The following is a 68,342-nucleotide window of genomic DNA, read 5'->3' as shown; positions in this document are numbered from 1 at the left end:
TTGCTAACTAGTTATAAAATACTCCTAATGGCAACATGGTTTAACATGAACCCTTCAGACTCTCTGTGATGACTTATTGTGAATATAAACTTCCTCAGGCCCGAGGTAGCTGTAAAAAGCAGGACGAGAACATCTCAGGTCAAATCCCGACGTTAGAGTATTAACTCTCATCTTGGTGTGAGCTGCTGGAGTCTCTGTTTGTCTTCTGACGTCGGGGCGTCGCTGTGAATCTCACCTGTGGAAAGTTCAGCTCCACTTCACCTTCACAGGTGTGGTCGTCAAGTACATTTGGAGATGTTGGTGCATGTGCAGTTGCATTACTAATGTTTTCATAGTCCTGCAGGCTCTCTGGTTCATCCTAGGGTGAGAGCGTAGGTAGTTAATCCATTATTGAGAATGTCTGGATGTAATGCACATTAAAATTCATACAAGACTCACATCTGATTCTTTTAGAACTTGCAGACATTTTCCTTGATTTAATTGTATTGATTGTTGCACAGAATAAATGGGTGAAGGGGAGGTTTCATCTCCTGACGAGTTTTGTTTCAAGCAGCAACTGAATCGCTTCATTCATGCTCTCAAATGGATGCTGTACAGGTTGTCTTTTAACTAATGGCCACATTATACTGAGATAGAAGTGTACTGATAGACAGCTACTGACAGGGCAAACAGTGAGGGCAGGATATGGAAGAACAAGGAGGGAAAAGCAACAGCTTGAACAGTAAAAGACACATCTGCCTGTAGAGCCAGATTTATACTGATGATAGAAGATGGAAGGCAGTAGCTCTACATGGTCAATATGAGAAGTTGGAGATATCCTGACAGATCATTTTATTAATAATTTTTTAATCTAATGTGAACATGTGGCTTTTTTGTTTCAGATCCTTGCATCGTGTGCTCTCAAAATATAACTAATAAAACATTCTTGGACTCTGGAGACCTTGTAATATCACCATTAAAACATATTTGATAACATATCATTGAAATTATGACATAATTAAGAGTATTTAGAAGAAATAGTAGTTTTACAGCTGTAACCGGTCAGTAGTGATAAAGCAGAGGCTTAAATATCCTGAATCTTATGCATAGAATCTCCATAATCACTGTTTACTATGATGTCCAATATACAAATAGTCAATTAGAAATAGATTTTGAAGTATAAAAACTGGTAGTTAAATAATATAAAAACATATATTGTGCTAAGATAAGCACTTCTGTCCTTATGTTTTCAATAAAGAAGTAGAGTAGAGGCTTAAACAGATGTGTCATTACCGAAAAACCAGAAGGGAATTTGGTGTTAGTGTTTCCTTGTTGAACAGATTTCCTCCAGTATCTGAAAACATAGAGGGACATGATGTGGTAAAACAAGCCAGACCATCTCTGAAATGTATTTATTGAATTTGATCAAATGCACTTCTTATTCATTCACCTTAAATTTACGACAATTACACTGATAATCATCAGGAGAAGTAGAGCAACAACGAGGAACCTCAGGTTCTCCAGATAGTCTCCTGTGGTTAGAAGAGAGAGAGCATTATATAGACACTGAGTTGTGAACATGTAGATTTAGTTTCAACTTTATTCGATGTGCAGAGATTTATTTCAGACTGAACTAGAAATACTGTACTGCAGCTGTTTACCTCCGTCAACCAAGATTCTGATGAGGCCACTATGACCTTTGACCACTGAGAGTTATTCACTTCAAATCTTTGAGTTCTCATCGAAAGTAGAGGAATTTCTCTTATGGTGGTTTTGTAATATGTGTTGGGACAGTGTTTCTGTGAAACTAAAGGCCTACTCTTAGGCTTACATCTTCTCTTCGCATCCAAATCCAACGAGAGCAGCGCAGAGGTGCAGCTTCCAACTCATCTCTTCAAGGAAACCTCCTCTCAAATAAAGTTCTTCCAAACTCCTAGCAGCGACTCGATGTCCTGCAGGTAAGATTCAACCAGCAACTGAGCCTCAAAGCTCGACAGAACCGTGAATGCAGAACCTTACGACCAACCAGAAGACTTCACACAACCGGCAGGACGAACTGCTCACTGCACAGCAACTTTCTTTCCCCCTTTCCAAGGACTGGTAACATAATCTGGGCTTAATAATTATACTAGGCTAAGCAAGACTGTTTATTTGATTCTGTGGGACGTTTATACATTTGATATATGTTGTGATATTGTGGTTATAAGTTATTTGAAAGTTAATGTTAGTTAAGCTCTTCACAGGCTTTCTCTCTCTGACTCTTTCATTCTCTGATTTAACATCTACACACACACACACGCATATCTCCTCACCTCATTAGCTCAAACCCCCGCTACATATCGTAAAACCACTTCTGAAGGAAGGGGGGCCGTTAACTAGAGGGGGGGCAAGTAAACATTTTGAAAGCATGCTAAGGAAGGTGTGAAGTTTTAATTAAGCCACCATCTTTGGAAGCACACTGACTTACATAGGCACAGACACACTCACATTCACATCTTTGTTTAGTGAGTAATTTGTGTTTTTATACTTTATTAAATTTATTGTAAATATTGTTCTTTCCCAAATGTTCTTTCATTAATGTTCCATGAGTGAATTTTGCCAACCTCTGTCAAGAACTCCATATAACCTTCACTGTTCATTATATAATCTTCAATAGTAAATATTGAGATTTCTAATTGAACTAGATCTAAATGAGACTGATCTTAATCAATAAATTGTTTATCTTTTCCCTTCCTTTGAAGGGTGGTGCCCCGCGGTAACTAGAACCAACTAAAGTTATGATTTAATATTCATGTTTTAAATTTTAATGTTTTATATTTGATTTTGATAACCACATTAATTGAATGCCGAAAGCCACACCATCTTATTGTATCACTTTAACGCATTATTTCACTACATATGACTTTCAAGAGGCAAAAAACTTGTTTTGTGAGGCCACTGTGACCTTGACCTCTGACCTTTGCTTACCAAATCAAATCAGTTACTCCTTGAGTCTAATTGTGTGTTTGTGCCAAATGTGAAACGATTCCCTCAGGGGTTACGTGGATATTGCTTTTTTTCAAGGCAAAAATATACTTTTTGAATTCACAGCTTTGTGAGGACACAGTAACCATTGACTGAACATTGTCACTAAGTTTTATGAAATTCCCTCAAGACCTTCTTGAGATGTGACGTTCACAAACACAGGACGTACGGACGGACAACCAGAAAACATGATCTGATATAAACCTCCCACATGTCTCCTGAGAAATAAAACACACAGGTATAAGGCCTTGAAATCCACTCACGTTCAAACAAGTGGACGGGATCAGAAAAACGTTGATCTACTTCATTTTCTGCGACGCAGTAGTAGACTCCTGACTGGTTTGAGTACACTGTGTGGTTTTGATTCTCAGACACAATTTCATCATTTTCCTCGCCCTGACTCTTCCGGTACCATGAGTAGTGTTGGACTGGGGGAAAGCTGTGACTGAAGCAGCTCAGCATCACGGAGCTCCTCCCATCAGGCTCCTGCTTCTCTGCCGACTCCGTGATGTGTGTGTGTTTTGGAGAAACTAGCCGGGAAATTCAGGAGAAAAGACAACGTCATTTTCTGAACATCATCAAAAATGAAACGCGGATAACCCAATAAATAAAGTGACATTATTGCTGCTCTTTAAAGCCAGACTGAGAAGAATGGGAAACTATAAATGGGAGGATAAAACAGACAGGCCTTAGAATCACCTGGTGAAACTTTCAACTTATTTTCTCAGCAATTTCTCTTTGAAACAAACTACAGCCACTGATTTTAGGTTACTGTTCCTTTTTTAACTTCAATATTTTTGATCAGGTTTGCTGAACGTTATTTTGAATGATTTCTTTTCATAAAGTCTATCTGCAGTAGATTTTGAAGTATAAAGAACTTGAAATGTAATTAAATAATATACAAATCTTTTGTACTAAGACAAAGTTTGGGAACAGAGCTTTAGAAACAATAACCCTGAGGCTCTGAAACACCCTGAATAGCTTAAAACTAAAACTTATACTTTTAAATTACCTCATTCACTGATGTAGTTACGGTATTTATTCTTTTATTTATTCTTTTCTGACAGATTTTTAATTTGTTTTTAAATCAATATTCATATATTGACCTGTATTTAATTTATATTCAGTTCCAAGAAATGTTGGATAAGTTTAATGAATACATTTATTTACACCATTGTTAAAAGAACGCAGTAATGTTTTCATCTTTTTGGAACCAGCACGTCTGTTCAGTATTTACTTTATACACAGTAATGTAGAATATATCCTCCTTGTTTATCCATTCACCATCACAAGTGCATCATTCTACTCACATCTGACTTTAACCTCAGCTGGCTGTGACTTTCCACTTCCAATGTCATTGGTGGCTTCACAGCTGTACAGTCCACTGTCAGAGGGACTGGCTGAATTCACCCTGAAGGTCTGAGTCTGAGTCTGTTGGATGATTTCCTCTCTCCCATCAGTCGTCTTCCTCCAGGTGACAGAGCTCACTGGTGGGTTGGACTCGGCAGAACAGTTCAGTGTCAACAACGAATTTTCCTTCACATCAAGACAAGGATTGGCTTGAACTGTCAAATTTTTGGGACTGTCTGCAGTAACCAAAAATACAGAAAACAGAGAACTGTCAGATTGAACCACTGTCCAATATAATGTTCTTTACAGTATAGAATGATCCTGCAAAATATATGTTTTTTATTTCATCAGGGTGTAAATCAAGGTAAGTTTGGAGAAAGTGGCCTAGGGAGCACAATAACATGAAAACCTGTGAAAACAATTCATTGCATTACACAATTACACCACAAATTATAGAAAAAAGAAAACGTATAACTGCTTAAAGTCACAGGGCTTCATATTAACAGAATGATAATTTACTCTGGTGGTTATAGATTAAATTACTTTATATAGGGTCTGGTAGTTTATTGATATTTTCTAAACTCTACAGAACTTAATCAGACAGACACAATTACTTTAGGTCATTCATTTCTCAGGTGCTATTGTTTCAACTGTCAGAAGTAATAGTTAATGGAAAAGTACATGAGAAAAACTACTTCTGCATTGATACATTTAAAAAAGAAAGACTTGGTTAGATCTGTTTGCTTGAAAAAAAAGCCGCAGGTGAAACACTCACATTTCACCACCAACTCCTTCCACTTGCTGTCCTTTGAGCCCTCAGTGTTCTGGGCACGGCAGACGTACCAGCCAGCGTCAGCTGAAGTCACAGTAAACGTGTGGGAGAAAGAGTTGTTGGGTCGAGAATTAAGATTATTTTCAGCGATTACAAAAGCCTGATATGTGTTGGTCCTCATCAAGGTGAGAGTTGACTGTGGGAAACTTTCAACAGTGCAGCTGACGGTGGTGGTCTGACCTTCTGTGACCTCAGAACTCATAGACAGTATAGGTTCAGTGGGCGGGTCTGTAGAGAGGAAGCAGAATCTTTTTCAAAGAAGGCACATTATGATTTTTTTGTTTTTCTTCCCTCTAGTGTGTGTTGCATAGGTTTATTGTAGATGTAAAAGTTCTGCAGAGCAAAAAAAAAAAATCTGACATTTCACACACAAGCTGGAAGCAGATGACCAACGTATTTGAATTCACTTGAAAATCACTGGAAACATCATAGTACTTACACAGTACTTGTATGCACACTGGTTGACTCTCATCCCCTCTACCAATGCGGTTTGAGGCGCTGCAGCTGTAACAATCTTCATCTGCTCTTTGTATTGTTAAACTCAGCTCTCGTCTGTTTGTCGGCTTCCACCGTGAGTCAGTTTGTTGATATTTGCTGCTGGACCAGGAGTAAGTCGTCGAGGCAGGATTGGCATCGGTGTCACAGGTTAACGTGAGAGAACGACCAACTTTCACTTGGTTATTAGAAGAGCCACTGACAGAAATGCTCGCCTTCTTCGGCTTATCTGGAAAAAGGACCCAAGTGAAAAGACCTTTATCTCAACAACAGGTTAATCTGAATCAGAAGATTCTTTAAGGTTAATTCACAACCCAGATAGTATACGGATGTGGGTCACTTCAGGCAATGACCCAGCACTTCTGGTCTTCTCGTGGCCCAGGACAAATCTGAACCAAGAAACTTGCTATGTTAGAGACGGTCCACTAAGAATGTAATATTGTGAATACTATGCAGAAGATTTTACTTCAGAATTCAAATTAAATTAATACATGAATGTGAAGGAGGTAAAATAACTGAAAATGAAAGACACGCCACATGCTGATGTGGATTTATCCAGAGCAGACTGGTGACACTGGTGGACATTTGAGGGTTGTGGGAGGATGGAGCCAATCCCCAGCTGACTCTGGCTCTGAGAGGTCGCCAGCGTATCACAGGGAAGACATCCAGAGACAAATATCGATTTACACAATTTAGAGTTTCCAATGAACTTCATCACAATCTGCATGTCTTTGGACTGTGGGACGAAGCTGAAGTACTGGGAGAGAACTCATGCAGACTGGGAGAACATACAAACTTAACAGAAAGATCACAGCAAAGTTGGGATTCGAACCAGCAGCCTAATAATAATAATCATAACAGCATGGTGTATTTCCTAAAAGATAGGACATCAATAAAACGAATTCATCTACTTACATTTAACAGGGACTTTAATATAACCTATTATGTAGCCGACTTGACTGGGAAACTATGTAGAGTGAAACTTTAGCCAAACTGCTCTAGAGTCATAACTGATCTAGAAGACTTCAAACCATCTACTCAAAGTGAAGCCAAAGTGTCTAGATCGCCACCTGGTGCCTGACTCTGGTATAAATCTCACCTCCTGAATTTTTGTGAATGGAACATGTACCAAACTAAAAAGTCAAAATACACATCAGCTTAAATTATCTTAAAGATGAATTCTGTAGTTTTTATCACAGGTGTTTGGTCAAATGTAAATTTTCATGTACGTTTGGTTATTAATTATATTTCCACCTGGAGGAGCCTTGGTTGCTCGAGGCAGGAAGGACACATTTGTCCACTAATTGTAATTTTATGCATATTCAAAAATATATTTTAATATTCAGATTTTTATTATACATACATTCAACAGGACTTCCAGGCTTATTTGTAGAAACATCTGTCGATGAAAACAAAAGTGGAGAAGTTAATTAATCTTTAATGAAAATGTTGGAAAAAATATAAAACATTGTTTTCAAAGTGCAGAAATAAAATCCTTACGTTTTATTAGGGCCAGAAAAACCAGCCACGTGACTGTCTGAGCCTCCATCTCATGTGGGACTACAACTGGATTTCTGAAACAAATATAAACTGATCAGTGGTTTAAAACATCATAAGATCACAGAACTTTCTCTTTTTAGTGTAAAACGTGTGTTGAAAGTTTCATTTTGTCTCAAAATTTCCTTCTTCCTCTTTCCATTTGTTTTAGGGACATTTGGAGTTATCTTTGTTTTGTTCCTCATTTCACGATGGTTGTGCAATTTCAGTTTGAAATCACATAAGTCACCTGATCTCTACGCAGAATTTGTCATTTATTAAAGGAAATAAATGTAATTATTTTAAAATGGAATATTTGGGCCACATGTTTTAGTTAATCCGAGAGTTCAGTTTATTTTTTCACTGTTATAACTAAAATTTGTTTATTTTTTAATGTATTTTGGCATAAGACACTTGTTTAAATCACTTGTAATTAAAGAAACCCCAGAACACATATAAAATATCTTGACTGCAAAAATTACAGTGTCTTTATTAAATTAAAATGTTTTAACCTTTTAGTCTGAAATATACTGTTTAAAAAGTCATATCTGGCACTTTGGGTTCATCTCAGTCTTCAGGGAACTACGACATCTGAAACTGATGTTTGAGTTTTCATTTGGTAAAAAATATTTCAACTGAATGGAAGAAAAAGGGTTTTAAATTATTGCTAATTTTATTAAGAAAAAAATCATCTTATTCTATTCACAAAAAATACAGTTTGTAATCAGCGTATAAACTGTAAATAAAACTTCTGAAACAATATATTTTACTCTAGATTAACATCATGAGGTGATAAATAACCATAGAAGCTTTTTCTTACCTCAGAGGACCCACTTGTATCAGTCTGTCACACACAGCCTCACTCCGAGAATGAGACTTTACAGAAAAAGGAAGTTTTCACACTTTGACAGGGGATGCAAAAAAAAATTGGCATCCCCTATCATGCAATCCAGTACTTTCATGAGACTTGATTCATAAATTGTCTTTCGTTTCCCTTCATTTGAAGGGTGGTGCCCGTGGTAAATTTAATCAATTAAAATTATTATTTCAAATTAATATTCAATATTTGTTTAACTATGGTAGTGCAAAACCATAATGGATGCATTGACACTCCTGGCCACTGAATATTTTGATGCTGTTTCCCCTTTATGTCCTTCTCTCTTCCTCGACTTTTCCTTCACCTTTTTTTTGATGATATTTATAATATATTTCTTGGCTTTGACTAATAAACTATAAAGAAGATTATTATATCAATCCATGTGAATTTGTACAACTAAAAAGTGTATTGTTGTCTTTTGGCCTCAGCCTCTACTGTCCCCAGCAAAGTGGGAGGACTGTCAGAAGCTGTTTAATAACTAGCATGGTTTATTTTCTCCGTAACAATATCTACACTGTTGCCCATATCTCTTTTTCACCATGTAAATGGAATAGAATTTTTAAAAGAGAAAGTAAAAAGTATATTGGGTCTAATTAAATCATTGATAGTTTCATGAATCAACATCCTAAGACCTCCTCTGCCCCTCATACACCTGAGCCACCACACAGTAAGATGTTTCCCAAGACTTATCTTCAGTATCACTGGTCCCCAAATGTGTCCTTTATTATCCAGTCTATAAAAATAATAAAAAGTGTAATTTAAAGTGTTGTGACATCTGGCTACTCTCTTTCTTTTTTCATCCTATTTCTCTTAGCAGGTCCTTCTGTTGAATCAGTATTATATAGCTGTGCTGTTGAATACAAAGACTGTTCTGATCCTGTTCAAACAATGTATAACCACATATTATTTGGCAATTAGAATGGAACTTACAGGCTCAAGGTAAATACACACCTAGCGGAGGTATCATAATAATATGGTATTTACTGTATAACACATTATGCTTATGTAGATGCACTGTTTGAGACACGTTTCTACGGTTTAATACAAAATGATGCAAACTCAAACACAATGGTAAGTCATTGATGCTATTGTCCACTGACATGGTTTTGAAGCTACTGTTAACCAATAGCTGCTCTCCAAACATCTTAAAATGTGTATATTCAGATCGGGGGATACTGCCCCCCGGCTACGGGCCTGGCTCCATGGCAACTAAAATACTTACTCATTGATGCACAATTATGAAAATTTAATAACGTATTTAATAATATCCTTATGTCTTGGAATTTGAACTTTTACTTTGGATACTTAACAGTTTAAGTTCAGGATATAGTCATATACTTGATTTTATTTTACTTATTCATTAACTCAATTAAATCTAAGGTTTACATGGTCTGTTAATAGAAATGCATCACAAGATAGTGTCCATTTCATGACGCAATGCATTTTGTGTGTACATGCATTCTTCAGAAACCCCTTCGCGCTGTGACATGTTCACAAATCCCACAATTAAATCAATAAACTTTAAAGTTCATCATTTGTTTCAACATAATTCATTTTATTTTGAGCTACAGGATATTTACAATTTAGGTGTGTGGGTTTCGATTAAGTTCACAAAACTGGAAAGCACAAAAAAAACATTCAGCAGTGATTCTCAGCATTTCTTATCTAACTGCATGTCATTTATATATATAGATTATATAAAAAGTTATTAATACAATCATTTAACTCTTACATTATTTACATTTTAAGTTGCAATATAAGGATTTTAACCGTTAATCCCTCACATTTTGCTATGTTCACTATTTTCACCAAAACCTTTAATTAACAGTTTCAAATATTTATCATTTTTAGCTCAGTAATGTAACTTCTGTGCCTTCTTGCTAACTAGTTTTAAAATACTCCTAATGGCAACACGCACGGTTTTGTTGTAGCTGCATAAGGTTTGTTGACCAGCTTACATTACTGTAGATTTACGATTACGAGCTATTTTGATTAACACATGAACTCTTCAGACTCTCTTTGATGACTAATGGTGAATATAAACTTCCTCAGGCCTGAGGTAGCTGTAAAAAACATCTCGGGTCAAATCCTGACGTCAGAGTATTAACTCTCATCTTGGTGAGAGCTGCTGGAGTCTCTGTTGGTCGTCTGACGTCGGGGCGTCGCTGTGAATCTCACCTGTGGAAAGTTCATCTCCACTTCACCTTCACTGGTGTGGTCGTCAAGTAGATTTGGAGATGTTGGTGCACGTGCAGTTGCATTACTCACGTCATCATAGTCCTGCAGGCTCTCTGGTTCATTCTAGGATGAGAGCGAAAGTAGCTTATAGATTATTTATGTGAGACTCACATTTTTTTCTTTAAGGACTTGCAGACATTTTCCTAGATTTAATTGTTTTGTTTGTAGCTCACACTAAATGGGACTAAAAGGGGAGGTTTCATCTCCAGACGATTTTTGTTTCCTCTAACCATGTGATTATCAAGCAGCAGCTGAATCGCTTCATTCATGCTTTAAAATGGATGCTGTACAGGTTGTCTCTTCATTACTGGCCCCAGTATACTGAGATATAAGTGTACTGATAGACAGCTACTGACAGGGCAAACAGTGAGGGCAGGATATGGAAGAACAAGGAGGGAAAAGCAACAGCTTGAACAGTAAAAGACAAATCTGCCTGTAGAGCCAGATTAATACTGATGATAGAAGATGGAAGGCAGTAGCTCTACATGGTCAATATGAGGGGTTGTAGATATCCTGATAGATTATTTATTCATAATTTTTAGATCTAATGCGCATATGTTGTTGTCTTGCTTCAGATCCTTGCATCCTGTGTTCTCAAAATGAAACTAACAAAACATTCTGGGACTCTTGAGGCTTTGTTATATCTCCATTAAAACATATTTGATTACATATTATTGACATTATGACATAATATAGAGTTTTTAGAAGAATTAGTGGTTTTTATAGCTGTAACAGGTCAGAAGTGATGAAGCAGAGGCTTAGATATCCTGAATTGTATTCCTATACTCTCAATAATAACTGTTTCCTACCATTTTCCAATATACACATAGACAATTAGAAATAGATTTAGAAGTTTCAACGACTGGTAGTTAAATAATTGAAAAAATCGAAAATGTCAAGACAAGGTTCAAGCCAACATGACCAGACACTTTGAATTAAACTCTATTGAATATAAATCTTCATGAGTTTTACTAAAGTCTCCATGATTGTTTAAATTTGTTGTTTTCTTGTCTAAAATGTTGTCTCAACCTTGGACTCACCTGGGGCTGATTCTAGTGCAGTAAACACCCAAACACACACACACACACACACACACACACACACACACACACAAAAGATGAGTAATTTCTGTCAAGATTTTTCAATAAAGAAGTAGAATGGCTTAAAAAAAAATTTCATTACCGAAAAACCAGAAGGGGATTTGGTGTTTGTTGGTCCTTGTTGAACAGATTTCCTCCAGTATCTGAAAATCATAGAGGGACAAAATGTGGTAAAACATGCCAGACCATCTCTTAAATGTATTTATTTAACTTGATAAATTACACTTATATTCATTCACCTTAAATTTACGACAATTACACTGATAATCATCAGGAGAAGTAGAGCAACAACGAGGAACCTCAGGTTCTCCAGATAGTCTCCTGTGGCTAGAAGAGAGAGAGCATCATATAGACACTGAGTTGTGAACATGTAGAATTAGTTTCAACTTTATTCAATGTGCAGAGATTTATATCAGAATGAACTAGAAATACTATTCTGCAGCTGTTTACCTCCGTCAACCAAGATTCTGATGAGGCCACTGTGACCTTTGACCACTGATATCTAATCACTTCAAATCTTTGAGTTCTCATCGAAAGTTGAGTAATTTCTCTAAAGGCCGTTTTGTAATATGACTTTCAAGAGGCAAAAAAAAATCGTTTTGTGAGAACACTGTGACCTTGACCTTTGACCTTTGTCTGTCAAACCAAATCAGTCACTCCTTGAGTCTAAATGTGTGTTTGTGCCAAATGTGAAAGGATTCCCTCAAGGTCTTACGTGGATATTGCTTTTACAAGGCAAAAATATGCTTTGTGAGTTCACAGCTTTGTGACGACACAACTCTTACGACCAAATTCTTATCATTTCAACCCTGAATCAAACTTAACATTAAAGATAGAGAGAGTGGCAGTTCCTCTTTCTTCTTTGTAATAGAGAAGGTCACTGAAAGTGTTTTTCTGCAGAGTTGTTCCTGCTCCATTTCTGCTGCTTTGGTCAAAAACTTGAGTCCACGCTACATGAGATGGAGGGAAACTGTTGTCCCTGCAGGTCAGATTCAGAACAGCTCCCTCCTTTACTCTCAAGTTTCCAGTGATCACTGGATCTCTCATGTCTGTCTTTTTATCTAACAATTTAAATAAAGATGAGAAAAAGGGGCAGAACACAGATACGGAAATATGACAAATAAAATATGGATAGACAGTCAGACAGATACAGTAGATACGAGAGAGAGAGAGAGAGAGAGAGAGAGAGAGAGAGAGAGAGAGAGAGAGAGAGAGAGAGAGAGAGAGAGAGAGAGAGAGAGAGAGAGAGAGAGAGAGAGAGAGAGAGAGAGAGAGAGAGAGAGAGAGAGAATGCATGTCGTTTGAGTCAGTGTACTTTGAAATGCTACCACTGGGGGATGCTAGCACCTGAGGAATTTCATGAAGCTGTGGAGGTTATTCAGGGGGAATTTGTCAACGTATTTAAAAAATGTTCTCTGCACTAAACATTTAACTTTATTATCTAACAAACTTAAAAAACACTTTATTTCGTTTTTTGCTTTTTATTATGTTTCTTTCATCCTTTTTTCTCATTACTTGTCTTTACTTTGCCCAAGCACCTGCTCAAAGAGTTCATGTCCTAAATGATAAAATATATCTCTGAAACTACAGGGTCTATATTAATATTCTTGGTATCTATATAAAGACATTTCTGATTTCAGAGGTGTAGGCATCACTATAAATGTTACTAGCTCAGAACACATCTGATCATTATCTATGCCAAAATCTTTTACTGATAAAGTGAAGCAGAGCAAAGTTAGAAAGGTTTCAGCAGAGATGTGTAATATCCAAAAGGTTTATAAATATAATATATTTTTTACTTAGATGACACTCTATGTATTAAAGATCCAGTGTGTAAGGTGAAAGGGATCTGTTGACAGAACGTTTCATCTAAATTATACAAATTTTAGTTTTATTGAACCTAGAATGGGCCCTTTATTTTGAAGTACTTTATATTTACATCAGGAGGGTGTGTGTGTGTGTGTGGCGGGGGGGGGGGGGGGGGGGGCGCCATGTTTCTTGTAATAGCCCAGACTTGACAAACTAAACAAACTTCAATTGTAGATTTTGTATTATATCATTCGTTGTCTTTGATTTCAAACGGCATTGTCTTAATTTGCTTCTTGTCTCGAATGTTTTCGCATTATTTACCTCGTAACGGCTGTTTTGAAAGATGCTATACTGATATGGTTATTATTAATATTATTATTATATTTTGTTGTTGAACTTACAGATTACTGTAACGTTGACATTTTCCTTCCAGGTGCTGTTCATGTGTGTCACTGTGCAAACGTACTGTCCAGCATCCCCTGCTGTGACATTAAAGAGAGAGAGAGTGGCAGTTCCTCTTTCTTCTCTGAGCTGAGCTGAGTCACTGAATGTGTTGTTCTGCAGAGTTGTTCCTGTTCCATTTCTGCTGCTATGATCAGAAACTTTAGTCCACGTGATCAGCGATGGAGGGAAACTGTCAACCTTGCACGTCAGATTCAGAGTCTCGCCCTCACTAACACTTGCATTCTGGGTTATTCTGACTTCCTTCACATCTACGATACAAAAACACACGTTGCACTGTCATGTGGTTAAGACATAACGTTTCCATTTGTAAAATTCAGCCCCAGAAATTAAGCAGTTTCTACTCACAGGTCACATTCAGAGTCGCCGTCTCCTCTGTGCTCACGTTTCCTTGGAAGAGGACCGTGCAGGTGATGTTGGTTCCGTGATGTTCAGCTGAAGGGGAAAAGGACAGAGTCGAGCTGCTTCTCTTGGCGAACGAAGCCACGTTCTCAGTTTTTACGGCCGTGATGTTTCCTGTGAGGTCAGTGTCGCTCTCTCCTCTTCTTCGCCACCTCCAGGTGAATGTAGGTTCAGATCCAGAGCAGAGACCAGGAGCAGTGCAGGTCAGTGTGGTCTGCTGTCCTTCTGTCAGAGTGGGAATCATCACTGTGGGCCTCTGACTCAGACCTGATGGGAGACCAGTTCATGAATGGAGTCAGATGAGAACGTCGTCATTCACTTCATTCACTTTTTTTAAATGGGGCAATGATAGAAATCTGCATCAGCTAATCAAAGACATAAATTACTTTAGGTCCCACCCATAGACAAGATGGACAACATGACAGCTCCACTAAAGTGAAGCCAAATTCTCTTGATCACCCTCTGGTGGTTGGTTGCAGTACAGGTCGTTAACCCTGCCACCTCCATGTTAGTAAATGGGACATGGATCAAAAACTCAAATTTCACCTAAAATTATCTGTTCACAATAACTGTTTCTGTCATTTCCAGGAGTTCTTATCACACTGATATTTGTCAAAGTGCAAATTCTTCAGAAAGTTTGGTTTTAATACGTTTATTGATGTTAGCTTCTGTAACAGGATGAAACATCTTAATTGGTCTTAGAATCGGTTGAGCCCATGTACTGACGGGACCTTGACACCACTCTACATCACAACATCTGTACTGTGCAAACTTTGACACCAATAGCGCAACATGGCATCACACGTATTTTGTACGGAAGAAAAAGGGAGAAGTGTCTTTCATGTTTATTTGCAGCCTATGGCCCAAATACACCAAACACGTCATACAGCAGAATGGTTCGTACCTTTAACAGCGACAGTTGCTTTTTGGGAGAATGTTAATGCATCTTCCATCTGTAAACCTATAACTCTGAGTTGATATTCTCCAGAGTCCGACTCCTTCAGGTCATTGATGATGATGCTGCAGTTTTTCTGGTTCACATCAGACTCCAGCAGTGACACTCGTCCTTTAAACTCAGACTGAACCTGATCGCTGGAGGTGTCACTGTTGAAAATCATGTCTCCATGATCACATCTCCATTTAGTCGATTCACATTTGAACCAAACTATATGTGAGATTTGGATACGATCAGGAACAGTGAAGGAGCATGGTATCACGACACAGAGTCCAGCCTCCGCTGATATTTCTCCTTCAACTAGAGTGTTACAGTAACCCCTCAACGGACAACTTCTTTTCCCCCACACTGAAGAACCTGTTAATGCAAACATTTAGAGAAAAACAGGGAGAGACGTTATTTAAACTTTTAAAATATAAAAAATCATCACTGTGGGCCTCTGACTCAGACCTGATGGGAGACCAGTTCTTGAATGGAGTCAGATGAGAACGTCGTCATTCATTTCATTTTAAATGGGGCAACGATACTAATCTGCATCAGCTAAACAACGGCCAAAACCTACTTTAGGTCCCACCCATAGACTGTGAATAAAGATGGACGACATGACAGCTCAACTAAAGTGAAGCCAAATTCTCTTGATCACCCTCTGGTGGTTGGTTGCAGTACAGGTCATTAACCCTGATACCTCCATGTTAGTAAATGGGACATGGATCAAAAACTCAAACTTCACCTAAAATTAACTGTTCACAATAACTGTTTCTGTCACTTCCGGGAGTTCTTATCACACTGATGTTTGTTAAAGTGCAAATTCTTCAGAATGTTTGGTTTTAATTTGTTTTTTGATGTTAGCCTCTGTACCGTAATGAAACATCTTAATTGGTCTTATAGTCGGTTGAGCCCATGTACTGACGGGACTTTGACACCACTCTACATCACAACATCTCTACTGTGCAAACTTTGACACCAAAAGCACAACGTGGCATCACACGTATTTTGTACAATGGAAGGAAAGGGAGAAGTGTCGTTCATGTTTATTTCCAGCCTATGGCCCAAATACACCAAACACGTCATACAGCAGAATGGTTCGTACCTTTAACAGAGACAGTTGCTGTTTGGGAGAATGTTAATGAACCTGCCCTCGGTAAAGTGATAACTCTGAGTTGATATGTTCCAGAGTCCCACTCCTTCAGGTCATTGATGATGATGCTGCAGTTTTTCTGTTTCACATCAGACTCCAGCAGTGACACTCGTCCTTTAAACTCCGACTGAACCTGATCGCTGGAGGTGTCACTGTTGAAAATCATGTCTCCATGATCAAATCTCCATTTAGTTGATTTAGATTTAAACCAAACTATATGTGAGATTTGGATACGATCAGGAACAGTGAAGGAGCATGGTATCACGACACAGAGTCCGGCCTCCGCTGATATTTCTCCTTCAACTAGAGTGTTACAGTAATCCTTCCAACAACTTGTTTTCCCCCACACTGAAGAACCTGTTAATCAGCGTCGCCCAGATGAGAACAAACATCCTGATTTGATGAAAGTTCGTCTCTTCTTCTTCTTCCTCCAACGAACCTGACACAGAAAATACAGTAACGGAACCAGAGGAAAGTCTACCATCGAAATCATCATCTTAAAAAAGGGTGTTGCACGTTTGGATTTTCCTTGGTTGCGAGATTGAGTCGCTCTTTTAGGAGAACAAGCAGCAGCTCTGAATCGATTTACATCTGTAAATGTCTCAACTTTTTGCCATGTTTCAGGACCCCTGTCCAACTGTGAACCATTATCTGTACAGTTTATATTTAACACTACATCCTCACTCTTTCTCCTGCACAGTCTCACACCTTCACTTCACCAGCAAAGCCAGGAATGTGGCAAAGACGGTTACATAAACCTTTACAGTTCCAAACATTATATATGTCAAGCATTAGTTAAATGTTGTGTTTTACCTTTCTGTCTCCCTCTCTCTCTGTTTCTGCTCTGAAGTTGCTACTGCTCTTGTTGCTTTTCTGTCTCCTCCCCAATTATCACACTCAACAGTTTAAGGAAGTCACTGCTGAGAAATGTTATTCCTGTCCACATCGACAGGCTTTTACACACTGTGATGTGTAAGAGGCTGGAACACCATATTTGTCTTTGTGTATTTTAATAGGGGCTTTCTGCAGAAAGGATCAACAAAGAGAGTCACAGGGATCTCAGAGCAAAGATGGAGAACAGTCAAATGCAAGGATCTTATATAGAAGAACTAAGGCTGTTTGTCCGAGCCAATTCAGACTAGGGTTGGGTACCGAGAACAGGTTCCAATACAACCGGTACCTACCCGGACCGAAATGAAACGGAGATTTCGGTGCCTCATTTCGGTACCTGAGCCAATGGAAGACTGAGGTCTCCGCTCGTCCCGCCTCCTCACACTTCCGCTCCTTCCTTCACGGGAAGCGGCGGCTCCCGCCGGGCCCCCGCGGCCGGTGGACAGACTCTTGTCCCCGCGCTGCCCGCCCCGCGTGCGTCAGGGCTCCCGTGCAGGTGGCAGGTGATCTCCTCGCGACACCTCTCCCCGGCGGGCGCATTTCCTCCGTGGCAGTGCGCCGCGACCGGCTCTGGGTCGGCTTGGAAAGGCTCGGGGCGGGAGGAACGGAGACCACGCCGAGAAATGTTTCATAAAAGCGACCGCATTTTAGGGGGGCGAAGGCGGGCCGAAGCCTGCCTGCGACAGCCCCCGCCGCGGAGACACGGGGGTCTCTGAGTGAAAAGCGACCCTCAGTCTTCATTTGAGTCACGAGTCAGAGTGTGTGTGTTTTGTATTTATTTTTATTTATTTAAGTATAGTGTAAACTTTTGTTAACAGTTCGTATGTTATTCATAGTTTTAAGTTAAAAAGGGTTTTGTATTTATTTATATTTATAATCTACTTTAAACAGTTAATATATTTGGCAATAAAAAAAGCCTTTCTTAGTCAAGCATCGTTTTGTGCACTTTTTTGAAAAAAGTATCGGTTCAGGCACCGTTTAGGCACCGGTATCGTTTCAAAAGTATCGGTTAGGAACCGGTATCGGATAAAAACCAAACGATACCCATCCCTAATTCAGACTGGCTCTCAGTTTGAGACAGAATTAAGACAAAGGAAACTGATTTGCATACGTTTCCTTTGAAGCTAAATCAGGCAGAAATTAGGTTCTTGGACAGTCAATAAGTCATAGAAAGGTCACACACAGTTCAGGTCTCAGGTTTCAGAAAGTTACTTTTCAACTACAATCAGTGAACCCATGGACAGAATCTACTCTGCACTGTTACAATGTAAATATATGAGCTGGGTTGTTGTGTTTCTTCGCTGAGACTCAAATATAGAGATTTCTTCAGACACACTTTCCTTTGGGAAGGCACAAGAGGCTGAAGTCAAGCCCAAGAGAGAAAGTAAGAAAGGTAGTGATGATCAGAGAGGATGGCCAGTGTTCCCACTGTTCCCACCCAGGACAGAATCAGTATTATATCGCTGTGCTATTGAATACAAAGAAAGAAAGTTCATCATTTGTTCCAACATATTTCATTTTATTTTGAGCTACAGGATATTTACATTTCAGGTGTGTGGGTTTGGCTTAAGTTAACAACACTGGAAAGCACAAAAAAAACATGCGGCAGTGATTCTCAGCATGTCTTGTCTTACTGCATGTCATTTATATATATATAGATTATATCAAAATGTATTAAAACAATCATTTTACACTCACATTATTTGCATTTTAAGTTGCAAAATAAGGATTTCAACTGTTTATTCCTCACATTTTGCTGAGTTCACTATTTTCCCCAAAACTTTTAATTAACAGTTTTAAATATTTATCCTTTTTATCTAGGTAATGTAACTTCTGTGCCTTCTTGCTAACTAGTTTTAAAATACTCCTAATGGCAACACACACGGTTTTGTTGGAGCTGCATAAGGTTTGTTGACCAGCTTACATTACTGTAGATTTATGATTACGACATATTTTGCTTAACACATGAACTCTTCAGACTCTCTATAAACTTCCTCAGGCCTGAGGTAGCTGTTAAAAGCAGGACGAGGACATCTCGGGTCAAATCCTAATGTTAGAGTAAAGACTCTCATCTTCTTCTGAGCTGCTGGAGTCTCTGTTGGTCGTCTGACGTTGGGGCTTCGCTGTGAATCTCACCTGTGAATAGTTGAGCTCTACTTCACCTTCACTGGTGTGGTCGTCAAATAGATTTGGATATTTTGGTGCACGTGCAGTTGCATTACTAATGTTTTCATAGTCCTGCAGGCTCTCTGGTTCATTCTAGGATGAGAGCAGAGGTAGTTTATAGATTATTTATCAAACAATTTCTGGATTAAATTCAACTAACAGCAAAATATACAGACTGATATCACGAAATGAGAGGTCACGGTTCCTGACCTTTTTAACTCTTGTTGGCTTGGACACCTTCGCATACACAGTCTTCTTCCACCTTTGTTTGCTTGTTCCTTGAAAAACAAATATCAACATGACGTGAGCTGATCAATAACACCTTTGTTTTTCTGGTATTGTAACACAAAGATTAAATTCTCACTTTAGCTTATTCTTAAAGTCCACAGAAGCGTAGTTGGCAGAATCGTCCTTGGTGTTTCCAGCTTTCTGTCTTGTGGGGTTTTGTGCGGAGGCAGCCTGAGCAGATGCAGACAGAAATCTGATGTTGTTGTTTTGTTTCAGATCCTTGCATCGTGTGAACTCAAAATAAAACAAATGAAACATTCTGGGACTTCGGTGGCTTTGTAATATCATCATTTAAACATATTTGATAACATATTATTGAAATTATGACATAATTTGGAGTATTTAGAAGAATTTGTAGTTTTACAGCTGTAACAGGTTAGAAGTGATGAAGCAGAGGCTTAAATATCCTGAATAGTACCTGTACTCTACATAATCACTGTTTCTTACGATTTCAATATACAAATAGCCAATTAGAAATAGATTTAGAAGTTTTAACAACTGGTAGTTTAATTATATAAAAAAACTATTGTGCTAAGACAAGGTTCTGACAACAGGCCACCATGACCAGACACTTTGAATTAAACTCTTTTTAATATAAATCTTCTTGATTTTTACTAAAGTCTCCATGTATGATTGTTTAAATTTATTGTTTTCTTGTTTAAAGTGTTGTCTCAACCCGGGACTCACCTGGGGAAGACTCAAAAGGCTGTAAACAGCGTTGATGTCGGTCGGTGGCCTGTGGAATATAAAAAATAAATAAGAATAAACACTTTCAAACGGAGTGACTGACTATTATAAATAACGGCAGACATTCATTGTGCCATCCATGTTGGAGGATCTAGAAAATAAATGGATGCTTTGACTCCAGCATTAGCAGCAGTCCATGTCTGACTCTGTACCACACAGTGTTCCTTGTCCTGGGTGGGGACAGTGTGTTGTGTGGGTGTGGTCTTACGTGCTGTCTGGAAGAGGCTGGCGTCGTTGGGCCTCTGGACGCCTCAACTGCTCTGAAAAGAGGTCGTCTCTGCTCCTGAAAGGCTCCGCAGAGACATTCTCATACGTCAGACTACTCCTCCTGGTACCATTACACCGACCCTTTAATGATGCACAAAAACACACACACACACACACACACACACACACACACACACACACACACACACACACACACACACAGGATATGTCACTTCTGTCCAGAAGTTTTCAATAGAGAAGTAGAATGGGTTAAACAAATGTGTCATTACCGAAAAACCAGAAGGGGATTTTGTATTTGTTGATCCTTGTTGAATAGATTTTTTCCTCCTGTATCTGAAAACATAGAGGGACATGATGTGGTAACACATGACAGACCATCTCTGAAATGTATTTATTTAATCAAATGCACTTCTTATTCATTCACCTTAAAACTACGACGAATATAATGATAATCATCAGGATAAATAGAGCAGGAACGATGAACATCAGGATGTCCAGAGAGTCTCCTGTGGCTAAAAGAGAGAGAGCATCATATAGAGCTTGACCTTTGATCCTTGGCTACGGAAATCAAATCAGTTACTCCTTGGTTCTACTTGTGTGTTTGTGGGAAGGAACTCACGTTCAAACAGATGGACGGGATCAGACGAACTTTGATTTATTTCATTTTGTGCGACGCAGTAGTAGACTCCTGACTGGTTTGAGTACACTGTGTGGTTTTGATGCTCTGACACAATTTCATTCTTTTCCTCGCCCTGACTCTTCCTGTACCATGAGTAGTGTTGGACTGGGGGAAAGCTGTGACTGAAGCAGCTCAGCATCACGGAGCTCCTCCCATCAGGCTCCTGCTTCTCTGCCGACTCTGTGATGTTTGTGTGTTTTGGAGAAACTAGCCGGGAAATTCAGGAGAAAAAATACAACGTTGTTTTCTGAACATCATCTGAGATCAAACATGAATGACACAACAAAAGAAGTGACATTATTGCTGCTCTTTAAAGCCAGACTGAGAAGAATGTGAAACTTTTTTTCCCACCAGTTAATGGGCATTAAAACAATAATAGATAAAACAGGCTGGCTTTAGATTCTCCTGATGAAACTCTCAATTTTTTTCCCAGATATTTCTCTTGACACAAACTACAGCCACTGGTTTTAGGTTACTGATCCTTTAATAACTTCGATATTTTTGATCAGCTTTGCTAAAAGTTATTTTGAATGACATCACATTGTGGAGTAATGTTTTCTTCTTTTTAGAACCAGCACGTCTGATCAGTATTTACTTTATACACAGTAATGTAGAATATATCCTCCTTGTTTATCCATTCACCATCACAAGTGCATCATTCTACTCACATCTGACTTTAACCTCAGCTGGCTGTGACTTTCCACTTCCAATGTCATTGGTGGCTTCACAGCTGTACAGTCCACTGTCAGAGGGACTGGCTGAATTCACCCTGAAGGTCTGAGTCTGAGTCTGTTGGATGATTTCCTCTCTCCCATCAGTCGTCATCCTCCAGGTGACAGAGCTCACTGGTGGGTTGGACTCGGCAGAACAGCTCAGTGTCAATGAAACATTTTCCTTCACATCAAAACCAGGATTGGCTTGAACTGTCACATGTTTGGGACTGTCTGCAGTAACCAAAAATATAGAAAACAGTCAGATTTAACCACTGCTCCTAATATAATTGTCTTTATAATATAGATTGACTATGAATAATATATATTTTTTATTTCATCAGGGTGGAATTGAATGTCAGTTTGTAGATAGTGGACTTATTTAAATTAGGGAGCACCATAAAATGCAAAAGGTCTGCCGAACAAAAAATTCAAAAATTAGTGGTAAAGGGAGTTCCTCTCCTGAAGCTCCTAAACTCCTCGTCAGCAGATACTTCCTTAGCGTCAAAAATACCCCATAACTGCTTCATGCTCACCTAGTGGCTAATCGGGCACGCCCCCTAATGAAAGTAATTTAAACAAGAGCAGAGGCTGACATTTCACACAAAACCTGGAAGCAGATGACCAAAGTATTTATATTTATATATATATATGTATATATATATATATATTTATTATCATCATGTAAAAATCACTGGAAACATCATAGTACTTACACAGTACTTGTATGCACACTGGTTCACTCTCATCCCCTCTACCAATGCGGTTTGAGGCGCTGCATCTGTAACAAGCTTCATCTTCTCTTTTTATTGTTAAACTCAGCTCTCGTCTGTTTGTGGGCTTCCACCGTGAGTCAGTTCGTTGATTTTTGCTGCGGTACCAGGAGTAAGTCGTCGGGGCAGGATTGGCATCGGTGTCACATGTTAACGTGAGAGAACCACCAACTTTCACTTGGTGATTAGAAGAGCCACTGACAGAAATGCTCGGCTTCCTCGGCTTATCTGGAAAAAGGACCCAAGTGAAAAAACCTTTATCTCAACAACAGGTGAATCTAAAACAGAAGATTCTTTAGTGTTAATTTACAACCTAGATAGCACACGGATGTGGGCCACTTCAGCAATGATCCAGCACTTCTGGTCTTCTCGTGGCCCAGGACAAATCTGGACCAAGACACTTGCTATGTGAGTGACGGTCCACTAAGAATGTAATATTGTGAATACTATGCAGACGATTTTAGTTCAGAATTCAAATTAAATCAATACATGAAGACAAAGTTGGGGGACAAAGCTTTTGAAACAAGAACCCTGAGGCTCTGAAACAGTCTGAACGAGGACATACAGCAGACTGAGTCAGGAGCTGAAAACATACTTTTATCTTACTTCATTCCCTGATTTTATGTCAGTCTAGTTCTTATTAATTTATTTATTCTTCTATGACATATTTTTAGTTTGTTTTTAAATTTATATTCATATTATATGTGTTTTTACATTTTTTGTTATGTGGGAAGCACTTTGTAACGTTGTTTTGAGAAGTGCAATTTAAAAAATCAAATTATGACAAAAGGCCACTTTAGTCATGTTGAAATAGACGTTTTCAGTTCAAAGAAATGTTGGATTAGTTTAATGAATGAATGAATTTACACCACAGTTAAAAGAACCCTGTTTTTTTTTTTTGACATTGTGGAGTAATGTTTTCTTCTTTTTAGAATCAGCACGTCTGATCAATATTGACTTTATACGCAGTAATGTAGAATATATCCTCCTTGTTTATCCATTCACCATCACAAGTGCATCATTCTACTCACATCTGACTTTAACCTCAGCTGGCTGTGACTTTCCACTTCCAATGTCATTGGTGGCTTCACAGCTGTACAGTCCACTGTCAGAGGGACTGGCTGAATTCACCCTGAAGGTCTGAGTCTGAGTCTGTTGGATGATTTCCTCTCTCCCATCAGTCGTCTTCCTCCAGGTGACAGAGCTCACTGGTGGGTTGGACTCGGCAGAACAGCTCAGTGTCAACAACACATTTTCCTTCACATCAAGACCAGGATTGACTTGAACCTTCACATTTTTGGGACTGTCTGCAGGAACCAAAAATATCGAAAAAAGAAAACTGTCAGATTTAATCACTGTCCAATATAATGGTCTTTATAATATAGAACAGGGGTTCTCAAACTTTTGCCAGCTGGGCCCCCCCGCCGCCCGCCACCGCCACCCTCAACTACACCACCGTATATAGATAGATAGATAGATAGATAGATAGATAGATAGATAGATAGATAGATAGATAGATAGATAGATAGATAGATAGATAGATAGATAGATAGATAGATAGATAGATAGATAGATAGATAGATAGATAGATAGATAGATAGATAGATAGATAGATAGATAGATAGATAGATAGATAGATAGATAGATAGATAGATAGATAGATAGATAGATAGATAGATAGATAGATAGATAGATAGATAGATAGATAGATAGATAGATAGCATATTGTTATTGATAGGCCCGACATTTCAAGGTTAGGCTATTGTTATTGCTAGGCCCATACAGACAATTATTATTACTATTTGTTATTATTATTATTATTATTATTATTATTATTATTATTATTATTATTATTATTATTATTAGTAGTAGTAGTAGTAGTAGTAGTAGTAGTAGTAGTAGGCCTATTAGTAGGCTATTACTCTTAGCAGCTATGTGAGCCTGCATGCTTTCTTATTTTAATAATCATCATTATTATCACCATCAGTATATTATTATTATTATAATTAATGATAATCGACCAATTATTATTATATTATTATCATAATAATAATAAGTGTTATTATTGCTATCATTAGGATACTGTTATTATTATGGGCCTCTCGTGATCTTGCAGGTCTGTTAATGTGAGACATGAGCCTGCTTTGCCTTGCAAAGGTCCTCAAATCTTGAGGCAATGTTTGACACACATATCCTCAGGTCATCCTCAAATCTGAAACTTGTCCATAGTTGTGTTTGTTTCCTGATACAGTGTGTGTGAAGTTAATACATTTCTAATTGCAACGTCATGGTCTTGTGAGTGTGTTTGTCTGTGTGGTTGTGAGCGAATTGTACATGAATAATAAATAAGGCTGTGCTAGGCAATGGTTCCTAACAAAACGAACAGTACACAATGTAGACAGGGACAGCACAGAAAAGTTTTGAAAAGTTTCAGTCAGGATTTCGTTCAGCCCACAGCACTGAAACGGCTTTACTCAGGGTTACAAATGACCTGCTGATGACAGCCGATGCAGGATCACCCTCACTCCTCATCCTCCTGGACCTGACTGCCGCATTAGACACAGTGGATCACACCCTCCTCCTTGAGCGCCTCTACAACGCCGTTGGACTATAAGACTCTGCACTCAACTGGTTTCAGTCCTACCTCTCTGGCAGAACTGAATATGTATCACTGGGAGGATGCAAGTCCAGACTGCTCCCTGTCTCCTGTGGTGTTCCGCAAGGGTCGGTCCTCGGCCCCATCCTCTTCATTATTTACATGCTTAGTGACCTCTCATTTCGTGATATCAGTCTGTATATTTTGCTGTAAATTGAATTTAATCCAGAAATTGTTCCATAAATAATCTATAAACTACCTTCACTCTCATCCTAGAATGAACCAGAGAGCCTGCAGGACTATGAAAACATTAGTAATCCAAATATATTTGATAACCACACCAGTGAAGGTGAAGTGGAGCTGAACTATTCACAAGTGAGATTCACAGCGAAGCCCCGACGTCAGACGACCAACAGAGACTCCAGCAGATCAGAAGAAGATGAAAGTCTTTACTCTAACGTCAGGATTTGACCCGAGATGTTCTCGTCCTGCTTTTTACAGCTAGCTCGGGCCTGAGGAAGTTTATATTCACAATAAGTCATCACAGAGAGTCTAAAGAGGTTTGTAAAGTTGTTTTCAGAAGTGTTATTTAAATAATTCAAATTATGACAACAGGCTTCTTTAGTCATGTTGAAATATATGTTTACAGTTCAAAGAAATGTTGGATAAGTTTAATGAATTATTAATTTACACTATAGTTAAAAGAACCCTGTGGTGTTTTTGACATTGTGGAGTAAAGTTGTCTTCTTAAAAGGAACCAGCACGTCTGATCAGTATTTACTTTATACACAGTAATGTAGAATATATCCTCCTTGTTTATCCATTCACCATCACAAGTGCATCATTCTACTCACATCTGACTTTAACCTCAGCTGGCTGTGACTTTCCACTTCCAATGTCATTGGTGGCTTCACAGCTGTACAGTCCACTGTCAGAGGGACTGGCTGAATTCACCCTGAAGGTCTGAGTCTGAGTCCGTCGGTCAATTCTATCTCTCCCATCAGTCTTCTTCCTCCAGATGACAGAGCTCACTGGTGGGTTGGACTCGGCAGAACAGCTCAGTGTCAACAAGATATTTTCATTCACATCAAGACCAGGATTGGCTTGAACCTCCACATTTTTGGGACTGTCTGCAGTAACCAAAAACATACAAAACAGAGAACTGTCAGATTTAACCACTGTTCCTGATTTAATGGTCTTTATAATAAAGAATGACCCTGCATAATATATGTTTCTTATTTCATCAGGGTTGATTTCACGGTAGATTTGTAGGTAGTGGAGTAATTTATCAAAGGGAGCACAATAACATGCAAACCTGTGAAAACAATACATTGTATTCCACCACAAATTATACTATTGTGGTGTTGAATTATATCACAAGAACACTTACAACTCAAAGTCACAAGGCTTCACATTAATAGAATTATACATTACTCTGGTGGTAGAACCAAAGAGATTTAAGTAAAAGAAGAAATATTGCAGTACAAAAATACTCCATTACAAGTATAGGCCCTGAATTCATAATTTAAATAAGCAGCGCAGTAGTTTATCAGGAGTATTCATTAAGTGGCAGAGTGGCACCACGTAACATTACTGGATCATTATTATTGATCATTTATAGATTAAATGACTTTATATAGGGTCTGGTAGTTTATTGATATTTCTAAGCTCTACAGAACTTAATCAAATAGACACATTTACTTTAGGTCATTTATTTCTCAGGTGCTTTTGTTTCAACTGTCAGAAGTAAAAGTTCATAGAAAAATACATGAGAAAAGGTACTTCTTCATAGATAGATTTTTTAAAGGAAGTTTTGGTTTGATCTGTTTGGTTGAAAAATGAAGCCAAAGCTGAAACACTCACATTTCACCACCAACTTCTTCTTCTCGCTGTCCTTTGAGCCCTCAGTGTTCTCGGCTCGGCAGAAGTACCAGCCAGCGTCAGCTGAACTCACAGTAATCTTGTGGGGGAGAGTGTTGATGGGTCGTGAATACAGATAATATGTGTTGGTCCTCATCAAGGTGAGAGTTGACTGTGGGAAACTTTCAACAGTGCAGCTGATGGTGATGGTCCGACCTTCTGTGACCTCAGAACTCATAGACAGTTTAGGTTCAGTGGGCGGGTCTGTAGAGAGGAAGCAGAATGTTCTTTAAAGAAGGCACATTATGATTTTATTTTTTTCTTCCCTCTAGTCTGTGAAACATAAGTTTTTTGTGAATTTAAAAGTTCTGCAGAGCAAAAAATTTAATAAATCAGTGGTAAAGGGAGTTCCTCTCCTGAAGCTCCTAAACTCCTCGTCAGCAGATACTCCCGGAGCGTCAAAAATACCCCATAACTGCATCATGCTCACCTAGTGGCTAATCGGGCCCCCCCCCCCCTAATGAAAGTAATTTAAAGCGAGAGCAGAGGCTGACATTTCACACACAAGCTGGAAGCAGATGACCAAAGTATTTGAATGCACGTAAAAATCACTAGAAACATCATAGTACTTACACAGTACCTGTATGCACACTGGTTGACTCTCATCCCCTCCACCAATGAGGTTTGAGGCTCTGCAGCTGTAACAAGCTTCATCTGCTCTTTGTATTGTTAAACTCAGCATACGGCTTTTTGTGTTTTTCCACCTTTAATTTTTTTCTAAATTTATATTCATATTTTGATGTGTTTGACTTTATTTGTTATTTGGGAAGCACTTTGTAACGCTGTTTTGAGAAGTGCTATTTGAATAAATTAAGTTATGACAACAGGAAACTGTAGTTATGTTGAAATAGACGTTTTCACTTAAAAGAAATGTTGGATAAGTTTAATGAATTAATTAATTTACACCATAGTAAGAAGAACCCTGTGGTGTTTTTGACATTGTGGAGTAAAGTTGTCTTCTTAAAAGGAACCAGCACGTCTGATCAGTATTTACTTTATACTCAGTAATGTAGAATATATCCTCCTTGTTTATCCATTCACCATCACAAGTGCATCATTCTACTCACATCTGACTTTAACCTCAGCTGGCTGTGACTTTCCACTTCCAATGTCATTGGTGGCTTCACAGCTGTACAGTCCACTGTCAGAGGGACTGGCTGAATTCACCCTGAAGGTCTGAGTCTGAGTCTGTTGGATGATTTCCTCTCTCCCATCAGTCGTCTTCCTCCAGGTGACAGAGCTCACTGGTGGGTTGGACTCGGCAGAACAGCTCAGTGCCAACAATGCATTTTCATTCACCTGAAGACCAGTATTGGCTTGAACTTTCACATTTTTGGGGCTGTCTGCATTTACCAAAAATATAGAAAACAGAGAACTGTCAGATTTAACCACTGTCCAATATAATGGTCTTTATAATAAAGAATGATCCTGCATAATATGTGTTTTTATTTCATCAGGGTGTAAATCAAGGTAAGATTGTGTAAAGTGGACTAGGGACAGTGGCTTATAAAGTACTCGAAAGCCATATTTGAGTAAAAGTACAGATATCTTCCTTGAAAGTGATTCCGGTAAAAGTTAAAGTCACCCGTAAGAAAATGACTAGAGTCAAAGTCTTAAAGTAACTCATATTAAATGTACTTAAGTATCAAACGTAAAAGTACAAGTACCAATGTTACAAATGCAAAGTGCTTTTTATGGGAGGCCTACACAGAAACAAAACAACCCACAACCAACTCTCTGAAAAATCACAACAAAAATATACATATACTCTATAATCTTACAAATTTGAACCCCAGATGCTGAGGTTCAAATACTTTTGAACTAGTGCATCTGAACTTCTAGGGACAACAAAGACCCAACAAAACAGAATAGACAAGTGCCTCTTGTGTCTGCCTAAGAACACGTATAGACCACAGTATAACCACTAAAGAATTCTGTAAATATCACTAAACATGGACCTTTCACTTTCTAATCAGTAGCAGGAATGATATACATTGCCCCTTATGATCACTCAGCAAAAGGAAACAAGTTCTAGGCACACAAAATTGGATAGTTTTCTGCTTTTGTTATCAACCTTCAAAGTGCTAGTACAGAGAAAGAAAAATCACTGGACAACTCAAAGGCGCAAGGCTTCATATCAAGAGTTATACATTACTCTGGTGGAAGAATTACAGAGATTTAAGTAAAAGTATAAATATCGCAGTACAAAAACACTCCATTACAAGTTTAGGCCCTGAATTCATAATTTAAATGAGCAGCACAGTAGTTTATCAGGAGTATTAATTTTGTGACAGAGTGGCACCACGTAACATTACTGGATCATTATTGTTGATAATTTATAGATTAAATGACTTTATATAGGGTATGGTAGTTTATTTATATGTTCTCAGCTCTACAAAACTTAATCAAATAGACACATTTACTTTGGGTCATTCTTTTCTCAGGTGCTATGGTTTCATCTGTCAGAAGTAATAGTTAATAGAAAAATACATGAGAAAAGCTACTTTTTCATAGAAAGATTTTTTAGAGGAAAGTTATGCCCCAGCTGAAACACTCACATTTCACCACCAACTTCTTCTGCTTGCTGTCCTTATAGCCCTCAGTGTTCTGGGCACGGCAGAAGTACCAGCCAGCGTCGGCTGAAGTCACAGTAAACTTGTGGGAGAGAGAGTTGATGGGTCGTGAATTAAGATTTTTTTCTGTGATCATTAAAGACTGAGGATATGTGTCGGTCCTCGCCAAGGTGAGAGTCGACTGTGGGAAACTTTCAGCAGTGCAGTTGATGGTGATGTTCTGACCTTCTGTGACCTCAGAACTCATAGACAGTATAGGTTTAGTTGGTGGGTCTGTAGAGAGGAAGCAGAATGTTATTTAAAGAAGGCACATTATGATTTCATTGTTTTTCTTCCAATAAATGAGGTTTGAGGCGTTGCATCTGTAACATGATTAATTTTCAATTATCCGGTCTTCTCGTGGCCCAGGACAAATCTGGACCAAGACACTTGCTATGTGAGTGACGGTCCACTAAGAATGTAATATTGTGAATACTATTCAGAATATTTTAGTTCAGAATTCCAATTAAATTAATACATGAATGTGAAAGAGGTAAAATTAATGAAAATCACAGACATGCCACAAGCTGATGAGGATTCATACAGAGCAGCCTGGTGACACTGGTGGACATATGAGGGTTGTGGGAAGATGGAGCCAATCCCAAGATGACTCTGGCTCTGAGAGGTCGCCAGCGTATCACAGGGGCGACATCCAGAGACAAATATCCATTCACACAATTTAGAGTTTCCAATGAACTTCATCCCAATCTGCATGTCTTTGTACTGTTGGGCGAAGCTGGAGTACTGGCAGTTTTGAAAGCAGTTGAAAGATCACAGCAAAATTGACATTCGAACCAGAAGCCTTCTTAGAATAATAATAATAATGATCATAACAGCAGGGTGTATTACCTAAAAGACAGAACATCAACCAAATGAATTCATCAACTTACATTTAACAGTGACTGTAATATTCTGGATCAAATATTTGTCCTTGTTGTCCTGTGTTTGGCATGAAAACACCCTCCCGTCATCCTGCCTGCTGGCTGTAAAGCTGAAGGTGGTGGTTCTTTCCTTATCTTGATCAGAGCCTGTGACCCGTGTCTGGTCGATCTGAGTCACATCTTGAATGTGAGGTTTTGAAGGACATGAACTTGTGGAGCATGAGAGTGTGACCACATCGGACTCCACCGCGACAGCTGGTTCCTCAAAAGTGAGCGTGCATCGGTTTTCTGAGAATATGAAAGCAAGAGAAATGTGATGATGCGTCTACACCAGAGGTCTTCAACAGAGAGTCCTTGACACCTAGGGTACTGCAGGGGGGTCGTGAAATGTTTGGTTGATTAGACAATTTTTTGTATTTTTTATAATTTTTGATTTATTTTCGAACCAATTTTTTCTTCCACAAATTTAAATGTCTCTAAATACACATGAACATGCATCCAACACATTTAGAGGCTGATTTGACCCTCTGCCTGACAACCTCCATCCGTGCAAGGTTAGGTAAGTTGTGTGCTACCCATCAGGGTCCGACCTCTCACTAATATGGGAGTATGTTTGGCATCCACAGATGGCTTGAAGATACACATTTGTCCACTAATTGTAATGTTATGTATATTCTGAAATGTATTTGAATATTCAGCATTTTATTAAACATACCAGTAACGTTGAGGGTCACTTCATCAGATTCCCAAAGGTCGGGTGACCTCCCCACGAATCTCAAAGAATACTTTCCGCTGTCACTTGTTCTCAGGTCACAGATCAAAATACTGCACAGTTGCTTCATCTCGGCAGAGTAAATGTTCTTCCAACTTGAAGATGGAGAGCCGATGTATTTCACTCTGTTTGCAAAGTCAGGACTGACCGGATGTGTCGAGTTGTTTGTGCTGTAAATGACAGTGGATGTAAAGTCTTTTTCACTCTGGACCCATCGTCTATCTTTCAACCAAAACCAGTATGCATCACGATCATCAACATCTTCTGTGACGTGGCATTTCATTTCAACGCAGGATCCCTCAGTAGCCAGCAGCCCACCAGGTTCTAGTTCAAAGGGATTTCTAGGGTCACTTGTAGAAACATCTGTCGGCGAAAACGAAGAGTGGAGAAGTCAGTTTATCTTTAATGCAAATGTTGAAAAAAAACACCAACATTGTTTTCAAAGTGGAGAAATAAAATCCTTACGGTTTATTAGGGTAAGAAAAACCAACCACGTGACTGTCTGAGCCTCCATCTCATGTGGGACTACAACTGGATTTCTGAAACAAATAAAAACTGAAAAGTGGATAAAAACATCATATGATCATAGAACTTTTTCTTTTTACTGTGAAACGTGTGATGAAAGTTCTTTTTCAGCTTGTCTCACAATTTCCATCTTCCTCTTTTCATTTCTTGTACTGACAGAGTTGTCTTTGTTTTGTTCCTCATGTCAAAATGGTTGTGAAGTTGTGGTTTGAAAACACAAAAGTCACCTCATCTCTACGCAGAATTTTTATTTTTATTAAAGGAATTCAATGAAATAATTTTAGAAAAGGAATATTTGTGACAAATGTTTTTGTTAATCCCAGAGTTCAGTTTCTTTTCCCCTTTAATAACTAAAATATAGTTTGTTTTCTGTTTTATATTTTACTTTATTTGACATTTCCTACTTATTCAAATCACTTTCATTCAAAGAAACCTCAGAACACATTTAAAATATGTTGACCGGAAACATAACAGTGTCTTAATTACATTTTAATTTGTGAAGCTTTTATTCTGAAATATATGTTTAAAAAGTCATATCTGGCTCTTTGGGTTCATCTCAGTCTTCAGGGAACTACGACATCTGAAACTGATGTTTGAGTTTTCATTTGGAAAAAAGTATTTCAACTGAATGGAAGAAAAAGTGTTTTAAATTATTATGAATTTTTATTAAGAAAGAAATTATATTGTTTGTAATCAGTGTCTATAATGTAAATAAAACTTCTGAAACACTATATTTTACTCTAGTAGATTAACATCATGAGGAGATAAATAACCATAGAAGCTTGTTCTTACCTCAGAGGATCCTCTTGTATCAGTCTGTCACACACAGCCTCACTCCGAGAATGAGACTTTACAGAAAAGGTAGTGTTCACACTTTGAAAGGGGATGCAAACAAATGATTATCATCCCTTGTCATGCAAGCCAGTAAACAGCTTCTTGTAGGTGTGATGATTACAGTGATAGTGTTCGCAGCTTCTCACGGTATCTGCACTCAGATGCACTTCCACCCACTTCCTTTTTGTTGTTGTTTGTGGTGAAGTCTTGTTATCAGGCACAGAGCAGTTTTCAGTACTACACATTTATTTGGAGAATTTATGCTCACATGGAATTCACAGTGTCTCTATTTAAAACGTCATCTAACTATGTGAACAGGTATCTTAAGGGTTTGTGAAGAGTTGAATAAACATAAAAGTCTATGTGAACAACACGTAACCAGGAAACATCGCACACAGAGAAAAGCATTTCACTCCCCCTCCCCGAGAGCTGCAGCCACGATCTTCTCGGCATCGGCCGTCATTTCATCAATGGCGCCGTTCAGAGCTTGCAGCATGGCGGTGAAGGAGCGGCTGGCATATCGGGCGTGTCTGGCCATGGCCATCTCCACCAGCTTTGACGACACCGTTGCCAAGTCCTGTTCTGCCACCGCCAGCCGCCGCTTCACTTCCCCTTTGGTAACCTCCCCTGACAGAGCACAAGTCCGCAGCCCTTTAAGTCTCGGGGGTTCCACGCCGTGCTGTCGGGCCAGTCGCTAGACTGATTCATCATCCAGGCACAGAGATAACTGTGCTTTCGTCAAGATCCGCACCGCTACACTCGAGTCCACCATAGAAGCCACCAGGGGGACGGGAATGGCAGACATCCCACCAGATAGCGACGCAGCGGCCCATACCAGAGCTTTGAAGGCCTCCTTTTTCTGTGTGACCAGGGCTGAGGTGAGCGTCGGGAGAGCCAAGAGAAGGGCTTGGGCTCGGATCTCTGGAAGGTCTTTGCCCAAGTCGTCCAACAGACCGGGGAAGTCAGACTTCTCCAGGGTGGAGGGTCTGACCACGTAGACTTTAGGCTGCGTCACACCCAGTGACCTCAGTGTTTCCAGACTGGCTCTCCTCTTCTCTTCCAGGCTCTTCTCTGGATCTCCCACTGAAGCTAAGAGAACCCAGTACACCGTTTGTCTCTGCAGTGAGTGGGCTTCCAAGAACACCTGCACACTGTTGGGATGGGGCGTATGTGTGAATGCCATGAAGACAGCGTTATAGCGGAGGAATTTAACTCTATCCATGTATCCCTCAGGTTCGAATGGAGAGGTGTCGGGCACAGGCGGCGGGTCCCACAGGCGGAAGTCAGGGTGTTCAGGGTCAGGGTAGCCTGCCACGTCCTCTGAGGCCACAGGGGTCGAAGCAGGAGCTGCCCCCCCCTCATCCCCAGGTCCGAGGCCACAAAGGGAGTTGATGAAGGAGTCTTTTCCATCACCACGGTTTCCCACCACAGCCAAGTTGATCCTACTGATCAAGAGATCTTCCACCGCGTCCCTGACATCTGATAACTTATTGCTGTCTATGGATTCTTTCAGGGTCTCAAGGAAGCTCAGTCCTTTGATAAAGAACAGATATGATGGATACTATCTATCATCTATCAACTAATTCCTCTAATCTCTCTCTATCTATTTAGTCTGTTGTTCTGTGACTTTCATATCTCGAGAAGCGTTCATCTTATCGGCTTCACAGGTGACATGTGCATTGTTAAGGGCCAAAGGAAGTGCAGTTTGGAATTAAATCTATTTAATCTAACCCTAACCCTAATAAGTTAAATTATAGTCTGATAAGCTTTGAATAAACAGGTGACCAGTGCTCTGCAGCAGAGGCGACTGGGACCATCAACGGTTCTGTGGACTGAGTCCCACAGTCGACCTTTAGTTGCAGTGGCAAATCCAACAGGCACGTTTACAACTGGCTATGGTAACAATAGATAAAACAGGTGTCTTTGCAGTAGAAATGATAAAGCATTAACTTAGAGGAAACCTGAACTAAAAGGTTAAAAATAATAATATATTGATGTTATATTCTTAAGCAGTACTGTTAGTGGAGGAAATTAACATGCAAATATTCTCCAGAACTGTGCATTTCTTGTTTTTTAATAACACTTCTTCTCTACAACTTATGACCATTCACATGTCTTTATTTGTTCAGGAGAGCATGACCCAGACAAATACGTTCATCTGAAGTAACTTAATCAGCTCCATGCAGGTCCGGACCTCATTATTTTTTTTTAAATGCGTGTATGTGGGCGGTGAGTGAGTGAGTAGGAGGTGGAGTGGATCATCTTCTCGTAAATATACAAGGTAACGTAGTGTTAACGTCTCCTGCTCGACCTCCAGACCGGACTCGTACAACGCGACAGAACCTACAGAATCTACTCTGCACTGTTACTATGTAAATATATGAGCTGGGTTGTTGTGTTTCTTCACTGAGATTCAAATGAAGAGATTTCTTCAGGCACACTTTCCTTTGGGAAGGCACAAGAGGCTGAAGTCAAGCCCAAGAAAGAAAAACAGAAAGGTGGTGATGATGAGAGAGAAGGACCAGTGCTCCAACTGTTCCCATCCAGGACAGAATCAGTATTATATTGCTGTGCTGTTACAAAGACTGTTCGGATCCTGTTCAAACAATGTAATAATCAGATATTCTTTGGCAATATAATGGAACTTACAGGGTCAAGGTTAATACACACCCAGCGTAGGTAGCAAAATAATATGGTATTTACTGTTAAACACATTTTGCTTCTGTGGATGCACTGTTTGAGACATTTTGTTTTGATAGCTTAAATACAAAATTATGCAAACTCAAACACAATGGTAAATCATGTATGCTATTGCCCACTGACATGGTTTTGAAGCTGCCTACTGTTAACCAATAGCTGCTCTCCATACATCTTAATGCATATTTAGATCTGGGGATACTGCCCTCCGGCTACGGGCCTGGCTCCATGGCAACTAAAACACTTACTCATTGATACACCTGTATGAAAATGTAATAACGTATCTAATAATTTCCTAATGTCTCAGAATTTGTACTTTTACTTTGGATAATTAACAGTTTAAGTTCATGATATAGTCATGTACTTGATTTTATTTTACTTATTCATTAACTCAAGTAAATCTAAGGTTTACATGGTCTGTCAATAGAATTGCATCACAAGATAATGTCCATTTCATGATGCAATGCTTTCTGTGTTTACATGCATTCTTCAGAAACCCTTTTGTGCTGTGACATATTCACAAATCCAACAATAATGTCAATAAACCTTAAAGTTCATAATTTGTCCCAATATATTTCATTTTATTTTGAGCAACAGGATATTTACATTTCAGGTGTGTGGGTTTGGATTAAGTTCACAATACTGGAAAGCACAAAAAAAACATTCAGCAGTGATTCTCAGCATTTCTTGTCTAACTGCATGTCATTTATATGTATAGATTATATAAAAACGTATTAATACAATCATTTTACACTTTAATTATTATTTACATTTTAAGTTGAAAAATAAGCATTTTAACCATTTGTCCCTCACATTTTGCTATGTTCACTGTTTTCTCCAGAACCTTTAATTGACATTTCAAATATTTATATATAATATTTTAGCTCAGTAATGTTACTTCTGTTTCTTATTGATAACTAGTTTTGAAATACTCCAACTGGCAACCTGGTTGAAAACATGAACTCTTCAGACTCTCTGTGATGACTTATTGTGAATATAAACTTCCTCAGGCCCGAGGTAGCTGTAAAAAGCAGGACGAGAACATCTCAGGTCAAATCCTGACGTCAGAGTATTAACTCTCATCTTGGTGTGAGCTGCTGGAGTCTCTGTTGGTCGTCTGACGTCGGGGCGTCGCTGTGAATCTCACCTGTGGAAAGTTCAGCTCAACTTCACCTTCACTGGTGTGGTCGTCAAATAGATTTGGAGATGTTGGTGCACGTGCTGTTGCATTACTAATGTTTTCATAGTCCTGCAGGTTCATTGGTTCATTCTAGGATGAGAGTGAAGGTAGTTTATAGATTATTTATGGAACACTTTCTGGATTAAATTCAACTAATAGCAAAATATACAGACTGATATCACGAAATGAGAGGTCACAGTTCCTGACCTTTTTAACTCTTGTTGGCTTGGACACCTTCGCATACACAGGGTCTTCTTTCACCTTTCTTTGCTTCGTCCTTGAAAAAGAAATATCAACATGACGTGAGCTGATCAATATCACCTTTTTTGTTCTGGAATTGTAAAACAAAGATTCAATTCTCACTTTAGCTTATTCTTAAAGTTCAGAGGAGCGTAGTTGGCAGAATTGTCCTTGGTGTTTCCAGCTTGCCGTCTCGTTGGGTTTTGTGCAGAGGCAGCCTGAGCAGATGCAGACAGAAAACATCAGTGATTATCAAGCAGCAACTGAAGCACTTCATTCTTGATCAATTTTTAGATCTAATCTAATGTTGTTGTTTTGTTTCAGATCCTTGCATCGTGTGAACTCAAAATAAAACAAATGAAACATACTGGGACTTCGGTGGCTTTGTAGTATCATCATTAAAACATATTTGATAACATATTATTGAAATTATGACATAATTTGGAGTATTTAGAAGAATTAGTAGTTTTACAGCTGTAACAGGTCAGAAGTGATGAAGCAGAGGCTTAAATATCCTGAATCTTATACCTATACTCTCAATAATCCCTGTTTGCTACGATTTGCAATATACAAATAGCCAATTAGAAATAGATTTAGAAGTTTCAATAACTGGTAGTTTAATTATATAAAAAATCTATTGTGCTAAGACAAGGATCTGACAACAGGCCACCATGACCAGACACTTTGAATTAAATTCTTTTTAATATAAATATTCTTGAGTTTTGCTCAAGTCTCCATATGTGATTGTTTTAATTTCTTGTTTTCTAGTTTAAAGTGTTGTCTCAACCCGGGACTCACCTGGGGCAGACTCAAAATGCTGTAAACAGCGTTGATGTCGGTCGGAGGCCTGTGGAATATAAAAGATATATAAGAATAAATACTTTCACACAGAGTGAACGACTATTATAAATAACAGGGCAGACATTCATTGTGTCATTCATGTCAGAGGATCTAGAAAATAAATGGATGCTTTGACTCTAGCATGAGCAGCAGTCCATGTCTGACTCTGTCACACACAGTGTTCCTTGTCCTGGGTGGGGACAGTGTGTTGAGTGGGTGTGGTCTTACGTGCTGTCTGGAAGAGGCTGGCGTCGTTGGGCCTCTGGACGCCTCAACTGCTCTGAGACATTCTCATGTGTCAGACTCCTCCTCCTGGTACCATTACACGAACCCTTAAATTATGTAAACACATACACACACACACATACACAGGATATGTCAGTTCTGTCCGGGGGTTTTCAATAGAGAAGTAGAATGGCTTAAACAAATGTTTCATCACCAAAAAAACAGAGGGGGATTTGATGTTTGTTGTTCCTTGTTGAATAGATTTTTTCCTCCTGTATCTGAAAACATAGAGAGACATGATGTGGTTGCACATGCCAGACCATCTCTGAAATGTAATTATTTAATCAATTGCACTTCTTATTCATTCACCTTAAAACTACGACGATTAAGATGATAAGCATTAGGACAAATAGAGCAGGAACGAGGAACTTCAGGATGTGCGGATAGTTTCCTGTTGCAAAAAGAGAGAGCATCCTATATAGCTTGACCTTTGACCCATGCTTCCAAAGTCAAATCAATTACTCCTTGATTCTACATATGTGTTTATGTGAAAGTGTGGGACAGAGAACTTATGGACGGACAACCAGAGGCTGTTAAACTTTCCACATGTCTCCTGATAAAACACAACAATTGAAATTCACTCACGTTCAAACAGATGAACGGGATCAGACAAATTGTGATCTACTTCATTTTGTGCTAGGCAGTAGTAGACTCCTGACTGGTTTGAGTACACTGTGTGGTTTTGATTCTCGGACACAATTTCATCCTTTTCCTCTCCCTGACTCTTCCTGTACCATGAGTAGAGATGGACTGGGGGAAAGCTGTGACTGAAGCAGCTCAGCATCACAGAGCTCCTCCCGTCAGGCTCCTGCTTCTCTGCCGACTCAATGATGTGTGTGTGTTTTGGAGAAACTAGCCGGGAAATTCAGGAGATAAGACAACGTCATTTTCTGAACATCAGCAAAGATCAAACATGAATAACACAACAAATGAAGTGACATTATTGCTGCTCTTTAATGCCAGACTGAGAAAAATGTGAAACAAGTTTCCAAACCAGTTGATGGGCATTAAAACAATAAAAGACAAAACAGACTGGTTTTAGATTCACCTGGTGAAACCTTCAATGATTGTCTCATCAATTTCTCTTTGAAACAAACTACAGCCACTGATGTTAAGTTACTGTTCCTATTTTAACTTCATCATTTTTATCAGGTTTGCTAAACTTTGTGTTGAAGGACATCACCTTGTGGAGTAATGTTTTCTTCTTTTTAGAACCAGCACGTCTGATCAGTATTTACTTTATACACAGTAATGTAGAATATATCGTCCTTGTTTATCCATTCACCATCACAAGTGCATCATTCTACTCACATCTGACTTTAACCTCAGCTGGCTGTGACTTTCCACTTCCAATGTCATTGGTGGCTTCACAGCTGTACAGTCCACTGTCAGAGAGACTGGCTGAATTCACCCTGAAGGTCTGAGTCTGAGTCTGTTGGACGATTTCCTCTCTCCCATCAGTCGTCTTCCTCCAGGTGACAGAGCTCACTGGTGGGTTGGACTCGGCAGAACAGCTCAGTGTCAGCAACACATTTTCCTTCACATCAAGACCAGGATTGGCTTGAACTGTCACATGTTTGGGACTGTCTGCAGTAACCAAAATATAGAAAACAGAGAACTGTCGGGTTTAACCACTGTCCAGTATAATGGTCTTTATAATATAGAATGACCTGCATAATATATGTTTTTTATTTCATGAGGGTTGATTTCACAGTAGGTTTGTAGGTAGTGTAGTTATTTATATAGTTGTGCACAATAACAATCCAACCTGTGAAAACAATACATTGCATTAAAACACAATTTATACTATTGTGGTGTTGAATAATATCACAAGAACACTTAAAGTCACAAGGCTTCATATCAACATAAGAATGCTTTACTCTGCTGGAAGAATTACAGAGAACTGTCAGAAGTAATAGAACATTTTATAGAAAAATCTGTTTGGTTGAAAAAAAACGCCGCAGCTGGAACACTCACATTTCACCACCAGCTCCTTCTGCTTGCTGTCCTTTGAGCCCTCAGTGTTCTTGGCACAGCAGAAGTACCAGCCAGCGTCAGCTGAAGTCACATTAAACTTGTGGGAGAGAGAGTTGATGGGTCGTGAATTAAGATTATTTTCTGTGATTTTTAAAGACTGATGATATTTGTCGATCCTCATCAAGGTGAGAGTTGACTGTGGGAAACTTTCAACAGTGCAGCTGATGGTGATGGTCTGACCTTCTGTGACCTCAGACCTAATAGACAGTATAGGTTCAGTGGGCGGGTCTGTAGACAGGAAGCAGAATGTTCTTTAAAGAATGCACATTATGATTTTATTGTTTTTCTTCGCTCTAGTCTGTGTTACAAAAGTTTTTTTGTTAATGTAAAAGTTCTGCTGAATAAAAAATCCAACAATCAGCTGTAAAGGGAGCTCCTCTCCTGAAGTTATGACCCCACAACTGCACCATGCTCACCGAGTGGCTAATCGGGCACGCCCCCTAATGAAAGTAATTTAAAGCGAGAGCAGAGGCTGACATTTCACACACAAGCTGGAAGCAGATGACCTAAGTATTTGAATTCAAGTAAAAATCTCTGGAAACATCATAGTACTTACACAGTACTTGTATGCACACTGGTTGACTCTCATCCCCTCCACCAATGAGGTTTGAGGCTCTGCATCTGTAACAAGCTTCATCTTCTCTTTGTATTGTTAAACTCAGCTCTCGGCTGTTTGTGGGCTTCCACCGTGAGTCATATCGTAGATTTTTGCTGCGGTACCAGGAGTAAGTCGTCGGGGCAGGATTGGCATCGGTGTCACATGTTAACGTGAGAGAACCACCAACTTTCACTTGGTCATCAGAAGAGCCACTGACAGCAATGCTCGTCTTCCTCGGCTTATCTGGAAAAAGGACCCAAGTGAAATGACCTTTATCTCAACAACATGTGAATCTGAAACAGAAGATTCTTTAAGGTTAAGTCACAACCCAGATAGCACACGGATGTGGGCCACTTCAGGCAATGATCCGGCACTTCTGGTCTTCTCGTGGCCCAGGACAAATCTGGACCAAGACATCTGCTATGTGAGTGACAGTCCACTAAGAAGGTAATATCGTGAATACTATAAGGACGATTTTAGTTCAGAATTCAAATTAAATCAATACATGAGGACAAAGTTGTGGGACAAAGCTTTTGAAACAAGAGCCCTGAGGCTCTGAAACAGCCTGAACGAGGACATACAGCAGACTGAGTCAGGAGCTGGAAACATACTTTTATCTTACTTCATTAACTGACTTTACGTATGAGTAGTTTTTAGACGTTTCTGACAGATTTTTTATTTGTTTTTAAATTTAAATTCATATTTTCATGTGTTTTTACTTTCTTTTATATTTGGGAAGCACTTTTTAACGCTGTTTTGAGAAGTTCTATTTAAATAAATCAAGTTATGACAACAGGCCACTTTAGTTATGTTGAAACAAACGTTTTCAGTTCAAAGAAATGTTGGATAAGTTTAATGAATTAATTAATTTAAACCATAGTTAAAAGAACCCTGTGGTGTTTTTTACATTGTGGACTAATGTTTTCTTCTTTTGGAACCAGCACGTCTGATCAGTATTAACTTTATAGACAGTAATGTAGAATATATCCTCCTTGTTTATCCATTCTCCATCACAAGTGCATCATTCTACTCACATCTGACTTTAACCTCAGCTGGCTGTGACTTTCCACTTCCAATCTCATTGGTGGCTTCACAGCTGTACAGTCCACTGTCAGAGGGACTGGCTGAATTCACCATGAAGGTCTGAGTCTGAGTCTGTTGGATGATTTCCTCTCTCCCATCAGTCGTCTTCCTCCAGGTGACAGAGCTCACTGGTGGGTTGGACTCGGCAGAACAGCTCAGTGTCAACAACACATTTTCCTTCACGTCAAGACCAGGATTGGCTTGAACTTTCACATGTTTGGGACTGTCTGCGGTAACCAAAAATATAGAAAACAGAGAACTGTCAGATTTAAACACTGTCCAATATAATTGTCTTTATAATATAGAATGTATGTGAATGAATATATGTATATTTTTATTTCATCAGGGTGTAAATCAAAGTATGTTTGTAGATAGTGGACTAATTTATATTAAGGAGCATAATATATACAAAACTGTGTGAAAGAATATATTGCATGACACCACAAATTATACTATTAGAAAACGTATAACTGCTTAAAGACACAAGGCTTCATATCAACAGATTTATACTTTACTCTGGTGGAAGAATTACATTGGCAATTAGCAGAGTGGCACCACGTAACATTACTGGATTATTATTATCAATTATTAATAGATTAAATTTCTTTATATAGGGTCTGGTAGTTTATTGATATTTTTTAGCTCTACAGTACTTAATCAAACAGACACATTTACTTTAGGTAATTAATTTCTCAGGTGCTTTTGTTTCAACTGTCAGGAGTTGAAGTTAATAGAAAAGTACATTAGAAAAGTTACTTAAGCATAGATAGATTTTTTAAGGGAAGATTTGTTTTGATCTGTTTGGTTAAAAAAAAAAGCAGCATCTGAAACACTCACATTTCACCACCAACTCCTTCTGCTCGCTGTCCTTGTAACCCTCAGTGTTCTCGGCACGGCAGACGTACCAGCCAGCGTCGGCTGAAGTCACAGTAAACGTGTGGTAGAGAGAGTTGATGGGTTGTGAATAAAGATTATTTTCAGGGATTATTTCAGCCTGATTATTTGTGTTGATCCTCATCAAGGTGAGAGTTGACTGTGGGAAACTTTCAACAGTGCAGCTGATGGTGATGGTCTGACCTTCTGTGACCTCAGACCTCATAGACAGTATAGGTTCAGTGGGCGGGTCTGTAGACAGGAAGCAGAATCTTCTTTAAAGAATGCACATCTTGATTTGTATTGTTTTTCTTCCCTCTAGTCTGTGTAACATAGGTTTCTTGTAAATGTAAAAGTTCTGCAGAGCAAAAAATCCAACAATCTGTGGTCAAGGGAGCTCCTCTCCTGAAGCTCCTACACTCCTCTTCATCAGTCCAGCTGATACGATTTATTGTACTTAGACAAATTTAGGGGACAAAGCTTTTGAAACAAGAGCCCTGAGGCTCTGAAACAGCCTGAACGAGGACATACAGCAGACTGAGTCAGGAGCTGAACACAGACTATTTATCTTACTTCATTCACTGATTTTACGTAGGTCTAGTCTTGTTCGATTATTTATTCTTTTAAGATTTTTGTAGCTGACGCGACTGGGAAACTTTGTAGAGTGAAGCTTTAGCCAAACTGCATTGGAGTCATAACTGATCTAGAAGAGTTCAAACCATCGACTAAAAGTGAAGCCAAAGTGTTTAGATCGCCACCTGGTGCCTGACTGCGGTATTTATCTTACTTCCTGAATTTTAGTAAATGGGACATGGACCAAGCTAGAAAGTAAAAATGTAAAAATCAACTAAAATGATCTCAAAGATGGATTCTGTAGGTTTTATCACTGGTTTATGTTCAAATGTTCACTTTTCATATATACATTTGGTTATTAATTATATTTCCACCCGGACGAGCCTTGGTTGTTTGGGGCATGAAGGAAACATTTGTCAACTAATCGTAATTTTATGTACGTTCTGAAATGTATTTTAATATTCATATTTTTACTGTACATACCTTTGATTGGGCTTCCAGGGTCACTTGTAGAAACATCTGTCGATGAAAACACAAGTGGAGAAGTCAGTTAATCTTTAATTAAAATGTTGGAAAAAATATAAAACATTGTTTTCAAAGTGGAGAAATAAAAGCCTTACGTTTTATCAGGGCCAGAAAAACTAGCCACGTGACTGTTTGATCCTCCATCTCATGTGGGACTACAACTGGATTTCTGAAACAAATAAAAATTGCAAAGTGGATAAAAACATCATAAGATCACAAAACTTTGTCTTTTTACTGTAAAACGTCTGTCAAAAGTTAGTTGAGTTTTCATTTAGAAAAATTCTTTTCAACTGAATTGAAGAAAAGGGGTTTTAAATTATTATGAATTTTATTAAGAAAAATTCAGTGTATTAACTGTAAATAAAACTTCTGAAACACTATATTTTACTCTAGTAGATTAACTTAATGAGGAGATAAATAACCATAGAAGCTTGTCCTTACCTCATAGGACCCACTTGTATCAGTCTGTCACACACAGCCTCACTCCGAGAATGAGACTTCACAGAAAAACTGAAGTTTTCACACTTTGAAAGGGGGATGCAGAAAATGTATTTGTATCCCCTAGCATGCAAGACAGAAAACAGCTTCTTGTAGGTGTGATGATTACAATGATAGCGTTTTCAGCTTCTCACAGTATCTGCACGCAGATGCACCTCCCCTGTAGTTTGTGGTGAAGTCTTGTTATCAGGCACAGAGCAGTTTTCATTACGACATATTTATTTGGAGAATTAATGCTCACATAGTATTCATAGTGTCTCTATTTAAAACTTCATCTAACAATGTGAAAACTTATCAAAAGGGTTTGTGGAGAGTTGAATAAACATAAAAGTGCAGGTGAACAACACGTAAACAGGAAACATCGCACACAGAGAAAAACATTTCACTCCCCCCCCCCGAAAGCTGCAGCCACGATCTTCACGGCATCAGCCGCCATTTCATCAATGGCGCTGTTCAGAGCTTGCAGCATGGCGGTGAAGGAGCTGCTGGCATAACGGGCGTGTCTGGGCATGGCCATTTCCACCAGCTTTGACGACACCGTGGCCAAGTCCTGTTCTGCCGCCTCTTCACTTCCCCTTTGGTAACCTCCCCTGACAGCGCACAAGTCCGCAGCCCTTTAAGTCTCGGGGTTTCCACGCCTCGCTGTCGGGCCAGTCGTTCGACTGATTCATCATCCAGGCACAGAGATAACTGTGCTTTCGTCAGGAGCCGCACCGCTACACTCGAGTCCACCATAGAAGCCACCAGGGGGACGGGAATGGCAGACATCCCACCAGAGAGCGACGCAGCGGCCCATACCAGAGCTTTGAAGGCCTCCTTTTTCTGGGTGACCAGGGCTGAGGTGAGCGTCGGGAGAGCCAAGAGAAGGGCTTGGGCTCGGATCTCTGGAAGGTCTTTGCCCAAGTCGTCCAACAGACCAGGGAAGTCAGACTTCTGGGTGTGACCACGTAGACTTTAGGCTGCGTCACACCATGTGACCTCAGTGTTTCCAGACTGACTTTCCTCTTCTCTTCCAGGTTCTTCTCTGGATCTCCCACTGAAGCTAAGAGAACCCAGTACACGATTGTCTCTATCCATGTATCCCTCAGGTTTGAATGGGGAGGTTTCGGGCACAGGCAACAGGTCCCACAGGTGTAAGTCAGGGTGTTTAGGGTCAGGGTAGCCTGCCACGTCCTCTGAGGCCACGGCGATTAAACCAGGAGCCCCCCCCTCCCTCATCCCCTGGTCCGATGCCACGTAGGGAGTTGATGGAGTCTTTTCCATCACAGCGGTTTCCCACCACAGCCAAGTTGATCCTACTGATCAAGAGATCTTCCACCGCGTCCCTGACATCTGATAACTTATTGCTGTCTATGGATTCTTTCAAAGTCTCAAGGAAGCTCAGGCCTTTGAAAACATCAGCCATTTCTGCAGAGAGACACAGAGTGAATTATTAGAAGAGTCACAACAGGTCCTTTGATAAAGAACAGATATGATGGATACTATCTATCATCTATCGAACAATTCCTCTAATCTCTCTCAATCTATTTAGTCTGTTGTTCTGTGACTCTCACATCTCGAGAAGCATTCATCTTATCGGCTTCAAGCGTGACATGTGCAGTGTTAAGGGCCCAAGGATGTGCAGTGTGGAATTTGTCGTGATTTGTTCACGCAATACGTTCAATAATAAGCTGATAAGCTCTGAATAAAAAGCTCACCAGCGCTCTGCAGCAGAGGCGACTGGGACCATCAACGGTTCTGTGGACTGAGTCCCACAGTCGGCCTTTACTTGCCGTGGCAAATCCAACAGGCACGTTTACAACTGGCTCTGGTAACAATAGATAAAACAGGTGTCTTTGCAGTAGAAATGATAAAGCATTAACTTAGAGGAAACCTGAACTAAAAGGTTAAAAATAATAATATATTGATGTTATATTCTTAAGCAGTACTGTTAGTGGAGGAAATTAACATGTAAATATTCTCCAGAACTGTGCATTTCTTGTTTTTTTTTAATAACACTTCTTCCCTTCAACTTATGACCCTTCTCATGTTTTTAGTTGTTCAGGAGAGCATGACCCAGACAAATACCTTCATCTGAAGTGACTTAATCAGCTCCATGCAGGTCCAGACTTCTGTATTATTTTAAATGTGTGTATGTGAGCGGTGGGTGAGTGAGTAGGAGGTGGAGTGGATCCTCTTCTCGTAAATATACAAGGTAACGTAGTGTTAACATCTCCTGCTCGACCTCCAGACCGGAGTCGGTGACGTACAGGGGAGATGTCTGTTCTCCTCCCGGGCTGAAGCCGCTTCTCACTTCAGGTTCACACCCTTCACTTTCTGCAGCAGGAGAGAAATAACAGAGGACACTTCTTCTTGTCTGGAGAAGCTGTTGTATTCATTTTCCAACACGCTGTAACTTACACCGTTCATCTTTATACTTCCTCGTCTCTCTCTCTCTCTCTCTCTCTCTCTCTCTCTCTCTCTCTCTCTCTCTCTCTCTCTCTCTCTCTCTCTCTTCACCACTCACTCTCTGAAATACACAAAAGCACTTTCTTAAAGGAGCCACTTTACTCTTATAACACGAGGCCAATCAGTGAATTGGACAGAATCTACTCTGCACTGTTACAATGTAAATATATGAGCTGGGTTGTTGTGTTTCTTCACTGAGACTCAAATGGAGAGATTTCTTCAGACACACTTTCCTTTGGGAAGGAACAAGAGGCTGAAGTCAAGCCCAAGAAAGAAAGACAGAAAGGTGGTGATGATGAGAGAGAAGGACCAGTGTTCCCACTGTTCCCACCAAGGACAGAATCAGTATTATATTGCTGTGCTGTTACAAAGACTGTTCGGATCCTGTTCAAACAAGGTAATAATCAGATATTCTTTGGCAATTATAATGGAACTTACAGGGTCAAGGTTAATACACACCCAGCGTAGATAGCAAAATAATATGGTATTTACTGTTAAACACATTTTGCTTCTGTGGATGCACTGTTTGAGACACGTTTTGATAGCTTAAATACAAAATGATGCAAACTCAAACACAATGGTAAATCAAGTATGCTATTGTCCACTGACATGGTTTTGAAGCTACTGTTAACCAATCGCTTCTCTCCATACATCTTAATGCATATTTAGATCGGGGGATACTGCCCTCCGGCTACGGGCCTGGCTCCATGGCAACTAAAACACTTACTCATCGATACACCTGTATGAAAATGTAATAACGTATCTAATAATCTCCTAATGTTTCAGAATTTGTACTTTTACTTTGGATACTTAACAGTTAAGGGCGGCTGTGGCTGAGGGGTAGAGTGGTCGTCCTCCAACCTGAAGGTCGGCGGTTCGATCCCCAGTCTGAACCATCTGCATGGCGAAGTGTCCTTGGGCAAGATGCTGAACCCTGAATGGCCCCCCATAGAATAACTAAGTGCTGCAAATAGATGCACTTTATGAATGTGTGTATGAATGGGTGAATGTGAAACTGTACTGTAAAGCGCTTTGAGTGGTCTTCATCAGACTAGAAAAGCGCTATATAAATACAAATCCATTTAAGTTCAGGATATAGTCATGTACTTGATTTTATTTTACTTATTCATTAACTCAAGTAAATCTAAGGTTTACATGGTCTGTCAATAGAAATGCATCACAAGATAATGTCCATTTCATGATGCAATGCATTTTGTTTGTACATGCATTCTTCAGAAACCCTTTAGTGCTGTGACATGTTCACAAATCCAACAATAATGTCAATAAACTTTCAAGTTCATCATTTGTCCCAATATATTTCATTTTATTTTGACATAAAGGATATTTACATTTCAGGAGTGTGGGTTTGGATTAAGTAAACAACACTAGAAAGCACAAAAAAATTAAGATTCTCAGCATTTCTTGTCTAACTGCATGTCATTTATATGGATTATATAAAAGTTACTAATACAATCATTTTACACTCACATTATTTACATTTAAGTTGCAAAATAAGGATTTTAACAGTTTATCCCTCACTATGCTATGTTCACTTTTTTCCCCAAAACCTTTAATTAACAAATATTCAAATATTTATCATTTTTTGCTCAGTAATGTAACTTCTGTACCTTCTTGATAATTAGTTTTAAAATACTCCTAATGGCAACACGCATGACTTTGTTGTAGCTGCATAAGGTTTGTTGACCAGCTTACATTACTGTAGATTTACGGCTACGAGCTATTTTGCTTAACACATGAATTCTTCAGAATCTCTGTGATGACTGATTGTGAATATAAACTTCCTCAGGCCTGAGGTAGCTGTAAAAAGCAGGACGAGAACATCTTGGGTCAAATCCTGACGTTAGAGTAAAGACTCTCATCTTGGTGTGAGCTGCTGGAGTCTCTGTTGGTCGTCTGACGTCGGGGCGTCGCTGTGAATCTCACCTGTGGAAAGTTCAGCTCCACTTCACCTTCACTGGTGTGGTCTTCAAATACATTTGGAGATGTTGGTGCACGTGCAGTTGCATTACTAGTGTTTTCATAGTCCTGCAGGCTCTCTGGTTCATTCTAGGATGAGAGCGGAGATAGTTTATAGATTATTTGTGTGACAATCTCTGGATTTTATGGACAATAAATCAGATTCTTTTAGTACTTGCAGACATTTTCCTTGATTTAATTGTGTTGTGTGTTGCACAGAATAAACGGGTGAAGGGGAGGTTTCATCTCCTGACGATTTTTGTTTCCTCTAACCACATGATTATCAAGCAGCAACTGAATCGCTTCATTCATGCTCTAAAATGGATGCTGTACTGGTTGTCTTTTAATTAATTCCCCCAGTATATTGAGATATAAGTGAACTGATAGACAGCTACTGACAGGGCAAACAGTGAGGGCAGGATATGGAAGAACAAGGAAGGAAAAGCAACAGCTTGAACAGTAAAAGACACATCTGCCTGTAGAGCCAGATTAATACTGATGATAGAAGACGGAAGGCAGTAGCTATGAGTTTTACAGCTGTAACAGGTCAGAAGTAATCAGATGCTAAAATATCGTGAATCTAATACCTTAATAACTGTTTCCTATGATTTCCAATATACAAATAGCCAATTTGAAATATATTTTGAAGTTTCAAGTACAAAAAATCTATTGTGCTAAGACAAGGTTCTAACAACTAGCCACCATGACCAGAGACTTTGAATTAAACTCTTTTAAATATAAATCTTCTTGAGTTTTACTAAAGTCTCCATAAATGATTGTTTTAACTTATTGTTTTCTTGTTTAAATTGTTTTGTCAACCTGGGACTCACCTGGGGCAGATTCTAGTGCAGTTAACACCGAAACACAAACACACACACACACACACACACACACACACACACACACACACACACGCACACACACACACACACACGTAAGATGAATTATTTCTCTCCAGATGTTTTCAAAAAAGAAGTAGAATGGCTTAAACAATGTGTCATTACCAATAAACCAGAAGGGGATTTGTTGTTTGTTGTTCCTTGTTGAACAGATTTCCTCCAGTATCTGAAAACATAGAGGGACATGATGTGGTAAAACAAGCCAGACCATCTCTGAAATGTATTTATGAATTTGATCAAATGCACTTCTTATTCATTCACCTTAAATGTACGACAATTACACTGATAATCATCAGTAGAAGTAGAGCAACAACGAGGAACCTCAGGTTCTTCAGATAGTCTCCTGTGGCTAGAAGAGAGAGAGCATCATATAGACACTGAGTTGTGAACATGTAGAATTAGTTTCAACTTTATTCGATGTGCAGAGATTTATATCAGAATGAACTAGAAATACTGTTCTGCAGTTGTTTGCCTCGGCCAACCAAGATTCTGTTGAGGCCAATGTGACCTTTGACATTTGATATCCAATCACTTCACAAAGATTTAAGGTCTCATCGAAAGTTGAGGAATTTCTCTAAAGGACGTTTTGTAATATGACTTTCAAGGGGCAAAAAAATCATTTTGTTAGAACACTGTGACCTTGACCTTTGACCTTTGGCCAACAAGTCAAATCAGTTACTCCTTTAGTCTAATTGTGTGTCTGTGCCAAACGTGAAAGGATTCCCTCAAGGTGTTACGTGGATATCGCTTTTACAAGGCAAAAATATGTTTTGTGAGTTCACAGCTTTGTGACGACACAACTTTGCCCTTTGACCTCCAAATTCTTATCATTTCAACACTGAATCTAACTGAACATTAAAGATAGAGAGAGTGGCAGTTCCTCTTTCTTCTTTGTAATAGAGAAGGTCACCGAATGTGTTTTTTCTGCAGAGTTGTTCCTGTTCCATTTCTGCTGCTTTGGTCAAAAACTTTAGTCCACACTACATGAGATGGAGGGAAACTGTTGCCCCTGCAGGTCAGATTCAGAATAGCTCCCTCCTTTACTCTCAAGTTTCCAGTGATCAATGGATCTCTCATGTCTGTGAGGAAATTTAACATTTTTATTTAACAATTTGAATAAAAATGAGTTTGTCCTCCAGCAGCGGCCATCTGATAGCGGGTAGAGGAAACCCCTCACTGATGCACACACAGGTCAGGACCCCCGACTGGACCACACATTCAGAGCTGGTTAAGATCTTGGGACCCCCTGTGAGCACACAAGCAACGTGAGAACAAAACGCTGAAGAACCTTATCTTCCTCGTCAGAAACACCAGGGCAGCCTACTTACAAGTCACCACTACGTCAGCAGTTCTAGTCGCGGTCCTGTCTCCATGTTTTGCTGTGCAGATGTAATGTCCTGAATGTTCTGCAGTCACATTAGGGATGATGAGTGTGGACGAGCCAGAGTCGTTCTTCAGGTCGGTTCCTTTGGGCGGGTTTGTGCTGGAGTCAAATTCAGTCCACGCTACATGAGATGGAGGGAAACTGTTGCCCCTGCAAGTCAGATTCAGAACATCTCCCACCTTTACTACCAAGACTCCAGTGATCACTGGATCTCCCATGTCTGTAAGGAAAATTTCAAAGTTTTATTTAACAATTTAAATAAAGATGAGAAAAAGAGGCATTACATAGATACGGAAATCTGACAAATAAAATATGGATAGACAGTCAGACAGATACAGTAGATACGAGAGAGAGAGAGAGAGAGAGAGAGAGAGAGAGAGAGAGAGAGAGAGAGAGAGAGAGAGAGAGAGAGAGAGAGAGAGAGAGAGAGAGAGAGAGAGAGAGAGAGAGAATGCTTGTAGATTGCCTCAGTGTACTTTTAAATGCTACCACTGGGGGATGCTAGCGCCTGAGAAATTTGATAAAGCTGTGGAAGTTATTCAGGGGGAATTTGTCAACGTATTAAAAAATGTTCTCTACACTAAACGTATTACTTCATTATCTTACAAACTTTAAAAAAACGTTAATTCACTCAGTTTTTTGATCTTTCTTATGTTTCTTTCATCCTTCTATCTCTTTTGCCCAAGCACCTGCTCAAAGAGTACATGTCCTAAATGAATAAAATATATCTCTGAAACTACAGGGTCTATATGAATATTCTTGGTATCTATATAAAAAGATTTCTGATTTCAGAGGTGTAAGCATCAGCATGAATGTTATTAGCTCAGAATATGTCTGATCATTATCTGTGCCAAATTTTATACTGACAAAGTGAAGCAGAGCAAAGTTCGAAAGGTTTCATCAGAGATGTGTAATCTCCAAAAGGTTTATAAATATAATTTATTTTTACTTAGATGACGCTCTATGTATTAAAGGTCCAGTGTTTAAGATTAAGGTGAAAGGGATCTATTGACAGAAAGTTTCATCTAAATTATACAAATTGTAGTTTTATTTAACCTAGAAAGGGACCTTTATTTTGAAGTACTTTATATTTACATCAGGAGGGTGTGTGTGTGTGTGGGGGGTGTCCTCTCTATGGAGGCCGCCATGTTTCTTGTAGTAGCCCAGACTTGACAATATAAAAAAACTTCAACTGTAGATGTTGTATTATTTCATTCCTTGTCTTTGATTTCAAACGGCATTTTTAAAATTTGCTTCTTGTCTTGGATGTTTTCGCATTATTTACCTCGTAACGGCTGTTTTGAAATATTGTGTTATTGTTGTACTTACAGATTACTGTTACGTTGACATTTTCCTTCCAGGTTCTGTTCATGTGTGTCACTGTGCAAACGTACTGTCCAGCATCCCCTGCTGTGACATTAAAGAGAGAGAGAGTGGCAGTTCCTCTTTCTTCTGTGAGCTGAGCTGAGACACTGAATGTGTTGTTCTGCAGAGTTGTTCCTGTTCCATTTCTGCTGCTTTGATCAGAAACTTTAGTCCACGTGATCAGTGATGGAGGGAAACTGTCAACCTCACACGTCAGATTCAGAGTCTCGCCCTCACTAACACTTGCATTCTGGGTTATTCTGACTTCCTTCACATCTACGATACAAAAACACACGTTGCAGAGTCATATAATGTGGTTAAAGCATAAAGTTTCCATTTGTAAAATTCAGCCCCAGAAATTAAGCAGTTTCTACTCACAGGTCACACTCAGAGTCGCCGTCTCCTCTGATCTCACGTTTCCTTTGAAGAGGACCATGCAGGTGATGTTGGTGCCGTGATGTTCAGCTGAAGGGGAAAAGGACAGAGTCGAGCTGCTTCTCTTGGCAAACTCAGTCACATTCTCAGTTTCGATGGCCGTGATGTTTCCTGTGAGGTCAGTGTCGCTCTCTCCTCTTCCTCGCCACCTCCAGGTGAATGTAGGTTCAGAGCCAGAGCAGAGACCAGGAGCAGTGCAGGTCAGTGTGGTCTGCTGTCCTTCTGTCAGAGGGGGAATCATCACTGTGGGCCTCTGACTCAGACCTGATGGGAGACCAGTTCATGAATGGAGTCAGATGAGAATGTCGTCATTCACTTCATTCACTTTTTTTTAAATGGGGCAACGATAGGAATCTGCATCAGCTAAACAACGGCACAATTACTTTAGGTCCCACCCATAGACTGTGAATAAAGATCAACGACATGACAGCTCCACTAAAGTGAAGCCGAATTCCCTTGATCACCCTCCGGTGGTTGGTTGCAGTATTGGTCATTAACCCTGCCACCTCCATGTTAGTAAATGGGACATGGATCAAAAACTCAAACTGCACCTCAAATGAACTTTTCACAACAACTGTTTCTGTCATTTCCGGGAGTTCTTATCACACTGACGTTTGTCAAAGTGCAAATTCTTCAAAAAGTTTGGTTTTAATTCGTTTTTTTGGATGTTAGCCTCTGTAACGGGATGAAACATCTTAATTGCTCTTACAATCGGTTGAACCCATGTACTGACGGGACTTTGACATCACTCTACATCACAACATCTCTACTGTGCAAACTTTGACACCAAAAGCACAACGTGGCATCACACGTATTTTGTACAACGGAAGGAAAGGGAGAAGTGTCGTTCATGTTTATTTGCAGCTATGGCCCAAATACACCAAACATGTCATACAGCAGAATGGTTCGTACCTTTAACAGCGACAGTTGCTTTTTGGGAGAATGTTAATGCATCTTCCATCTGTAAAGCTATAACTCTGAGTTGATATTCTCCAGAGTCCGACTCCTTCAGGTCATTGATGATGATGCTGCAGTTTTTCTGGTTCACATCAGACTCCAGCAGTGACACTCGTCCTTTAAACTCCGACTGAACCTGATCGCTGGAGGTGTCACTGTTGAAAATCATGTCTCCATGATCACATCTCCATTTAGTCGATTCACATTTGAACCAAACTATATGTGAGATTTGGATACGATCAGGAACAGTGAAGGAGCATGGTATCACGACACAGAGTCCAGCCTCCGCTGATATTTCTCCTTCAACTAGAGTGTTACAGTAACCCCTCAACGGACAACTTCTTTTCCCCCACACTGAAGAACCTGTTAATGCAAAAATTTAGAGAAAAACAGGGAGAGACGTTATTTAAACTTTTAAAATATAAAAAATCATCACTGTGGGCCTCTGACTCAGACCTGATGGGAGACCAGTTCTTGAATGGAGTCAGATGAGAACGTCGTCATTCATTTCATTTTAAATGGGGCAACGATACTAATCTGCATCAGCTAAACAACGGCCAAAACCTACTTTAGGTCCCACCCATAGACTGTGAATAAAGATGGACGACATGACAGCTCCACTAAAGTGAAGCCAAATTCTCTTGATCACCCTCTGGTGGTTGGTTGCAGTACAGGTCATTAACCCTGATACCTCCATGTTAGTAAATGGGACATGGATCAAAAACTCAAACTTCACCTAAAATTAACTGTTCACAATAACTGTTTCTGTCACTTCCGGGAGTTCTTATCACACTGATGTTTGTTAAAGTGCAAATTCTTCAGAATGTTTGGTTTTAATTTGTTTTTTGATGTTAGCCTCTGTACCGTAATGAAACATCTTAATTGGTCTTATAGTCGGTTGAGCCCATGTACTGACGGGACTTTGACACCACTCTACATCACAACATCTCTACTGTGCAAACTTTGACACCAAAAGCACAACGTGGCATCACACGTATTTTGTACAATGGAAGGAAAGGGAGAAGTGTCGTTCATGTTTATTTCCAGCCTATGGCCCAAATACACCAAACATGTCATACAGCAGAATGATTCGTACCTTTAACAGAGACAGTTGCTGTTTGGGAGAATGTTAATGAACCTGCCCTCGGTAAAGCTATAACTCTGAGTTGATATGTTCCAGAGTCCCACTCCTTCAGGTCATTGATGATGATGCTGCAGTTTTTCTGGTTCACATCAGACTCCAGCAGTGACACTCGTCCTTTAAACTCCAACTGAACCTGATCGCTGGAGGTGTCACTGTTGAAAATCATGTCTCCATGATCAAATCTCCATTTAGTTGATTTACATTTCAACCAAACTATATGTGAGATTTGGACACGATCAGGAACAGTGAAGGAGCATGGTATCACGACACAGAGTCCGGCCTCCGCTGATATTTCTCCTTCAACTAGAGTGTTACAGTAATCCTTCCAACAACTTGTTTTCCCCCACACTGAAGAACCTGTTCATGTAAACATTAAGAGAAAAACAGGGAGAGAGATTATTTAAACTTTTAAAGTATACCAAAATAAGGAGAAAGGCTACTTCGAAAAAAATAGAACATGTGAATCTGTCAGGTATACACAGTTTTATATATGTATAAAATGATGTCAGCAAAAACAACACAGCGGAGTTCCAATATTCAACGTATTATACTTTGGAAAACAAATGTATAGTTGAAATCCTAATCCCAAATTAAAACCTTGTCAGTAGCACATTTTTTTTAATGGCAAACTATTTCCACCTATTTTCTTGATAACTATAAAGTTGGCATAAGAGTAAAATAAAAATTGAATACCTGTCTCAGCATCGCTGACTCTCACAGAGAAAAGCAGCGTCGCCCAGATGAGAACAAACATCCTGATTTGATCAAAGTTGGTCTCTTCTTTTTCTTCCTCCAACGAACCTGACACAGAAAATACAGTAACGGAACCAGAGGAAAGTCTACCATCGAAATCATCATCTTAAAAAAGGACGTTGCACATTTGGATTTTCCTTGGCTGCGAGATTGAGTCGCTCTTTTACGAGAACAAGCTGCAGCTCTGAATCTATTTACATCTGTAATGTCAATGTCTTTTTGCCATGTTTCAGGACCCCTGTCCAACTGTGAACCATTATCTGTACAGTTTATATTTAACCCTACATCCTCACTCTTTCTCCAGCAGTCTCACACCTTCGCTTCACCAGCAAAGCTTTTACAGTTAAGTACATTATATATGTCAAGCATGAGTTAAATGTTGTGTTTTACCTTTCTGTCTCCCTCTCTCTCTGTTTCTCCTCTGTAGTGACTACTGCTCTTGTTGCTTTTCTGTCTCCTCCCCAATTATCACACTGAAAAGTTTAAGGAAGTCACTGCTGAGAAATGTTTTTCCTGTACACATCGACAGGCTTTTACACACTGTGATGTGTAAGAGGCTGGAAAACCATATTTGTGTTTGTGTATTTTAATAGGGGCTTTCTGCAGATAGGATCAACAAAGAGACTCACAGGGATCTCAGAGAAGATGGAGAACAGTCAAATGCAAGGATCTTATATAGAAGAACTGAGGCTGTTGGTCCGAGCCAATTCAGACTGGTTCTGTAGACACAGTTTGAGACAGGAATTAAGACAAAGGAAACTGATTTGCATATGTTTACGTTGAAGATAAATCAGACGAAAATTAGGTTTGTGGACAGTCAATAAGTCATAGAAAGGTCACACAAAGTTCAGCTCATAAAAGTCTCTCTCAGGTATTCAGAAAGTTACTTTTCAACTACAAAATAGGTTTTCAACACACTGTAACTGACCCTGTCCATCTTTATACTCTGAAGCCGCTTCTCGCTTCAGGGTTCACACCCTTCACATTCTGACACTGTCCATCTTTCTCTCTCTCGCTCTCTCTCTCTCTCTCTCTCTCTCTCTCTCTCTCTCTCTCTCTCTCTCTCTCTCTCTCTCTCTCTCTCTCTCTCTGTCTCTCTCTATCTCTCTTCACCACTCACTCTCTTAAACACACTGAAGCTCTACTATTACAACGCAAGGCCGATCAGTGTTTTGACGGACAGAATCTACTCTGAACTGTTACAATGTAAATATATGAGCTGGGCTGTTGTGTTTCTTCACCGAATGAAGAGATTTCTTCAGACACACTTTCCTTTGGGAAGGAACAAGAGGCTGAAGTCAAGCCCAAGAGAGAAAGACAGAAAGGTGGTGATGATGAGAGAGAAGGACCAGTGTTCCCACTGTTCCCACCCAGGACAGAATCAGTATTACATCACTGTGTTGTTGAATACAAAGAAGGAAAGTTCATCATTTGTTCCAACGTATTTCATTTTATTTTGACATAAAGGATATTTACATTTCAGGTGTATGGGTTTGGATTAAGTTAACACTGGAAAGCACAAAAAAAACATTCTGCAGTGATTCTCAGCATTTCTTATCTAACTGCATGTCATTTATATATATATAGATTATATAAAAAGTTATTAATACAATCATTTTACACTCACATTATTTGCATTTTAAGTTGCAAAATAAGGATTTCAACCAAGTTCACTATTTTCCCCAAAACTTTTAATTAACAGTTTCAAATATTTATCAATTTTTAGCTCAGTAATGTAACTTCTGTGTCTTCTTGCTAACTAGTTTTAAAATACTCCTAATGGCAACACGCATGGTTTTGTTGTAGCTGCATAAGGTTTGTTGACCAGCTTACATTACTGTAGATTTATGATTACGACATATTTTGCTTATGATGGAATCTTCAGACTCTCTGTGCTGACTTATTGTGAATATAAAGTTCCTCAGGCCCGAGGTAGCTGTAAAAAGCAGGACGAGAATATCTCGGGTCAAATCCTGACGTTAGAGTAAAGACTTTCATCTTCCTCTGAGCTGCTGGAGTCTCTGTTGGTCGTCTGACGTTGGGGCTTCGCTGTGAATCTCACTTGTGAATAGTTGAGCTCTACTTCACCTTCACTGGTGTGGTTGTCAAATAGATTTGGATATTTTGGTGCACGTGCAGTTGCATTACTAATGTTTTCATAGTCCTGCAGGCTCTCTGGTTCATTCTAGGATGAGAGCGAAGGTAGTTTATAGATTATTTATGGAACAATTTCTGGATTAAATTTAACTAACAGCAAAAAAAACAGACTGATATCACGAAATGAGAGGTCAGAGTTCCTGACCTTTTTAACTCTTGTTGGCTTGGAAACCTTCGCATACACAGGGTCTTCTTTCACCTTTCTTTGCTTCTTCCTTGAAAAACAAATATCAACATGACTTGAGCTGATCAATAACACCTTTGTTGTTCTGGTATTGTAACACAAAGATTAAATTCTCACTTTAGCTTATTCTTAAAGTCCACAGAAGCGTAGTTGGCAGAATCGTCCTTGGTGTTTCCAGCTTTCTGTCTTGTGGGGTTTTGTGCGGAGGCAGCCTGAGCAGATGCAGACAGAAATATGATGTTGTTGTTTTGTTTCAGATCCTTGCATCGTGTGAACTCAAAATAAAACAAATGAAACATTCTGGGACTTCGGTGGCTTTGTAATATCATCATTTAAACATATTTGATAACATATTATCGAAATTATGACATAATTTGGAGTATTTAGAAGAATTTGTAGTTTTACAGCTGTAACAGGTTAGAAGTGATGAAATAGAGGCTTAAATATCCTGAATAGTACCTGTACTCTACATAATCACTGTTTCTTACGATTTCAATATACAAATAGCCAATTAGAAATAGATTTAGAAGTTTTAACAACTGGTAGTTTAATTATATAAAAAAACTATTGTGCTAAGACAAGGTTCTGACAACAGGCCACCATGACCAGACACTTTGAATTAAACTCTTTTTAATATAAATCTTCTTGATTTTTACTAAAGTCTCCATGTATGATTGTTTAAATTTATTGTTTTCTTGTTTAAAGTGTTGTCTCAACCCGGGACTCACCTGGGGCAGACTCAAAATGCTGTAAACAGCGTTGATGTCGGTCGGAGGCCTGTGGAATATAAAAAATAAATAAGAATAAACACTTTCAAACAGAGTGAATGACTATTATAAATAACGGGAGACTTTCATTGTGCCATTCAAGTCTGGAGGATCTAGAAAATAAATGGATGCTTTGACTCCAGCATGAGCAGCAGTCCATGTCTGACTCTGTCCCACACAGTGTTACTTGTCCTGGGTGGGGACAGTGTGTTGAGTGGTTGTGGTCTTACGTGCTGTCTGGAAGAGGCTGGCGTCGTTGTGCCTCTGGACGCCTCAACTGCTCCGACAAGAGGTCGTCTCTGCTCCTGAAAGGCTCCACAGAGACATTCTCATACGTCAGACTCCTCCTCCTGGTACTATTAAACCGACCCTTTAATGATGCACAAAAACACACACACACACACACACACACACACACACACACACACACACAGGATATGTCAGCTCTGTCCGGAAGTTTTCAATAGAGAAGTAGAAAAATGTGTCATTACCGAAAAACCAGTAGGGGATTTGGTGTTTGTTGTTTCTTGTTGAATAGATTTTTTCTTCCTGAATCTGAAAACATAGAGGGACACGATGTGGTTACACATGCCGGACCATCTCTGAAATGTATTTATTTAATCAAATGCACTTCTTATTCTTTCACCTTAAAACTACGATAATTAAAATTATGATCATCAGGACAAATAGAGCAGGAACGAGGAACTTCAGGATTTGCGGATAGTTTCCTGTGGTTAAAAGAGAGAGAGCATCATATAGAGCTTGACCTTTGACCGTTAGCTACCAAAATCAAATCAGTTACTCCTCGATTCTAATTGTGTGTTTGTGCGAAAGACGTAGGACATAGAACATATGGACGGACAACCAGAAAACATGATCTGATATAAACCTCCCACATGTCTTCTGAACAATAAAACACAGAGTTATAAGGCCTTGAAATTCACTCACGTTCAAACAGATGGACGGGATCAGACAAACTTTGATTTACTCCATATTGTGCAATGCAGTAGTAGACTCCTGACTGGTTTGAGTACACTGTGTGGTTTTGATGCTCTGACACAGTTTCATCCTTTTCCTTGCCCTGACTCTTCCTGTACCATGAGTAGTGTTGGACTGGGGGAAAGCTGTGACTGAAGCAGCTCAGCATCACGGAGCTCCTCCCGTCAAGCTCCTGCTTCTCTGCCCACTCCGTGATGTGTGTGTGTTTTGGAGAAACTAGGCGGGAAATTTGGGAGAAAAGACAACGTCATTTTATGAACATCATCAAAGATCAAACATGACTAGCACAACAACTAAAGTGACATTTTTGCTGCTCTTTAAAGCCAGACTGAGAAGAATGGGAATCTTTAAATGGGAGGATAAAACAGACTGGCTTTAGATTCACCTGGTGAAACTTAGAATATATCCTCCTTGTTTATCCATTCACCATCACAAGTGCATCATTCTACTCACATCTGACTTTAACCTCAGCTGGCTGTGACTTTCCACTTCCAATGTCATTGGTGGCTTCACAGCTGTACAGTCCACTGTCAGAGGGACTGGCTGAATTCACCCTGAAGGTCTGAGTCTGAGTCTGTTGGATGATTTCCTCTCTCCCATCAGTCGTCTTCCTCCAGGTGACAGAGCTCACTGGTGGGTTGGACTCGGCAGAACAGCTCAGGGTCAACGACATATTTTCCTTCACATCAAGACCAGGATTGGCTTGAACTTTCACATTGTTGGGACTGTCTGCAGTAACCAAAAATATAGAAAACAGAGAACTGTCAGATTTAATAACTGTCCAATATAATGGTCTTTATAATAAAGAATGACCTGCATAATATAAGTTTTTAATTTAATCTGGGTGGAATTGAAGGTACATTTGTAGATAGTTTTGTATTGTTTTCTTCCCTCTAGTCTGTGTTACATTTGGTTTTTTGAAAATGTAAAAGTTCTGCTGAGCAACAAATTCAACAATCAGTGGTAAAGGGAGCTCCTCTCCTGAAACTCCTAAACTCCTCGTCATCAGATACTTCCTGAGCATCAAATATACCCCATAACTGCATCATGCTCACCAAGTGGCTAATCGGGCACGCTGACATTTCACACACAAGCTGAAGCAGATGACCAAAGTATTTGTATTCAAGTAAAAATCACTGGAAACATCATAGTACTTACACAGTACTTGTATGCACACTGGTTGACTCTTATCCCCTCCACCAATGAGGTTTGAGGCCCTGCATCTGTAACAAGCTTCATCTGCTCTTTGTATTGTTAAACTCAGCTCTCGTCTGTTTGTGGTCTTCCACCGTGAGTCATATCGTTGATTTTTGCTGCGGTACCAGGAGTAAGTTGTCGGGGCAGGTTTGGCATCGGTGTCACATGTTAACGTGACAGAACCACCAACTTTCACTTGGTTGTTAGAAGAGCCACTGACAGAAATGCTCGTCTTCCTCGGCTTATCTGGAAAAAGGACCCAAGTGAAAAGACCTTTATCTCAACAACGGGTGAATCTGAAACAGAAGATTCTTTAAGGTTAATTCACAACCCAGATAGCACACGGATGTGGGCCACTTCAGGCAATGATCCGGCACTTCTGGTCTTCTCGTGGCCCAGGACAAATCTGGACCAAGACACTTGATATATCAGTGACGCTCCACTAAGAAGGTAATATTGTGAATACTATGCAGAAGATTTTAGTTCAGAATTCAAATTAAATCTATACATGAAGACAAAGTTGGGGGACAAAGCTTTTGAAACAAGAGCCCTGAGGCTCTGAAACAGCCTGAACGAGGACATACAGCAGACTGAGTCAGGAGCTGAACACATACTTTCCTCTTCATTCACTGATATTACGCGGATCTAGTTTTCATTCTTTTATTTATTCTGTATATATATATTCATATTTTGATGTCTTTTTAGTTTTTTTGTAATTTGGGAAGCACGTTGTAATGTTGTGTTGAGAAGTACTATTTAAATAAATCAAGTTATGACAACACGCCACTTTAGTCATGTTGAAAAATAAGTTTTCAGTTCAAAGAAATGTTGTATAAGTTTAATTAATTAATTAATTTACACGATAGTTAAGAACCCTGTGGTGTTTTTGACATTGTGGAGTAATGTTTTCTTCTTTTTAGAAACAGCACGTCTGATCAGTATTTACTTTATACACAGTAATGTAGAATATATCCTCCTTGTTTATCCATTCACCATCACAAGTGCATCATTCTACTCACATCTGACTTTAACCTCAGCTGGCTCTGACTTTCCATTTCCAATGTCATTGGTGGCTTCACAGCTGTACAGTCCACTGTCAGAGGGACTGGCTGAATTCACCCTGAAGGTCTGAGTCTGAGTCTGTTGGATGATTTCCTCTCTCCCATCAGTCGTCTTCCTCCAGGTGACAGAGCTCACTGGTGGGTTGGACTCGGCAGAACAGCTCAGTGTCAACAACACATTTTCATTCACCTCAAGACCAGGATAGGCTTGAACTTTCACATGTTTGGGACTGTCTGCAGTAACCAAAAATATAGAAAACAGAGAACTGTCAGATTTAACTACTGTCCAATATAATGGTCTTTATAATATAGAATGAGCCTGCATAATGTATGTTTTTTATTTCATCAGGGTGTAAATCAATATAAGTTTGGAGACAGTGGACTAGGGAGAACAATAACATGCAAACCTGTGAAAACAATACATTGCATTACACCACAAATTGTACTATAAGAAAACTTACAACTGCTTAAAGTCACAAGTATTCATATCGACAGAATGACACTTTACTCTGGTGGTAGAAGTACAGAGATTTAAGTAAAAGAAGAAATATCGCAGTACAAAAATACTCCATTCCAAGTATACGCCTCAAACTCATAATTTAAATAAGCAGCACAGTAGTTTATCAGGAGTATTCATTAAGTGTCAAAGTGGCACCACATTACATTACTGGATCATTATTATTGATAATTTATAGATTAAATTACTTTATATAGGGTCCGGTAGTTTATTGACATTTTCTAAGCTCTACAGAACTTAATCAAACAGACACATTTACTGTAAGTCATTCATTTCTTAGGTGCTATTGTTTCAACTGTCAGAAGTAATAGTTACATAGAAAAATACATGAGAAAGCAACCTTTTATAGATAGATTTTGTAAAGGAATATTTGATTTGATATGTTTGGTTGAAAAAAAAAGCCGCAGCTGAAACACTCACATTTCACCACCAACTCCTTCTGCTTGCTGTCCTTTGAGCCCTCAGTGTTCTGGGCACGGCAGAAGTACCAGCCAGCGTCGGCTGAAGTCCCAGTAAACTTGTGGTAGAGAGAGTTGATTGGTCGTGAATAAAGATTATTTTCAGTGATTATTAAAGACTGAGGATATGGGTAGGTCCTCATCAAGGTGAGAGTTGACTGTGGGAAACTTTCAGCAGTGCAGCTGATGGTGATGGTCTGACCTTCTGTGACCTCAGGACTCACAGACAGTATAGGTTCAGTGGGCGGGTCTGTAGACAGGAAGCAGAATCTTCTTATAAGAAGGCAAATTATGATTTTATTGTTTTTCTTCCCTCTAGTCTGTGTTACATACGTTTTTTGTGAATTCAAAAGTTCTGCAGAGCAAAAAATAAATAAATCAGTGGTAAAGGGAGCTCCTCTCCTGAAGCTCCTAAACTCCTCGTCAGGAGATACTTCCTGAGCATCAAAAATACACCATAACTGCATCATGTTCACCTAGTGGCTAATCGGGCATGTCCCCTAATGAAAGTTATTTAAAGTGAGAGCAGAGGCTGACATTTCACACACAAGCTGGAAGCAGGTGACCAAAGTATGTGAATGCACGTAAAAGTCACTTGAAACATCATAGTACTTACACAGTACTTGTATGCACACTGGTTGACTCTCATCCCCTCCACCAATGCGGTTTGAGGCGCTGCATCTGTAACAAGCTTCATCTTCTCTTTGTATTTTTAAACTCAGCTCTCGGTCGTTTGTTGGATTCCACCGTGAGTCAGTTAATTGATTTTTGGTGAGGTACCAGGAGTAAGTCTTCGGGGCAGGATTGGCTTCGGTGTCACATGTTAACGTGAGAGAATCACCAACTTTCACTTGGTTATTAGAAGAGCCACTGACAGAAATGCTCGGCTTCCTCGGCTTATCTGGAAAAAGGACCCAAGTGAAATGACCTTTATCTCAACAACAGGTGAATCTGAAACAGAAGATTCTTTAAGGTTAATTCACAACCCAGATAGCACACGGATGTGGGCCACTTCAGGCAATGATCCGGCACTTCTGGTCTTCTCATGGCCCAGGACAAATCTTGACCAAGACACTTGCTATGTGAGTGACGCTCCACTAAGAATGTAATATTGTGAATACTATGCAGAATATTTTAGTTCAGAATTCAAATTAAATCAATACATGAATGTGAAAGAGGCAAAATGACTGAAAGTCACAGACATGCCACAAGTTGATGTGGATTGATACAGAGCAGCCTGGTGACACTGGTGGACATTTGAGGGTTGTGGGAGGATGGAGCCAATCCCCAGCTGACTCTGGCTCTGAGAGGTCGCCAGCGTATCACAGGGACGACGTCCAGAGACAAATATCCATTCACACAATTTAGAGTTTCCAATGAACTTCATCCCAATCTGCATGTCTTTGGACTGTAGGGCGAAGCTGGAGTACTGGGAGAGAACTCATGTAGACTGGGAGAACATTCAAACTTAACAGAAAGATCACAGCAAAGTTGAGATTCGAAACAGCAGCCTTCTTAGATTAATAATAATAATAATAATAATAATAATAATAACAATAACAATAATAATAATAATCATAACAGCAGGGTGTATTACCTAAAAGACAGAACATCAATAAAATGAATTAATCAACTTACATTTAACAGTGACGTTAATATTCCGGATCAAATATATATCCGTGTTGTTCTGTGTTTGGCATGAAAACACCCTCCGGTCATCCTGCCTGCTGGCTCTGAAGCTGACGGTGGTGGTTCTTTCCTTATCTTGATCAGAGCCTGTGACCCGTGTCCGGTCAATCTGAGTCACAGCTTGAATGAGAGGGTGTGAAGGACATGAACTTGAAGTGGAGCATGTGAGTGTGACCTTGTCGGACTCCACCACGACAGCTGGTTCCTCAAAAGTGATCGGGCATCGGTTTTCTGAGAATATGAAAGCAAGAGAAATGTGGTGATGCATCTACACAATAGCTGAACTCAAATTGTACAGTGTCACACTCTAGCCAAACTGCTCTAGAGTCATAACTGATCTATAATAGTTCAAACCATCAACTAAATGTTAAGTCAAAGTGTCTAGATCGCCACCTGGTGCCTGACTGTAGTATACATCTCACCTACTGAATTTTAGTGAATGGGAAATGGACCAAACTAAAAAGTCAAAATAAACATCAATAAAATTATCTCAGACATGGATTCTGTTTTTTTTATCATTGGTGTATGTTCAAATGAAAATTTTCATGTAGGTTTGCTTATTAATTAACATATTTTTTTGCTTGGGCATGAAGGACACATTTGTCCACTAATTGTAATGTTATGTTTATTCTGAAATGTATTTTAATATTCAGCTTTTTATTGTACGTACCTTCAACGTGGAGGGTCACTTCTTCAGATGACCCTCTGTCCTTCCCTACGAATCTTAAAGAATACTTTCCGCTGTCACTACTTCTCAGGTCACAGATCAAAATACTGCACATTGGCTTCGGCCGGGCAGAGTAACTATTCTGCCAACTTGAAGATGAAGAACCGATGTATTTCACTCTGTTTGCAAAGTCAGGACTGACCGGACGTGTCAAGCTGTTTGTGCTGTAAATGACAGTGGATGTAAAGTCTTTATCACCTTCGACCAATTGTCTATCTTTCATCCAAAACCAGTATGCATCACGATCATCAACATCTTCTGTGACCTGGCATTTCATTTCAACGCAGGATCCCTCAGTAGCCAGCAGCACACCAGGTTCTAGTTTAAAGGGATTTCTAGGGTCACTTGTAGAAACATCTGTCGGTGAAAACACAAGTGGAGAAGTCAGTTAATCTTTAATTCAAATGTTGAAAAAAAACACCAACATTGTTTTCAAAGTGGAGAAATAAAATCCTTACGGTTTATTAGGGTCAGAAAAACCAACCACGTGACTGTCTGAGCCTCCATCTCATGTGGGACTACAACTGGATTTCTGAAACAAATAAAAACTGAAAAGTGGATAAAAACATCATAAGATCACAGAACTTTTTCTTTTTACTGTAAAACGTGTGATCAAAGTTCTTTTTCAGCTTGTCTCACAATTCCCTTCTTCCTCTTTTCATTTCTTGTACTAACAGAGTTGTCTTTGTTTTGTTCCTCATGTCAAAATAGTTGTGAAGTTGTGGTTTGAAAACACAAAAGTCACCTCACCTCTACGCAGAATTTGTTTTTTATTATAGGAATTGAATGTGATAATTTTAGAAAAGGAATATTTTTGCCACATGTTTTTGTTGAGTTCAGGTTAATTTTTCCTTTAATAATTAAAATATAGTAATATGTTTTCTGTTTTATATTTTACTTTATTTGACATTACCTACTTGTTCAAATCACTTTAATTCAAAGAAACCTCAGAACACATTTAAAATATGTTGACTGGAAACATAACAGTGTCTTTATTACATTGTAATTTGTGAACCTTTAAGTCTGAATTATACCGTTTAAAAAGTCATATCTGGCTCTTTGGGTTCATCTCAGTCTTCAGGGAACTACGACGTCTGAAACTGATGTTTGAGTTTTCATTTGGAAGAAAGTATTTCAACTGAATGGAAGAAAAATGGTTTTAAATTGTTATGAATTTTATTAAGAAATAAATCATCTTGTTTGTAAACAGTGTATATACTGTTAATAAAACTTTTAAAACACTATATTTTACTCTAGCAGATTAACATCATTAGGAGATAAATAACCCTAAAAGCTTGTTCTTACCTCAGAGGACCCACTTGTATCAGTCTGTCACACACAGCCTCACTCCGAGGATGAGACTTTACAGGGAAAGGAAGTGTTCAAACTTTGAAAGTGGGGTGCAAGAAAATGATTATCATCCCTTGTCATGCAAGCCAGAAAACAGCTTCTTGTAGGTGTGATGATTACAGTGATAGCGTTCACAGTTTCTCACGGTATCTGCACTAAGATGCACCCACTTCCTTTTTGTTGTTGTTTGTGGTGAAGTCATGTTCACATGCACAGAGCAGTTTTCAGTACTACACATTTATTTGGAGAATTTATGCTCACATGGAATTTACAGTGTCTCTATTTAAAACGTCATCTAACAATGTGAACAGGTATCTTAAGGGTTTGTGAACAGTTGAATAAACATAAAAGTCTATGTGAACATAGACTTTTGCAGCATGGAGGTGAAGGAGCGGCTGGCATAACAGGCGTGTCTGGGCTTGGCCATCTCCACCAGCTTTGACGACACCGTGGCCAAGTCCTGTTCTGCCACCGCCAGCCGCCGCTTCACTTCCCCTTTGGTAACCTCCCCTGACAGAGCACAAGTCTGCATCCCTTTAAGTCTCGGGGGTTCCACGCCTCGCTGTCGGGCCAGTCGCTCGACTGATTTGTCATCCAGGTTCAGAGATAACTGTGCTTTCGTCAGGAGCCGCGTCGCTACACTTGAGTCCACCTTAGAAGCCACCAGGGGGACGGGAATGGCAGACATCCCACCAGATAGCGACGCAGCGGCCCATACCAGAGCTTTGAAGGCCTCCTTTTTCTGTGTGACCAGGGCTGAGGTGAGCGTCGGGAGAGCCAAGAGAAGGGCTTGGGCTCGGATCTCTGGGAGGTCTTTGCCCAAGTCGTCCAACAGACCAGGGAAGTCAGACTTCTCCAGGGTGGAGGGTCTGACCACGTAGACTTTAGGCTGCGTCACACCATGTGACCTCAGTGTTTCCAGACTGACTTTCCTCTTCTCTTCCAGGCTCTTCTCTGGATCTCCAACCGAAGCTAAGAGAACCCAGTACACGATAGTCTCTATCCATGTATCCCTCAGGTTTGAATGGGGAGGTGTCGGGCACAGGCAACAGGTCCCACAGGTGTAAGTCAGGGTGTTTAGGGTCAGGGTAGCCTGCCACGTCCTTTGAGGCCACGGCGATTAAACCAGGAGCCCCCCCCTCCCTCATCCCCTGGTCCGAGGCCACGGAGGGAGTTGATGGAGTCTTTTCCATCACAGCGGTTTCCCACCACAGCCAAGTTGATCCTACTGATCAAGAGATCTTCCACCGCGTCCCTGACATCTGATAACTTATTGCTGTCTATGGATTCTTTCAGAGTCTCAAGGAAGCTCAGGCCTTTGAAAACATCAGCCATTTCTGCAGAGAGACACAGAGTGAATTATTAGAAGAGTCACAACAGGTCCTTTGATAAAGAACAGATATGATGGATACTATCTATCATCTATCGAACAATTCCTCTAATCTCTCTCAATCTATTTAGTCTGTTGTTCTGTGACTCTCACATCTCGAGAAGCATTCATCTTATCGGCTTCAAGCGTGACATGTGCAGTGTTAAGGGCCCAAGGATGTGCAGTGTGGAATTTGTCGTGATTTGTTCACGCAATACGTTCAATAATAAGCTGATAAGCTCTGAATAAAAAGATCG

The 68,342-nt window shown here is 39.5% G+C and overlaps 4 protein-coding genes, 2 long non-coding RNA genes and 3 pseudogenes across 6 annotated transcripts; all 9 read right to left on the bottom strand.

Moving 5' to 3' along the window:
• Positions 1-4,305: 4,305 nt before the first annotated feature.
• Positions 4,306-8,068, bottom strand: LOC133013902 (B-cell receptor CD22-like). The gene is made up of 6 exons (XM_061080989.1): positions 8,037-8,068; positions 7,181-7,254; positions 7,044-7,079; positions 5,625-5,909; positions 5,129-5,413; positions 4,306-4,589 (listed from the first exon to the last, which is right to left on the bottom strand). Exons 2-6 carry the CDS (start codon positions 7,227-7,229, stop codon positions 4,306-4,308), a joined length of 939 nt encoding a protein of 312 aa, XP_060936972.1. The 5' UTR covers positions 7,230-7,254; positions 8,037-8,068.
• Positions 8,069-10,196: 2,128 nt separating this feature from the next.
• On the bottom strand, positions 10,197-16,363 carry LOC133013901 (sialic acid-binding Ig-like lectin 7). Its single transcript, XM_061080988.1, has 8 exons — positions 16,192-16,363; positions 15,009-15,416; positions 14,051-14,371; positions 13,642-13,953; positions 12,313-12,480; positions 11,671-11,758; positions 11,514-11,574; positions 10,197-10,394 (listed from the first exon to the last, which is right to left on the bottom strand). Exons 1-8 carry the CDS (start codon positions 16,361-16,363, stop codon positions 10,197-10,199), a joined length of 1,728 nt encoding a protein of 575 aa, XP_060936971.1.
• Positions 16,364-18,595: 2,232 nt separating this feature from the next.
• LOC133013900 (B-cell receptor CD22-like) lies at positions 18,596-27,877 on the bottom strand. The gene is made up of 11 exons (XM_061080987.1): positions 27,769-27,877; positions 27,139-27,399; positions 21,865-22,140; positions 21,137-21,403; positions 20,942-21,023; positions 20,787-20,850; positions 20,498-20,637; positions 20,230-20,278; positions 19,619-19,713; positions 19,465-19,525; positions 18,596-19,347 (listed from the first exon to the last, which is right to left on the bottom strand). Exons 1-11 carry the CDS (start codon positions 27,875-27,877, stop codon positions 19,129-19,131), a joined length of 1,623 nt encoding a protein of 540 aa, XP_060936970.1. The 3' UTR covers positions 18,596-19,128.
• Positions 27,878-33,228: 5,351 nt separating this feature from the next.
• On the bottom strand, positions 33,229-34,371 carry LOC133013899 (interferon-inducible GTPase 5-like; annotated as a pseudogene).
• Positions 34,372-37,094: 2,723 nt separating this feature from the next.
• On the bottom strand, positions 37,095-38,018 carry LOC133013653 (uncharacterized). Its single transcript, XR_009681429.1, has 3 exons — positions 38,005-38,018; positions 37,735-37,783; positions 37,095-37,154 (listed from the first exon to the last, which is right to left on the bottom strand). It is a non-coding gene; the product is annotated as an uncharacterized LOC133013653 (long non-coding RNA).
• Positions 38,019-44,630: 6,612 nt separating this feature from the next.
• On the bottom strand, positions 44,631-45,653 carry LOC133013650 (interferon-inducible GTPase 5-like; annotated as a pseudogene).
• Positions 45,654-50,672: 5,019 nt separating this feature from the next.
• LOC133013898 (sialic acid-binding Ig-like lectin 14) lies at positions 50,673-55,614 on the bottom strand. Its single transcript, XM_061080985.1, has 6 exons — positions 55,551-55,614; positions 53,669-54,076; positions 52,700-53,020; positions 52,286-52,597; positions 50,901-51,176; positions 50,673-50,818 (listed from the first exon to the last, which is right to left on the bottom strand). Exons 1-6 carry the CDS (start codon positions 55,609-55,611, stop codon positions 50,673-50,675), a joined length of 1,524 nt encoding a protein of 507 aa, XP_060936968.1. The 5' UTR covers positions 55,612-55,614.
• A 1,914-nt stretch (positions 55,615-57,528) lies between these two features.
• LOC133013652 (uncharacterized) lies at positions 57,529-59,014 on the bottom strand. Its single transcript, XR_009681428.1, has 5 exons — positions 58,949-59,014; positions 58,680-58,728; positions 58,069-58,163; positions 57,913-57,982; positions 57,529-57,795 (listed from the first exon to the last, which is right to left on the bottom strand). It is a non-coding gene; the product is annotated as an uncharacterized LOC133013652 (long non-coding RNA).
• Positions 59,015-67,068: 8,054 nt separating this feature from the next.
• On the bottom strand, positions 67,069-68,051 carry LOC133013896 (interferon-inducible GTPase 5-like; annotated as a pseudogene).
• Positions 68,052-68,342: the final 291 nt, after the last annotated feature.

This window comes from Limanda limanda, chromosome 11 (assembly GCF_963576545.1).
Source record: "Limanda limanda chromosome 11, fLimLim1.1, whole genome shotgun sequence".
NCBI lineage: Eukaryota > Metazoa > Chordata > Actinopteri > Pleuronectiformes > Pleuronectidae > Limanda > Limanda limanda.
The sequence above is the reverse complement of the archived record's forward strand: the minus strand, read 5'-3'. Positions and strand labels throughout refer to the sequence as shown.

Excerpts from the sequence above, each read along its gene's own strand:
- LOC133013900 (XM_061080987.1), bottom strand. The coding sequence starts at position 27,877 with ATGCTGAGTTTAACAATACAAAGAGCAGATGAAGCTTGTTACAGCTGC. Across the intron at positions 21,024-21,136 it reads TCCCGTCCATCTGTTTGAAC|GAGACTCTCTGGACATCCTG; the intron begins GTGAGTTCCTTC and ends TTTTAGCCACAG. Across the intron at positions 20,851-20,941 it reads ATATTCGTCGTAGTTTTAAG|ATACAGGAGGAAAAAATCTA; the intron begins GTGAATGAATAA and ends CTATGTTTTCAG.
- LOC133013901 (XM_061080988.1), bottom strand. The coding sequence starts at position 16,363 with ATGATTTTCAACAGTGACACCTCCAGCGATCAGGTTCAGTCGGAGTTT. Across the intron at positions 11,759-12,312 it reads TCTGCAGAAAAACACTTTCA|CCACAGGAGACTATCTGGAG; the intron begins GTGACCTTCTCT and ends TCTCTCTTCTAG. Across the intron at positions 11,575-11,670 it reads GTAATTGTCGTAAATTTAAG|ATACTGGAGGAAATCTGTTC; the intron begins GTGAATGAATAT and ends TATGATTTTCAG.
- LOC133013902 (XM_061080989.1), bottom strand. The coding sequence starts at position 7,229 with ATGGAGGCTCAGACAGTCACGTGGCTGGTTTTTCTGGCCCTAATAAAA. Across the intron at positions 5,910-7,043 it reads GCCTGGAAGTCCTGTTGAAT|ATAAGCCGAAGAAGGCGAGC; the intron begins GTATGTATAATA and ends TCCTTTTTCCAG. Across the intron at positions 4,590-5,128 it reads GAAGGAGTTGGTGGTGAAAT|ACAGTCCCAAAAATTTGACA; the intron begins GTGAGTGTTTCA and ends TGGTTACTGCAG.
- LOC133013898 (XM_061080985.1), bottom strand. The coding sequence starts at position 55,611 with ATGTTTGTTCTCATCTGGGCGACGCTGCTTTTCTCTGTGAGAGTCAGC. Across the intron at positions 52,598-52,699 it reads GGCGACTCTGAGTGTGACCT|ATGTGAAGGAAGTCAGAATA; the intron begins GTGAGTAGAAAC and ends TTTGTATCGTAG. Across the intron at positions 51,177-52,285 it reads TGTCAACGTAACAGTAATCT|ACATGGGAGATCCAGTGATC; the intron begins GTAAGTACAACA and ends TTTTCCTTACAG.